At 40.1% G+C, this 72,089-nt stretch overlaps 3 protein-coding genes across 4 annotated transcripts; 2 read left to right on the top strand and 1 right to left on the bottom strand.

Annotated features, from left to right (window-relative positions):
• The first annotated feature begins 27,496 nt into the window (after positions 1 to 27,496).
• Positions 27,497 to 30,619, top strand: LOC141596834 (subtilisin-like protease SBT1.1). 2 transcript variants are annotated; one of them, XM_074417087.1, is made up of 3 exons: positions 27,497 to 27,605; positions 27,975 to 28,720; positions 28,863 to 30,619. In XM_074417087.1, the coding sequence occupies exons 2-3, from the start codon at positions 27,984 to 27,986 to the stop codon at positions 30,430 to 30,432; spliced, it is 2,307 nt and encodes a 768-aa protein (XP_074273188.1). In that variant the 5' UTR covers positions 27,497 to 27,605; positions 27,975 to 27,983; the 3' UTR covers positions 30,433 to 30,619. The 2 variants fall into 2 exon arrangements, with proteins under 2 accessions (XP_074273188.1, XP_074273189.1); XM_074417088.1 differs by lacking the exon at positions 27,497 to 27,605 and adding an exon at positions 27,786 to 27,897.
• Positions 30,620 to 33,910: 3,291 nt separating this feature from the next.
• LOC141596835 (phospholipase D gamma 1-like) lies at positions 33,911 to 44,086 on the top strand. The gene is made up of 10 exons (XM_074417089.1): positions 33,911 to 36,325; positions 36,504 to 36,620; positions 36,839 to 37,033; positions 38,212 to 38,460; positions 38,538 to 38,606; positions 38,757 to 38,904; positions 39,567 to 39,715; positions 41,657 to 41,827; positions 42,390 to 42,587; positions 43,488 to 44,086. Exons 1-10 carry the CDS (start codon positions 34,496 to 34,498, stop codon positions 43,779 to 43,781), a joined length of 3,420 nt encoding a protein of 1,139 aa, XP_074273190.1. The 5' UTR covers positions 33,911 to 34,495; the 3' UTR covers positions 43,782 to 44,086.
• A 464-nt stretch (positions 44,087 to 44,550) lies between these two features.
• Positions 44,551 to 47,127, bottom strand: LOC141596836 (uncharacterized). Its single transcript, XM_074417090.1, has 3 exons — positions 46,989 to 47,127; positions 45,842 to 46,454; positions 44,551 to 45,615 (listed from the first exon to the last, which is right to left on the bottom strand). The coding sequence occupies exons 2-3, from the start codon at positions 46,449 to 46,451 to the stop codon at positions 44,777 to 44,779; spliced, it is 1,449 nt and encodes a 482-aa protein (XP_074273191.1). The 5' UTR covers positions 46,452 to 46,454; positions 46,989 to 47,127; the 3' UTR covers positions 44,551 to 44,776.
• Between the last annotated feature and the right edge of the window lie 24,962 nt (positions 47,128 to 72,089).

The following is a 72,089-nucleotide window of genomic DNA, read 5'->3' on the forward strand; positions in this document are numbered from 1 at the left end:
ATGATTCAAAATCTCAGTCCGGGTTCGTCTTCACTTTTAATGGTGCTGCGGTCAGCTGGAAGAGTTCCAAACAGAGTGTTGTAGCAGATTCTACCACTGAATTCGAGTACTATGCCGTTTCGGAAGCACCTAAGGAAGCGATATGGATGCGTCAATTCTTACAAGGACTTACGATAGTTCCTAGTTCGAATGACCCGATCACCATCTATTGTGACAATAGAGGTGCCATCTTCCAGGCTAAGGAGCCTAAGTCTAGCAACAAATCTAGACATGTACATCGGAAAGCTCACCTGATCCATGATTACGTGGAGCAAGAAGAGATAGTGATTGACAAGATTGCGACGGATGATAACATCGCGGACCCTCTCACTAAACCGTTGAATTTTGATAAGCATGAAGGGCACGTTATTTCCATGGGAATTAAACGTGTTCCTGAGTTGTAGTAGTTGATTATGAATTTGATACATTATCTTTTTCATATACTATTTATAACTTCATCGTTTTATTATAATATTTTGTTTTTCATGTGGATTGTACTGACAACTTTGAACGCCATAAAGTGAACTGAATTACATTATATTTTGTTTTGGTCCGTAATCGCCTACAAGAGCTGATAACTCTGGCTATTATATTGTGCAGTCGATTGATGGTGGGTTCAACGAGCCATAAGTCAAAATGTTGACTGATCGATCACAAATGCGAGATTATAACGATACCTCGTAGGACAAATTTTTGTGACAACGTAATGGAGTCCTAAATGTTTAAAAAAATTCGGTGCCAGGTCATGGATAGGACATCCATTGTGTTCCTAGAGTCGATTCTTTTGACTATCGATTGTCTCTTGAGATTAAGGCAGTTTTTGGGTGACTTTGGTTTCTTTCTCACGGTCTGCCATAACTGGAGGCTAAGTAGATTTTTTCTGGGTCATTTTATACTGTGATTACATCGGCAGGATTCGAGTTGAGGAAAATATCCAACCTTTATCAGGTATAGTTATTTCTCAGGGCCACTCGAGGAGTTGTAACTGAAATGCATGGCCATGCTCGAATGATGATTTGTTTATCAGTTAAGTTACTCTCTAGTCGGGGAAACCACTCTTGATAATGATCGCTTGTAAAATACGACCTTTGTGAATACGGATTTGCAAATTATTTTACATTGAGTGGGAGAAATTTTAGGATATGAGAATCGGTTATTGCACATACACTTGTGAGGACAAGTGGGAGTTTGTTGGAGCTTGTGTCCTCCACAAATTAGTGTGATAACATTTGTAAATCTCTTACAGGTTCACAAGGGTATACTTCGTATTTAATCAGTTGATTAACGATTACCTAATAACGGTTGGCTTGCTAGAAAGTTTGACGTTATTATCATACAGATGGCGGTGATCAACTGGTCCCTAAAGGTCACACCTAAAGGATGTGTTTGGGAGATGTGGTTATGAAAATGTAATCACATTGATGCCTTATATGACTAAACAGTTAGTCAATGTGTTGATGAGACGATTATTTAATGCCGATTAAATAATATTAGCCGAGACGAATTAATCACAATTAAGTAAATTGAATATAATATGTTATATTTAATTAATGTATATAATGTTAAGCTTGGACGAATTAATATGTTAATTTGTAATTAAATATAATAGGTTATATTTAATCAACAAGATGAATGTGTCATAGTGGTAATAGTAAGGGTACTCAAACCAAGAGGTTATGGGATCGATCCTCACTAAATGACAATTTATATTTAACACATTTTATACATTTTTGGAATAACCGAAAATAAGGATTTTTATAATTCGTTATAATCCTTAAATTTAAAGGGATCCATACAGATAAATCCCACACATACTATAGTACAATTGGATGTTTGAGTGCTGGTGTAGAGTAAAGGATGGATTCGTGTTGTGGTTGATTTTATTTTAGGTAATGGCAGTGCTCGTAGTAGTATGATGTTTAGGAGTGTGAGTAAATTTCGATAGTGTTAACGGATTGTGTGATGATGTTTATGTGTGTGAGTAAACTTCGAGGGCGAAGTTCGTTTTAAGGTTGGTAGAATGTAACATTTCGTTTTGATGGTTGATTTTGTCCGGTGGATTGTCTTGGTAATTCAGGGTGCTAATGAGCGTTATGGAAGTAAGACAGAGTTGGTAACACTTATGTTGTGGGTATCCGATAGTACTATATATGAAGTTAACATTGAGAGATTATGCTGTAGTTGAGACGATATCGTGAGCCATATGGTGGAAGTAGCGTGGTTGGTGGAGTTAGTGTTAGGTGTCCATGTTTTATAGGTTGGGTTGGAACTTCGGGGACGAAGTTTTTTTCAGGGGGGAAGACTGTAATACTACGGATTTTATAGGCTGGTACTCGACCGAGTATGTGTGACACCCCTCGATAAGGCAAAGGCAATAAGGTAAAATGCAGCGGAAAACACGGGGTTTTAAAAACTTTTTGGGGCTTCTTATCGAAGTCCAACGAGAGGCATCACCAACACGATAAATAAGTTAGGTTTAGTTAAATTAAGTTTACAACGCAAGTCTATTTATTGGGTTAAAGATATCCCACGAATTAACATAAATTCGAAGAGTAGGTGAGTCTATTATGTGATAACTAAATAAGGTCCGAGGTAAGAACTCGCTAGCTCACACGGTCTTCCCCACTTAAGCTTCATCACCAACCTGTCATTCATAATAAATATAAAAGCCACAGTCAGTGGGGAGTAACTCAGGGTTCTCCCAGCCACAATATGTCAAAATGCAAGTAATTAAGAATTTAATTACGCAAACAAGCATAAGAGTAAATACTTACGGTATTAAGAAAATCATGATTTATGGGCATAAGAAAATAGGAATGGTAAAGCACAAATGAGAGGAGAATTATTAGGTCAAACTGCCACATATCAACTCGACTCAAATGTAAGACAATTACAAAGTATGGACAAACAAGACTCCCAACACAGACTCCAACCTTCTGGTAGGACGACGATCATAATACGGTCCTAGTCTAAACCTGGCCAGACTCTCGGGATGGACGACACCCGATTCGACATGCGGTGACCCATCCGCATCCAAGACTCGAAACATGCTACACCTAACCGTGACCGGAAAATCGAGTAACCCCAAATCGGAACTTCGTCACCTAACCGTGACCCACAAACCGAAGAGGCGGAAGGATAATTAACCCAATCCGGAACCATGGCACCTAACCGTAACCAAAGGTCCGAAAGGGGTAACAAGGAGTATCAAGTCATCACACAATGTAAATCGTCACACATAGGTCCAAACGAGAATCACAATAATTTGCATGGTCATAACATGAATAAGTCTTAAAGTAACCAATTATCGATAGGGAAGAAGATACATGCATAACTCAATCATTATTGGAAGTCTTAAGTAAAAAGGAGCAAACAGGGGACTCCCAGCCGGGAGGTGTACCGGCCACCGGCTGGGGCAACATGCCAAAGTCAAAATTTAAATAAAACTTACAGTGCTCTCCCAGCCGGTTGGTGGACCGGCTGCCGGCCCACCGGCTGGGAGTACAAGCCAAATCCCAATTTCACAAAAACTTACAGAAACTTCCCAAATGGCCGCAGATCAAGCCACGGCCCACCTACTGAATACGGCCAAATCTCAAAATCACATAAAACCTTCAGTGCACTCCCAGCCGGTTGGCAGACCGGCTGCCGGTCGACCGGCTGGGAATACAAGCTTACGGAATTGTCTCAAAAACTTACAGGAATCTCCCAAATGGGCAGACACCTACCGCACGGCCGACCGGCCGGGAGTACATACACACGGGTTCAACGCTATTCACTCCCAAACCAATTGAAACCAACAAAAATCGTTTCCCATCATTTGTTTACGTATCCTAGCATGATTCTAACTCGGAAAAACAACATATTTGAGCATGTGAATGGGAAATTTCGGATTCAAGGGATGTAGCATGAGATTTTCCACCAAACATGTGAGAATTGCAAACAAGCATGATATTCAACATCCAAATTAGTACAAATCATGAAAGATACAACTTTTAACATTCATATGAGATTATAACTATATAAAACCACACAATTTTAACATAAAAGTCGAGTAACCCATCACCGTTACCTTTTTGCACTTCAATCTTCTAAAGACTCGTCAATGATGTAGCTATCCTCCTCCGGGTTGTCCAAGTTCTCCCCTAAACACAAAAATAAAGATATTAAGTCAAGAATCCACGTCCTTGAAAGATGAGAATTTCGAAAAAGAGGAAAAGATGGCAACTTTCTTACTTAGAAACAAGGGAAATGAGAAAAGGAAGAGAATGGCGCGAAAAGGAACGAGATTGGTGAATAATTGAGTGAATTATGGTGATTTTAGGGTTGAGAGCAAAGGGTTTAACAATGGTGGAGTGGTTGTTGGGGGAATTTCAGAAATTAGAATGAGGGAGATGAAGTTGTGAGGGTTTAGTTGGGGGTTAGTGTAGAGGAAAGAGGAGAGAAAAGACCCATGAGTCAAGTTAAGCCCAATAACTCAAAATGAGTCGGTATCCACTAGAATTTTCGTCCTAAGTCTACTATAACTCGAGACGGAGAATAATATTATTAAAATCTACACTATTATTACCGTTATACGATTAGGACGATATTTTATGAAAATAAGCTTTAAATAATAATTATTTAATAAAAATTACTTAAACGTTTATTCAAAAATATTAGGAAAGCGCGGGGTGTTACAGTATGACCTACTCGGTCCAGTAAAGTGTGTCGTGTATCCTATTTGGCTACTGCCTAGGAATACTCGGCCGAGTATGTGGAATACTCGACCGAGTAGAGGGTACTCGGCCGAGTGTACTCTATACTCGACCGAGTATCCGGTCTGACGGGTAATATTTCCGCGGTTTGATTTGGAAATGATTAGGGCGTTATATATTTCACTAAACAGTTTCTAATTACGTTCTACAAAACCTAAAACATCATACGACGCTTTAATCACCTCCAAATCTCCCCCTAAAGTGTGTGTGATCATTAGCAAGTGCATTCATTCCATTAATTCTTCGTCGGTAAGTTCTTATTCTCATGTTCAATGGTTTATATTGCTAGGGTTTGTCTTTGATTATGAATTAGGGGAAATGGGGTTTGGCAATTAGTGATTGTGTTATGTGATTGTTGTTTAGGCGGAGACTTCGTAGAGGAGCCATTCTAGTTTGCTTGCTCGCATTCCTTGCTGTTGTGCTAAGGTAGGGTTTCCCTACTCAGTTGTGTTTAATTAATTTGAGATGTTGTGATTGTACTGTGTATGATTTTTGTCTGCTGATCATCAGAGTGTTGGTGTGGTGGTGGTGTGGTGGTTGTGATGATGTTGTGATGGTTGTGGTGGAGTCACTTGCGGGAGTGGCTGCACGCCCTAGTTCGCCCTCCGTGAAACCCGTCACGGGAGGGGATGTGCACATTAGGGGACAGGGTTATCGCTCGTTGATGAGCGAGATTTTGGTAAGGATTGGTTGCGGTCCCCCACTGGCGGCGTGGGCTACCTGTTGCGATGGGTAGTCTGGCAGGGCTACACACCTCGGTGTGTAGTCGGTTACTGTGTGAGATCGGGAGACCGGGGACAGAGGATGATCAGTTGGTTACTTTATGCACTTGTCTTACTATGCAGAACTGACCCCGTTGTTATTTTGTAAAATATGTGGTGATCCATTCGGGGATGGTGAGCAGATTGTGACAGGTGATGCATTTGGTGAGCTTGGGGCGGTCATGGGAGAGTCACCACGCCGGATTAGTTGTCACCGTCATGAGTCTTAGCTGTTGTTTTGTAGTAGCTAGCATTGGATATTTCTTTTGTTGGATTTTGAGACAATGTAACTTTTATAATTCTCGTACTTAATAAATGTGTTTGGGACTATTGCTATTGGTATTTACTAACCTCAGGCAACCGAGATGGTAACAACCTTTCATGTTGGGGTAGTCCTGGTAAGGTACCTTGGCATGAGGGTGTAATACTATGATTTTATGAGTCTCTGGGTACTCTATCGAGTGCGCCTTACTCTGTTGAGTAAGTGTGTTTTGATTTACGAAACAGTATTCTGTCTGTAGGGTACTCGATCGAGTAAGGGGCACTCGATCGAGTACATTACTTACTCGATCGAGTAAGTCGGTTAGCGGGTTATGTTTTGACGGATTTTGTTAATAATGCGGATTAGTATATATATTATGTCGTCATCTTTCCTAAACACTTTTATAAATCTAATACACTCAAAAAGGAGATTCAAACTACGTTGTTCTCTTCATCCGCATTATTGGCAAATTCCGGAGCTTGAGAGGTCGGATTTCGTTGTTCTTTGTGTCTTTGTGATCCTTGCGTCAAGGGTAAGTCCTACATACCAATTTTATAGCATTTGATTGATTTTGTTTAAACCCTAAATTTGGGATTGGGGGTTTTTATGATTTGTTGTGTTAGTAGTGATTGTATGATTTTGTGAATAGGAGGAGGATTTGTAGAAGAACGATTTTGAGACAGCTGCTAGATCGTCTGCTGTTTGTGTTGCATTCCAGGTAGGGTTTTCCCTACTCAGTATTAGTTACAAGATATGTGTGGCGATTGTGCTGTAATTAGTGATTGTTGATTGATTCAGACGGTTGTGATTTCATATTGTTGATTGTTTCAGACGGTTGTTGATATTGTGTTGTGGTTACTGTTTAACTGTCTGTGTTCTTCGGGGTGCGTCCCTGGCTGAGTGGAGTCACTTGCGGGAATGGCTTCACGCCCATGATTCGCCTTCTGTGGAACCCGCCACAGAAGGGATGTGCACATTAATGGACTTGGGTTTATCGCTCGATGGAGATGAGCGGGGCTTAGGTGGGAACGGCTGCGGTCCCCCACTGGCGGTGTGGAGTACCTGTTGCGATGGGTACTCTGGCAGGGCTACACACTTTAGTGTGTAGTCAGTTACGAGGAGATTGATTATGGAGTTTGGGGTTTGATGTGATGACTGAGCTGTGTGACTTTTGTCTTTTGTCTGTTGTGATTTATGTTGTGTAATTAGTACTGACCCCGTTTATTGTTTTAAAAACTGTGGTGATCCATTCGGGGATGGTGAGCAGTTAATGAGCAGGTTTGAGTAGAGGCATTGGGCTGGCTGGGATGTGTCACCACGAGCTGATTAGAGTCTTCCGCTGTCGTACTTTAGTAGTTTGAGACATTTGGTTTTAAGAACATGTATTGTACTTTTGGTCAGTTTGGTTTTGGAATTGTAATCACTTAAACTTTATTGCTATTTAAATTATGTTTCGTTATTGTCATTTGATTATCATTGCCTCGGGAAACCGAGATGGTGACATTTCTATACCTGAGTGGTCCTGATAAGGCACTTGGAGTATGGGGATATCACAAAATGGTATCAGAGCGACGATCCTGAAACCTGCAATCAATGAATCTAATGAACATAGGGAGTCAATTAAAATGAACCCGGGGTAGAAGTTGTAGGAGCTAATGCAAAGGCTTGGGAGACGTCCTAAAGTCGCGAACTCGCCCTGCAATTTTGAACCGGTCACTTGGGGTATGTGTCAGGGTGTAGATACCTCATTTCTGCACCTCCCGCCAAACACCCAATGATGATTGGGCCGCATGTTTAGCATATGTCGCGATTTTATGACATTTTGAAAATCGGTAAATAAAAGGTAACTCAAACACTTGTGTCTACCTCATGGTCATCATCTAGGTGTCATTACGGTCGTTTTGGCAGTAATTAGAGTATATTTGGAGACTGGGTCAAAAACCGTCTTCATTTCCTAAAACCGTCAAAAATCCCGAGTCAAAAGCAACGTGCTTGTCTACCTAAGGTTAGGATGTCATAAAATGTTATGGGTATATCTCATTTTGAGTCTCATGTCACTTCTTTGGGCTAAACTTAAAGTTTACATTACAAAATGTGCATTTCATTTAGCTAAAATTACAACCCGACCTTTAGGCCCGTTTTACGAGGTGATAACAACTTTTTTGGGTCAGGCCTATTTCACAGAAAGTTCTAGATCTCTTTCTTAGCTTTCCAACTCCACCGAAATCATCTTATTCCGAGTCTTGTAGAGAAAGTTATGCCTAAAATACGACAGGCGGTCAAACGCGCTTTCTTGCGCAGAAGGAACCCGCTGAGGAAAGGACGCAGCAAGTGCTGCGCCTCTTCCAAGGGACGCAGCTCTTGCTGCGCCTTTTCCTCAAGGTTTTGTTTTTGTCCAAGTTTCCGTGTTTAACCTAAGTCGGTTGTTTCCGGATCTTTCCTTCCGTATCCTAGTCTTACCATAATTCCGTCGTGTGATTAGTATAAATAGAGACCTTCGGTCTCACATATTTCTCACGCGAGTGTCCGCCCTTCTCTTCTCTCTTTGCATTCTAGACCACATTCTTACTTTTTGGCGTCTACGTGCTTGAACTTTCGACCACGTACGCTCGGATCCTTCCGAGTACCAGCCTCGTTTTGCATGACCGACCAATTTGACCCACTCCACTACACCATAATCAATTAATCAATTCAATTTGCTTTTAAATCCTTTTTCAAGGGCACTTTCATATTTGCATTATAGATCGAGTCGAGTTACCACTAAAAACCGATTTAGTTAAATCTCGCGACGCTAACATGTAAGTCTGAGGGTGTAAAATCCCAATTTTATTTAATGTATTTATTTTCTGTATTATAATTAATGTAAGAATTTATGTCATAAGCATGCTCGAAACCGTCTTTTAAAACCCCTTTTAACGGAAGTAACACAGATCTGACGTGGGGAAGAATCGCATCAACTGATGCGCCTTCTGGAAAGGACGCGGCATCTGCTGCGCCTCTTCCAGGGGCTGCTTTCAGTTGATGCACTTCTTCTTCTTCTTCCTCGGTTTTTGTTCCTTTCGTCTTTTATTTTTCTTTCTTCGTTCTTTCCCTTATTTCACCTAATAATTTTCAAATTAGTTTTTATGAATCCATTTCAATAATTTTCGACTTAAATCCCTTATAATTAATATTTGTGGGTTTTCGTCACAAATTCAAACTCGGATTTTAGAGACTCGATTCGTTCATATCAAGTCCCTTGATTTCGTCTTTGATACATGTTTTAAATCTGTTTTCTTCATCAATTCGTAATCCTTTGTTTCCACCATTAACTTCAAGTTTGTAAATAAATCAATTCCAACATCGTAAATAATATCTAATTTATAATAATTCGTTTTAAACTGTTTTCTTTCACTTCATGACGATCCCAGTTGCATGTAAATCAATTAATCACTTCTACTCGAGTTACCAATCAATAAATCAATGTAAATTAACCAACGAACATTAAAAAACCGCGAGTATGACTTTTACAGTTAGAACCCAACTCAAGAACAGACGCATGAAGTGCTGCGCCTCTTCCAGAGGACACAGCAGATGCTGCGCCTGTTCTGAGGTGGTTTCTACCTCTGAACTCTTCTCGTTTTGACGTAGGGTTTCTAATTAGGATTTTAATTAACTATTATTTTTATTATCACCATAATTTCCATATTTTCCATATTTTCCAAATTTCCTTATTTTCCAAATTTCCATATTTTCCATATTTTCCATATTTTCCTTATTTTCCAAATTTCCAAATTTTCCATATTTTCCAAATTTTCCATATTTTCCAAATTTCCATATTTTCTTATTTTCCATATTTTCCAAATTTCCAAATTTTCCTTATTTTTCATATTTTCCTTATTTTCCAAATTTTCCTTTTCTTCATATTTTTCTTATTTTCCAAATTTTTCCTTTTCTTCAAATTTCCTTATTTTCCAATTTTCCTAATTTAAATCAATTTCCAATTTCCTTATTTTTTCCAATTTTCTAATTTTCATTTATTCTTTTATTTTATTTCTAAAACTCTTTTGGGCATGTTTATGACGTAAATTCAAGTTTATCAATTGTAATTTATTTCTTTATTTCGTATTCGTATTTATTATGTATGATTTATTTACTTGGCATTCACATGTAATTAATCTAACATTCACTTCGGCCCCAATTTATGTGCTAATTACTTGTTCACCGACTTAGTCTAATTCTCCACATGTTAGGATTAATCTAAATTGTATGATTAAATTACTTGTTCACCGACTTAGTCTAATTCTTCATATGTTAGGATTAATCTAATGAATGTTGCATTACATGCATATAATCGACAATATATCGAGTATAGAAAATTTCTCTAATCATTAGTAGAGGCCGATATCGAGGCGGGCGGGATTAGGTGTTCGATCAAAAGAGCTTCCTAATACGTACCCTCACCCCTTACTCCAGATCTCTGTGAACATCCGTGTTCATTGGCATCCACGAGAGTCATTCTAGACATAGAATGCTAAGGGTAACGAGTTCTTGGTGTTCATGTCACTACTTTGTGTTTTGACATGGCACGTGGTATTCGAACGGTTTCCAATTTTCCACAATAAATTGGTGGCGACTCCACAAATGCAAACGCTTGTTCCCAAGCGCCCCCATGGCCCATGTCCACACAAGGTCGTACGTAGTGTCTATTGGTTTGTATGTGTACATAGTGGCATGTGTAGTGAATTGTTGGATGTTGAATGTGGAGGATTGGAGGTATGGAAGTTGAACGATAAGTGATTCGTATGTTGAATTGGATGAAAAGCATGTTGTATGTTTATGATGTGGCATTTTGATAATATGAAGTAGATCGTTTTGTTGATTACATAAAGAAATGCGTATATATGAATGCGTAGTTGTTGTTATTTTATTGAAATTAAAGAAGTTATATATAATGTTGGTAAAGTGAGATGCACATGCGGGTAGTGAATACGAGTCGGCATGACTCGATCGAGTGGGGGACACTCGATCGAGTGGGTGTGACTCGGTCGAGTAGTTAGTTTGATGTTTTCTGGGCAGAATCGTGTTTTTGGGTACTCGATCGAGTATATAGGGGCACTCGATCGAGTAGGGACCGCTCGATCGAGTGGTATGTCAGCTCGGTCGAGTATGTTTTTGAGCAGAGGTCTGATTGGGTTCTGGAGTCGAGGCACTCGATCGAGTAGGTTGGGCACTCGATCGAGTAGCCTTAACTCGATCGAGTGGGTTCTGGTACTCGATCGAGTGGGGTTTGTGCGGGTTATATACGTGTTTTGGGTTATAGTATGCGTGTTTATATCTACCTTTTCTTATATAGTTACAAGATGCCGCCAAAGAAAAATGCCTTATATGCTAGAGCTGAGAACATGAACATTGATGATATAGTAAAGATGTTGGAGCACCAAGATGCTCTTACGGAAGCGTTGAAGAAAGTGGGAAAAGATAAGGAGGTTGATCACTCCAAGATCAGCATCCACATATCTAGGTTCAGCCCGAAAGAGTATAAGGGAACCGGGGCGCCAATTCTTCTGAATAATTGGCACAGAGAGATGGAGAATATCCTGGAGTTGGTGCACTGCCCGGATGAGTTGAAAGTGGAACAAGCTACGTTCTAGTTAAGGGAAGCGGCAGGTGAGTGGTGGGATAAGGTAAAAGTGAATGCTAGGGAGATGTATACGAGGCAGGGATTACCTGTAATACCTTGGGATGAGTTCAAAAAAGCCATGAGGCGAGAGTTCGTGTCGGAGCATATGAGGAGTAAGCTGAGGGAAGAGTTCGATGAGTTTAAGATGACATCTGATATGACGGTGGCTGAGTACTACCACCAGTTTAATGAGAAGTCTAAGTACGCTGAGGATATGGGTCTGAGTGAGGAGAACCTAGCTTTAAGGTTTGAGAAGGGGTTTACCCCCAAGATTATGCAGAAGCTACCGGTGGGAGTCCTTACTAATGTTAAGGAAGTTTATGAGAGAGCTGGGAGGGCTGAGAGGTTGGTGGAGATGACCCGAGAGAGAAGTACTGAGAAACGAAAGGTTGAGAGCGAGGGTGGTGGCCAATCCAACTACAAGAAGGGCAACCACACTCAGGCAAGGGCATATTCATCGGGTTCGGGGTTTAGTGCTGGGGCTACCTATGGGCGTGGCCGTGGTAGCGGTAGTAGTAGCTGGGGAATGACCTGTTTCAACTGTGACGGTATGGGCCACAAGAGACATGAGTGCACCAGTGCGGTGAGTGGGGGTTTCCAGAGGCCGGGATAGGGGAGCTTTTCTCAGGGTCCTGCGCAGAGTTATGCGAGTAACAGATCGGCTGGTCATGGAACAACAGGGGAGGTCATAAAAACAACGGCGGGGGTAACCGCAATGGCGGTAATTCTTATCAGAGACCAGCAACGAACACCAACAATGATACCGATCGTCGGAGTATCAAAAATAAACCTAAGTACAACTAACGGAAGCTAGCGGTAAGTAGGGTCGATCTCCACAGGGAGGCAAAATGAGATTTATCTGTCTAATTTTAGTCTATGAGTAAAGGGGGTTTAAAATGTTTTGACTGAACTACGAGATTAAGGCAAGAGAGAAAGAATTAAGGGAAATTAACAGAGAAAAGGGGAAACTAGGATTTCGGGTCATCAATGAACGTCAGTTAATTGCAAGTAAGGTCACAGATCAGTCGGTGTGTCGGTCTAAGGGGCAACGAATATATCCTTTCGGTCTCAATTCGCCCTAAAATACTATTAGCTTAACTTTTGCCCTCACTAAAGCATCATATTGTTCACTGCGGGTCTCGCCTATTCCAACCTTTCGGTCCAGGTCAAGGTTTACCAAAATTAAAATTGCTTCGAATCAACTAGCAAGACACATTTAAGGGCAGGGATTAACAACAAAGACTAAACAACAACGACGAATCTAATAACCTAATCAGCAATTAATATCCATTCATTAACTTCCCTAATCCTAGCAGAGGTATTTAGCTAGACATAATTAAATAAAGAACATAAATAAAGAGAGAAAGAGGAACAAACATTAAATTAAAGAGGAAAAGGGAGAGAAAGGTTAAAATAGATCCTAAAATAAGAGGCGAATGTAAAAACAGTAGTAAAACATCGTCTGATAGTGTGTGGGTGCTTTACAAAAGACGTCGTACTCTCCTATTTATAAGAAAATAGGAAGTTATTAACCTAATAGCGAAATAAAGCTTAAAAGCCCAAATTCGTAAGAGAATCCACTCGATCGAGTGATTTAAAACCACTCGATCGAGTAAACTAAAGCTTAAACCACTCGATCGAGTAGAAAATCTACTCGATCGAGTAAATCCTAAAATGCAACTACTCGATCGAGTAGAAAAAGGACTCGATCGAGTAAAATTGTACTCGATCGAGTACTTTCCAAACACAATTTCTCGCTTTTGCGCACTGAACTTCAAACGGCTGCCATTTCTTCGTTACTTGGGCAAACAGGGCGATTCCGGTGGCGTTGGAAAGCTAAGAGGACAAGCTTTCATCTCAAATTAGAATAACCTGAATATATATTGTAGAACTCGAGATATGGCTCTCCAAATTAGGCACTAGCAATTTGAAGTTCTTCCTTTGCTCGCCTAGCTATCTTTCTTCTTTGCGCATCTCAAAATAGCTACATTCCCGCTCCAAATTCACTCTTCCTCCAAATGCATGCTAAATGGATGGTAAAAGGCTTGATTTTACTACTTTCTGGTTCATTCCTGCAAATAAGACAAAACAAACCAAAGTAGCATATTCGGGGCATTTCGTAGCATAAAACTACGATAATAGCATAGAAATACGTGCATAAAAAGGCCTAAAAAGACTATATAAAATGCACGTATCAAACAACAACCAGGGGTCAGGCGATAAACCGGCTACTTCAGCTAGTACTGTCCAGGGAGGTGGGCAGAAGACTAGTGGCAAGCTGTTTATGATGGAGAAGAAAGCAGCTGAGGACGACGCTCATGTTATCACTGGTACTTTTCTTGTTAATGGTGTTTATACCTTTGTTTTGTTTGATTCGGGGGCATCACAGTCGTTTGTATCTTCGAGTCATGTTAAAAGGTTGGGTTTGAGAGAGTATGAGTCTGTAAGAGAGGAAGTTTTTATACCTTTGGGTGAGCCTGTATCGTGTGGGAGGTTGTATAGAGATGTATCCATGATAGTTGGGCAAGTTGATCTACCTGTAGACTTAGTAGAGTTTCCTTTAGACGGTTTTGAGATGATAGTCGGGATGGATTGGTTGGGAAAGTACAAAGCTAAGATAGATTGTCATCAAAAGAAAGTGTCTCTGAGAGGTCCTAAGGGGATTAGTGTGTCTTATCGTGGGTTTGTTGTCAAACCCAAAGTTAAGTTGATTGCAGCTGTGACCTTAAAGTCTTATCTGAGGAAGGGGTGCCCGTTGATCTTGTGCTATATGAGGGATCACAGAGTGGAGAGTCCGACAGTTGAGCAGATACCAGTTGTGGGGGAGTTTCCAGATGTCTTTCCAGAGGAGATTCCGGGGTTGCCACCGAAGAGGGATATAGATTTCAGTGTTGAGCTGAAACCGGGGACGGGGCCAATCTCTAAGGCACCATAACGTATGGGTCCTAAGGAGTTAGAGGAGCTGAGGAAGCAGTTAGATGATCTGATAGAGAGGGGATACATTAGACATAGTGTATCACCGTGGGGAGCGCCAATTCTGTTTGTGAAAAAGAAAGATGGGAGCTTGAGGTTGTGCATAGATTACATGGAGCTGAACAGGGTGACAGTGAAGAATAAGTATCCTTTACCAAGGATAGATGACCTGTTTGATCAGTTGAGTGGTGCAGCAGTCTTTTCTAAGATTGATTTGAGGTCGGGATACCATCAGGTGAAGATTAGAGAGGAGGACATACCAAAGACAGCTTTCACGTCAAGGTATGGCCATTATGAGTATGTGGTGATGCCGTTTGGGTTATCTAATGCACCAGTTGTGTTTATGGATTTGATGAACAGAGTATTCAGTCAGTTTTTGGTCTTTTTCATAGATGACATCTTAGTATTTTCTAAAACTAAGGAGGAGCATGAGGAGCATCTCAGGATTGTGTTGCAGACCTTGAGGGAGCATGAGTTGTATGCCAAGTTGTCCAAGTGTGAGTTTTGGTTAGAGAAAGTTGCCTTTCTAGGGCATGTGATTTCAAATAAAGGGGTAGTTGTGGATCCTGCAAAGATTGAGGCAGTTACCAAGTGGGAAGCACCAAAGAATGTAGCTGAGATCAGGAGTTTCTTGGGTTTAGCTGGGTATTATCGAAGGTTCGTGAAAGATTTCTCCAATATTGCTAGACCTATGACAGCCTTGATGAGGAAAGAGAACAGGTTTCGTTGGGATGAGAGTTGTGAGACGGCGTTCCAAATATCAAAGGAGCGTTTGACCACAGCTCCAATCTTAGCATTGCCTGAAGGGAGTGAGAACTTTGAAGTGTATACAGATGCTTCAAAGAATGGTTTGGGATGTGTGTTGATCCAAAATGGTAAAGTGATTGCCTATGATTCTAGGCAATTGAAGCCTTATGAGGAGAATTATCCTACACACAATCTGGAGTTGGGTGTAGTTGTGTTTGCTCTCAAGATTTAGAGACATTACCTATATGAGGCGACCTTTAAGGTATTTTCAGATCACAAGAGTCTCAAGCACATCTTCACTCAGAAGGAGTTGAACATGAGACAGAGGAGGTGGATGGAGTTGATTGGCGATTATGACATGGATATTATCTACCATTAAGGGAAAGCCAATGTAGTTGTAGATGCTTTGATCAGGAAGAGTGTACACTCCTTGTGTACGGCTCTATCGTTGATGAGATTGAGAGATGAGGTTGGGAAGTTTGGGATACATATGATCCAGAAAGGGGATGCCATGGGAGATTTGACAGTGCAGCCTGATCTTTATGATGATATTCGCGGTAAACAAGAGTTGGATCCTAAGATGGTGAAGTGGAGAGCTGGAGTAGAGAAAGGGACAGTGTCTAGATTCTCTATTCATACAGATGGTAGTCTGAGGTTTGATGGAAGGTGGTGTATCCCTAATGATGAGGAGCTGAAAAAGACAATCATGATAGAGGCACATTGTACACCATATTCGGTACATCCAGGTGGTGACAAGCTATACAAGGATTTAAAGAAGACTTTCTGGTGGCCTGGGATGAAAAAATAAACAGCTGAGTTTGTGGCCCGTTGTTTGACATGTCAGAGAGTTAAAGGGGAGCAGCGACGACCACAAGGTAAGATTCAGTCTTTAGAGGTACCTGAGTGGAAGTGGGAGTCCATTTCTATGGGTTTTATAGTGGGTTTGCCGAAGAGTCAGCAGGGTAACAACATGATATGGGTTATAGTGGATCGACTGACCAAGTCAGCTCATTTTGTACCAATGAAAGATACATGGACTAAGGCACAATTGGCTATGGCTTATCGGAAGAATGTGCTGAGATTACATGGGGTGCCTAAAGACATAGTATCCGACAGATATTCGAGGTTTATCTTAAGGTTTTAGAAAGAGTTGCAGGAGTCTTTGGGAACGACATTGAAGATGAGTACAGCATTTCATCCTGCGACAGATGGTCAGACTGAGAGGACAATCAAGACTCTTGAGGATATGTTACGAGCTTGTTAGATGGATTTTGGTGGTAGCTGGGAACAGAGGTTAGATTTGATTGAGTTTTATTATAACAACAGCTCTCACACCAGTATTGGCATGGCGCCATTTGAGGCTTTATATGGGAAGAGATGTAGGAGTCCGATTTGTTGGGACGACAGTGCTGAGACAGTGGTTCTAGGACCAGAGATGGTACATGAGATGGTAGAGCAGATTAAGCTGATCAGGGAGGGGATGAGGGCGGCTCAGGATAGATAAAAGAGTTATGCAGATCTACATCGCCGGGATATAGAGTTCCAGGTTGGGGACAAGGTTCTTCTGAAAGTGTCTCCTATGCGTGGGGTCATGAGATTTGGTAAGAAAGGCAAGTTGAGTCAGAAGTTCATAGGACCTTATGAGATCTTAGATCGGGTAGGAGAGGTTGCTTATCGGTTGGCCTTACCGTCTGCTTTGGATAGGGTACATAATGTGTTTCATGTGTCTCAGCTGCGGAAGTATGTGAGTGATCTGTCACATGTGTTAGAGGTGGAGAACATAGAGCTAGATGAGTCCTTGTCTTACCTTAAGGTGCCTAAACAGATCCTTGACCGGAAGGTTAGGAAGACTAGACATGGTGAGACAGTCTTGCTTAAGATCCTTTGGTCTAATCATGAGGTTGAGGAAGCTAAATGGGAGGCGGAGGAGGCCATGAGAGAGCGCTATCCGTTTCTTTTTGATCAGGTATGTATGGTTACGGGGACGTAACCTTGGTTCTTTTAGGGGGGTAAGAGATGGTCGCGAAGAGTTTTTATATCTTTTTGTGTTGATTTTGTTATAGTTAGTAGCTGTTTGAGTCGAGTTGAGTTTGGTTGGTACATATGTGTTGGAGTTTTTATGTTGAGTTTTGTTTTGGTTGTTGTGTCGGGAGTGTGTTAGTATGTTTTTATTTTGTTGTGGTTTGAACTTCGGGGACGAAGTTTTTTTTAAGGAGGGAAGACTGTAATACTACGGTTTTATGAGTCTATGGGTACTCTATGGAGTGGGCCTTACTCTGTCTAGTAAGGGTGTTTTGATTTACGAAACAGTATTCTGTCTGTAGGGTACTCGATCGAGTAAAGGGCACTCGATCGAGTACATTACTTACTCGATCGAGTAAGTCGGTTAGCGGGTAATGTTTTGACGGGTTTTGTTAATAATGCGGATTAGTATATATATTATGTCGTCATCTTTCCTAAACACTTTTATAAATCTAATACACTCAAAAAGGAGATTCAAACTACGTTGTTCTCTTCATCCGCATTATTGGCAAATCCCGGAGCTTGAGAGGTCGGATTTCGTTGTTCTTTGTGCCTTTGTGATCCTTGCGTCAAGGGTAAGTCTTACATACCAATTTTATAGCATTTGGTTGACTTTGTTTAAACCCTAATTTTGGGATTCGGGGTTTTTATGATTTGTTGTGTTAGTAGTGATTGTATGATTATGTGAATATGAGGAGGATTTGTAGAAGAACGATTTTGAGACAGCTGCTAAATCGTCTGTTGTTTGTGTTGCATTCCAGGTAGGGTTTTCCCTACTCAATATTAGTTACATTATTTGTGTGGCGATTGTGCTGTAGTTAGTGATTGTTGATTGATTCAGACGGTTGTGATTTCATATTGTTGATTTTTTCAGACGGTTGTTGATATTGTGTTGTGATTACTGTTTAACTGTCTGTGTTCTTCGGGGTGCGTCCCTGGCTGAGTGGAGTCACTTGCGGGAGTGGCTTCACGCCCATGATTCGCCTTCTGTGGAACCCGTCGCAGAAGGGATGTGCACATTAATGGACTTGGGTTTATCGCTCGATGGAGATGAGCGGGGCTTAGGTGGGAACGGCTGCGGTCCCCCACTGGCGGTGTGGAGTACCTGTTGCGATGGGTACTCTGGCAGGGCTACACACTTTAGTGTGTAGTCAGTTACGAGGAGATTGATTATGGAGTTTGGGGTTTGATGTGATGACTGAGCTGTGTGACTTTTGTCTTTTGTCTGTTGTGATTTATGTTGTGTAATTAGTACTGAGCTCGTTTATTGTTTTAAAACCTGTGGTGATCCATTCGGGGATGGTGAGCAGTTAATGAGCAGGTTTGAGTAGAGGCATTGGGCTGGCTGGGATGTGTCACCACGAGCTGATTAGAGTCTTCCGCTTTCGTACTTTAGTAGTTTGAGATATTTGGTTTTAAGAACATGCATTGTACTTTTGGTCAGTTTGGTTTTGGAATTGTAATCACTTAAACTTTATTGCTATTTAAATTATGTTTCGTTATTGTCATTTGATTATCATTGCCTCGGAAAACCGAGATGGTGACATTTCTATACCTGAGTGGTCCTGGTAAGGCACTTGGAGTATGGGGGTGTCACAGAGGGGGTGTTACAATAATATTATTCGATCCTTGAAATTTTTCTTTGAGTCAATTTTTTTTTTTTGCTGCAATTTTATTTCGTTTTTTTTTTTTTCGAAAATCATTTGATGTATAATGTATGGTTTTTAATGTAAGTATAATATAAAGAGGAATAATAATGAAGAAAGGAGAAGTGTAGTAGGAAGAGTTAATTAATTTTATATACATCATGGAGGACCCCACATAAAAAAACGCTAACAACCAATAGGAATCCTTTAAAAAACCATCTTTTATACTATGTAGACTAGTTTTAAACCCGTGAAATTCACGGTCTGTTTTAAAATTTGTTGATACTTCAATTTTGATAATAAGTAAATATTTTATTTTCAACATATTTACGATTAAAGCTCAGAAACTTTGACTTTCAAAAAGCAAATGAGAAGGTAAAAAGATGGAGGAAGTATTAAATAACGTGAATAACAGTTTTGTAATTAATGTTGTGCTTTGTACAATAAATAAATAAATAAAATTAAAGTTTGATCTTCCCCATTAACAAAAAATATTAAACATTATTGGTCTAAATAATATGTAGATCTATCAAATTGATCAGAATTGCAAATCTATCTGAACCTAAACCGTTTTATCATGATCATATAAACCCTTAAATCTTGACCCTCTATCCAAGACTAAGTTACAACAACTTGCTAATTTAGGACCAACACCTAGAGCTGTTAAATTCTGACCCGGCCTGGAAACCTATCCACCTGATCTGCTTTTTCCAGGGTCAAGACCCATAAAATCTCAACCCGCGGCCCTATTAACCTAAACCCGAAATGACCCATTAATTTAGGTCGAAACCCACCCCGAATGAATTGACCTGATGATTCAAGAATTTTATTAAAATATTAATATTTTTATATTATCTTTGCAATGATAATAATAAAATATTCATTTTACTTTTAGTTACGAAAATAATTAAAAAATCAATATTATAAATTTTCATAACTTTTAATAATAAAATAATAATTAAAATAACGTAATTTCTATAACTGTGTCAACATAATTAATACTCCGTATAGCCATTTTATATGATTAAAATATTAATATTAAATATGTTTATTATTTTTAAAAAATATTTTTTCAATTTAATAATTCAACCCGTAACCTATATGACCCGACATGTATTCTGACCATAATCCAACCCGTAACCTATTTTTTTCTCGTATTCTGACCATAATCCAACCCGTAACCTATATGACCCAGCTTGTATTCTGACTCGATCCGTATGACCTGACTTGCGACCCAACTCTCTGACCAGTTTGACAGGTCTACCAACACCCGTATGGCATGTGAGTTCAACCTTATATAAAAAGATTAATGAAAAATATTTATTTGACGCACATAAAATTAACTTAAAGTGATCATAATACTCGTGATTTGCCTGGTGAATTATAATTTCAATAAAATAAAAGGCTTTTCTTTGACAATATTAATTAGGATTGGTTTTCCCCAAATAACAAAAGTTACTTTAAAAAAATAAAAAAAATTATTTTATTACAAGTATTTATTCCACAAAAAAAGTATTTTATTTTACATCGACTTTCTTGTATACTGGTTTCAAAGAGATCTTAGTTAGGAACAAATTGGTTTTTGTTTTTTTTGTTAGAATAACGTTTTTTTTTCCCTAAATAAAATCTACGTCTACGTTTATTAAAAGATTGATATCATACAACTTAATTATTATACACAATCAATATCATTAAATTAGGAAAGAATTTTAATAATATATCTTTTTTTTCTGTTTTAAGATGCTCTTAGAGGATTAATGTATTAAATTAGGAAAGAGATCTTAAGATGCTCTCATGAAATGTCATGTTATATTAGGTTGAATTGTATGATGACATATCAACAGTGATTTAGAGGATTAATATATTATATGATTATGGATCGAACATCATTTTAGTGTCCACAGTGGCGGATTTAAGGGAGTTAGCGCCCCCGCTGGTCATTGAGAATTTTGAATTTCGTAGTTAAAATTTCCAATTTTTTTCAATGTTTATTTTATGGTATTAATAGTTCGCTCCCGTTGAAATTGTTCGCTTTCCTAATGGGAAATCCGGGCTCCACCACTGCTTAGGACGGAGGTAATACAAGCATTTTTTTTTGGCAGCTGACAAGAAAGATTTCTACGCCATTGTCATGGCCCTTCGAGCAAGAAGGTCAGCCTCGACATTGCGGTTCCTACACGCATAACTAAAACATAAACAATGAAAATTAGCCGATAAGTAAGAGATGTCCTCTAGGATGCCTTTTATTTGGTAGTGCTTGGATCCAATGCTTGACCACTGCATTAAAAGTTGAAGACAATCAGACGAAACCTCCAGATGAAGGAAGCCATGATCACATGCCCATTCTAAAGCCTTCATGACCCCCAAAGTCTCTGCGTGCAAAGGTGATTCAGAGTGACCCTTTCAGCTTCCTTTAAATAACACATTCCCTACCTCATCAAACGCAACCCAACCCCAAGCCGCCGTACATGTCCTATCCCAACTTGCATCAACCATTACTCTGACAATATTACATGAACCGAAACCACCAGTAACGAAGACCGGTCTGCCATTACGTATCATAGCAGCGTCAATGTCCATGACAGCATCATCATGAGTTTCACAAGGTCCCGTAGCTATAGTCTTCTCCCTCTCATTTGTAGCCTCTAACGCTAAGCTCACCATCTGATTATAAATTAAGAAGAAAACCTCAGGGGTGAAACCCTCACCCCTGAAAATAGCATTGTTCCGTAGATTCCAGATAGATACAATGATTGCCAAGAATTGAATGATGCGTGACTGCCAATCGTCGAGCGATCTTAGATATTGGAGCCAATTAACGATCCAATCGCCGACATTAATGTCGTTAGCCTGTCTAGTGTTAATTCCTAACGGATCCCGCCCAAACCCTTCTCACATGTATTATGGCACAGGGGACAAGACAAATGTAACACTCCGGCCCAAACCGGGTCGGGAGCGGTTACTTATGATAGCTCTCTAAGCTGTGTACATGGCCCACAGATCAACACGGGTCTTTTATAGCACATTTTGTCCTCACTCATACGCATCCCGCGAACCTTCCCAGGAGGTCACCCATCCTAAGACTACTCTCAGCCAAGCACGCTTAACTGTGGAGTTCTTTTGCATGGATGACCATAAAAGAAATAAATTGAACTTTGTTGATATGAGTAGTACTTTTAATCCCTTTAAGCACTAGTCATTTAAGCCTATCAATGAACCTCTTCAATTACCGTGGGGTGTTACAACGAATTCCACGTCATGTGTCTCTTAGCAAATTCCCCACCCACCGGGATGAGGGAGTTTGTAAGAATCTTCCAAACTAGAATCTTCCATGACTGTGGATCGGGCAAGTGCCAAAGTCAAGTGCTACAAAAGCGTTTTCTCCCTTGATTCAACCTTAATTTATCCAGCATCGTACCATTCCTTGAAAAGAAATCACTGAATAAGATCACATAACCACTTTTAACCGAATAGGTTCCGTTTAGTGTGAAAGGCCATATAATCTCATCCTTTCCTTGAGTTGTTCTCAGAGGGATAACCAGTATCTTATTAGTAGTTTCCTCATCAAACAGCAATTTGATCAGCTCATGGTTCCAAGCCCCTTCATTTAAGCATAAGTCCCTAATCCTGAGGTCTTTAAGGAAATTAAATTACTAAACTAGAAAGTCACCCAAGGGGTCTGGGGACTTCCCGTTAACCCATCGAGAGGTCCAAACATTAAGGTTTGAAGTAAATTCAGGCTGCCAACTGATGTTGTCCAGAATAAACTGCAACCCATGCAAAACACTTTTCACTCCCCAAGACGTATTCCGAGAAGTTCTCGGAGATAAAGCCTCTGGCAGGAGTGAGTTTCCAAAGACCTTTTCTCTGAAAGTTAAGCAGAAAAGTGAGTTCTCCTTCGTAACAATCCTCCAAGCATGCTTAGCCAGCAAGGCCTTGTTCAAACATTCTATGTTACGTATACCAAGTCCGCCATCCTTCTTTGGTAAACTAGTAAACATCCTGCTACACTAATGAAGAGAATTTCCTCACTTACACCCCGCCCACCAAAAATGTGACAAAAGATAATTAATTTTCTTAGTCACACTTACCGGTATTTTGAATACCGATAGAAGTAATTAGATATGTTCGATAAAATGGAGGAGATCAGAGTAAGTCTCCCGGCTGGAGAGAGGAAAACTCCATTCCAAGAAGAGACACGCTTTGTAACATTTTCAATTAGTCCCTTGAAAATTTCTTTCTTTGTTCCCTGGAACTCCGTGGGCATTTCCGGATATTTCCCAATACCCTTATTGTTTTTTATTTTGAAAACTCTTACACATGCCCTAATCTTACTTAACTTCATGCTTGGACTATAAAGTATCCCGCATTTCTCTTCGTTGAGGACTTACCCAGAAGCCTTACAATATCTATCAATGATACCTTTAAGGTTCCTTATTGCATTCCCCTTATCCTGTATAAAGAATATCGAATCATCAGCAAAGAAGAGATGAGTCAGGGGTCGTACCCCCTACAAATCCGAAAGCCTTTAAGAAGTCCTTCCTCTTGCGCATTCACCACATTGGAGGAAAGAACTTCCATACAAAGGAGAAATAGGTAAGGGGATAACGGTCCCCATGACGAAGGGCACACGCCGGTTTGAACTGCTTTAAAGGTGAGCCATTGAACAAAACCTCGTATGTAACCGTACTAACGCAACCCATAATAAGGCAAATCAGTTTATCCGGGAATCCAAACTTGTAAAGCACCGCTTGAAGGAAATCCCATCTAACGCGATTATAAGCCTTACTCATGTCTGCTTTGAACGCAAAACTTCCCGATCTACCTTTCTTATGAGAATTGATCTTATGAATTGCCTCGAGGGCTAAAAGAATGTTGTCACTTATGTTCCTCCCTGTAATGAATGCATTTTGGTGATCCTCCACTAAATAGCCCATAATCTTGACGAGTCGGTTTGTAATGCATTTAGTGACAATCCGCATGAACACATTACAAAGGCTAATGGGCCGATAATCCTTAACTTCCTCGAGGTTGTCACATTTTGGTATTAAGGCAATAAAAGTTCTGTTAACCTCACGTAAAACCATACCCGAGTTAAGGATTGACAAAACTGCTTTAGTAAAGTCTTTCTTAATCACATGCCAACACTTTTGATAAAAAATAGCAGAGATGGCATCCGGACCTGGCGATTTCACAGGCCCCATCTGAAAAATAGCATGCCTGACTTCTTTCGCATTGAAAGGCATTTCGAGCAAGTCTACGCCATCATCTAACACCTTTGTATTTAAGTGGTTTAAAACATTGCCAAAAATATTTTCAGAAGTGTTATGGGAACTCATGTGGGAATCTTGACGAGCAGAAGAATATAAGTCAACAAAATATTCTTGGAAGATGTTGCTAACCTCATCAGGCGTGTAAGACCAAAAACCATCCCTTCCTTTTACCCCTAAAATGAAATTTCTCCCCGCTCTCCCCTTGACCCAATTGAAAAAGTACTTCGTACACGTGTCCCCATCAACCATCCATTTGATTTTTGCTCGTTGTTTCCAATATTTAGCAATAGCTTTAGCAAAGTTCTGAACCTCCTCATTCACTCTAGAGTACTCATCATCACTACCACCATCAGTGGCGGGGCGAGGATTTGAACTTAGGGGGTGCGAAAAGTTATAGGGGGGTGAATGACTAATTTCATAAGGCACCCTTGAAATTTTTTTGAAAAATTTAACTAAAACTTTCGAAAATTTCATCCGTCCCCTCCCCCTCCCCCCGTAGCTCCACCACTGACCACCATTGATCGCTACCTCCATACCTTGCTCCAGTCTTTTATCAAAATTATCCCATTTTTCTGACCGTTTCATCCGTTTATCCAAAGTCCATTTTTTAACACACTATCTTACTCTTGATAGCTTCCTAACTACCCAAAAAGTAGGTGATCCCACATCCTAGATACACAATGGCTCCGTTTGGCACGATATTTCAGGTAGCTTATTTGACCAAAGTAGCTTATTTGACCAAAATTTCAGCTACCTGATTTTTTTGCAAGTGTTTGGCAAGTAGCTTATTTTGTCAAATAAGGTACCTGAAATGAAATGCTACCTCAGGTAGCATTTGAGAAATCAGTCGCAAATGACTTATTTTCCATTTTTTACCCCTTTATTCTATAATATTAAATAATTTTCATATCCTTTTACGTCATTTTATCAAAATCACTACCTTTTCAAGTTTGTCAAACACATTTTTATATAATCGATTCCTTATCGGCTCCTAATTTTCAAATTTGCTTTATCGATTCCTTTTTGCTTCATTAGCTTTTCGGTTTTCAAATTTACCTTTTCGGTTTGAGATATCTTTTTCGGGTAGTTTTCTTTCACAAACAGGCCATAATGTCTCCTTGACATACGCGAGACACTCCGGGTACTCAACCTAAAATTGACGCTCTAAATGGCCAAATGATTTAGAAGTTTTCATTGTTTAGTGGAGGTGAGCATTCTATTAGCTCCCACCCATAATAACTCTGTGTATATGGGTGATTGGTCAGGTGAACTTGGAGTTAGGAGGCTCCGAATCATGGAGATGATCGAGAGGGTTTAAGAATTAGTGAGGAAGGTAATACTCCATTAAAAATGAACAACTTTATTTCTATGTGCATTTGCTCTCTTAAAACACGCATATTCTTTGTCTTAATTATTTATTTATCGTTTTTATTCTTTTTGAGAATTATTTTAATTAAAGGCAAACAAATAATTAAGAAGGAGGGAGTATACAAAAACAAGGACATAGCATGTTGAATTTGAGGAAGTAATTATGTAGATGAATACACCAATGTTCATTATCATGTTCCAAACTTGTTTTCTTCTAAGAAAAGCAAATGCTAATAATGAGATTAGCTTGCCACTGGCCAGACTTAGAAGTGAAGGTTGTGCATATGTAAGTATATATAATACTAAAGTATTTCCTCCTTAATATGGTTGTATTCGTCTTAAGGTGAAAACTGGTTAAATATATCATCACTTGTACGGTTGTATATATAGGGCAAACTTTTTGTTATTACCTAGGTATACTCTCTTATCTTATCTACCATACTTACTCGTTTTAAGTTTAAGACGAATATTACCGTCTTAAATAAAAATTTGTGATAATCATAATAATACCTTTGGTAGATCGATATTTAAAGGAACCACACACAACCCTACATTCGACCACATACCCTGCAATGGCCGAGTTATCAAGTGTCTTCAGGGTAGAGAAGTTTGTTGCTGTGTATGAAAAGGCAATAGATACACACACTTAAGATTTTAGAGGTTACAAACATGTATGGGATAGATTTGGGGAATTTGGTGTCAAAAATTAGTTTTAAGGTAGTGTCACACATCACATATTCACATGCATGTTTTGCTTTTAATAGTGAATAACCATCATGACTCTTTCTCTAAATGCCCATCTCTTCATTTCCTTAGAGACCACTCAAACAAAATGCTTCATAATGACACCTTGCATATTGCATCATAGTGGAGTGGCCACCATCTACTTCAAATGCTTTGAGGTAATAAAGGTAATATTGTTTTCTTAAGGTAGTTTGTTTAGCATTCTATTTGTACTATAGAATTTCAAACTCGATCGTATTGCAATAGCTAGTGGTAGATTTAGGGAGGCTATCAGAAGCGGTTCCCTTTAATAGTCGAATATTTTATAATTTCAGTTAGAATTTAAAAAAATTCAATGTACCTTATTTTATTTGTAATTAGCCCCTTAACGGTAAATCTTGGCTCCATAATTGACAGCACCAATACTCATTGACTCGACGATTTTCCCCTAATGGCGAGGTAGTAGGGTTTGCATGTATGGAACATTACTCAAAATCAAGATTTCTAGTTCGCATCAAAAGGGAAAAAAAAAAACATTGTTTTTTCTATAGGGATAATGGTAGTAATGTGTAATTGGTTAAATGAATTGATTTACTAATATGTTCATTGTAGTGCAAAGCAATACAAGGTGAATTCCTCATCATGGCTATGAATGGTCTTCCAAACTTGGCCTAACTACAACTCCATTCTTCTTACTATTATGTCATTCAATTCTCTTTCTTCTTTTACATCATATTTGGATCAAAATAAGAAAATTCAATAAACCAAATAATCAACAGCTAGTCTCCTTTAAGACGGCCTTAGCTTAAGAGTTAAGACGGGAAAAATGTCACCACTTATAGTAATTTTTTATCCAAAAATATCACATTTTACAGTACAATGATCACATTTTATCCGTCTTAATTTCAGACGGATGGTAATGAGAATTTCAACATAAAGGAGAATTCTCATCATGGCAGGGGATGGTCTTCAATTCACTTTTTTTTTTTTATACATCATATTTGGATCAAAATAAGAAAACATAAACCAAATAATGAAAAGAGCATAACAATAGAGCCCTCTTAAAGCCTAAGCATACACAGTATGATTTCAGCATAATAAACTGCCAGTCTAGAATGCAATAGTGCTCCATGCTATCATTGCCTAAACTAGGCTTGCTTTCTGAATAAGGGAATTTGCTCTACAAATGCTTACAAAATAATCACCTTCCTTACCTAAAAAGGAATTGTCCATCATTGTATAACATTACTGCATTTAAAATTACTGTCCTTTTTACAGTCCATTTGTATTTGGCTCTACTTATATAAAGAAATCTCATCTAGAAAACTTACTAACTATTCTACTCTCACTTATTTGAGGGTGTATTTACAAGGTAAATAAGCTTTCTTGTGCTCTTCAAAACTATGAAAAATGTAGACGGTTCAGTAGGTATTTCTTAGAACCGTCTTAAGTTAACAAAATCCTTCTTTTATTTGTGTGTTGTCTGAACTTACGACAGTCTTAACCAAGGTTTTGTATAGTTGTTTGTATGAGTTCTTGTGACGGTGTCAGCTATTTGCTGTCATTTTTTTCTTCGTTCATGCTTTAGTAAAGTAAACCGTGCAAATGGGTCATTTGAGTCGGGTCTATGTTTTTCGGAATGCATTATTACAGGGTCATATCAGGTATAAGTCAATTCAGGTTAGTGGTTACGAGTTAGGTCAATCGGTTATCTGATGAATGCTTTTCTTTTTTTTTGCAGCCTTTTACCATGGAAGCGGCGATGAGAATGTCATTTATCCTCCTAGCTTTTGCATCATTGATATCAATCATTTCAGCTGATACAAAGACATACATAATTCACACTGATTATTCTAAACTCGGGTTACAAAACAGTAAACCTGAAGAATGCTATGAAACAATGTTAAACTCTGTCAAAAAAACAGAAAATGCAGATGAAGAAGAACTAGCCCCTGAGCTTCTTTACACCTATGAGACCACCATGACGGGTTTTGCTGCAAAACTCACAACCCGACAATTCAAATCATTAACTAAAATAGACGGAGTTCTATATGGAACTCCAGATGAGATGTTAACCCTGCACACAACATATTCAACCAATTTTCTTGAGCTTGAATATGGTATGGGGTTATGGAATGAATCTAACCTAGCAAATGATGTTATAATAGGTTTTCTAGACACGGGAATTTGGCCTGAACATAGTAGTTTTAGTGACACAGGATTGTCTAAGGTACCAATAAGATGGAAAGGTAGTTGTGAGAAAGGTACAAATTTTACACCTTCAAATTGCAATAAGAAGGTTATAGGTGCAAGGCCTTTCTTGAAAGGGTATGAGACTATCAATGGGAGAGTCAATGAGACTACTGAATTTCGATCCGCTAGAGACTCTAATGGCCATGGGACCCACACTGCTTCCACTGCTGCAGGAAGTAGGATCTCTGGTGCTAACCTCTTTGGAAATGGTTTGGGTACTGCCAGTGGAATGAGGTATTTCCTCGTCCTCCTTGAATTACACAATCCTCGTATGAAACAGTCTCATGATAATTTTAGTACTAAAACGTTATACGGTTAAATGGTTTAATGCCAAAAGTATGCAGAATTGTTAATATGCATTCTGATTTCAAAACAGGTTCACATCAAGAATAGCAGCATATAAGGTCTGCTGGGACGAAGGCTGTGCAAGCTCAGACATATTGGCAGCCATTGATCAAGCAGTATCCGATGGAGTAGACATCATTTCCATGTCCCTTGGAGGTTTCCCAAGGCCATATTTCCAGGACAGCCTGGCAATTGCGGCTTTTGGTGCGACACAAAAAGGAGTTTTCATGTCATGTTCTGCAGGAAATTCTGGTCCTACCACTTCAACTGTAAGCAACCTGGCACCGTGGATGATGACAGTTGCAGCAAGTTACATTGACAGGAGCTTCCCTACTCAAGTTCAGCTCAGTATTGGCAAAACATTTATAGGGGCATCTCTTTATATCGGTGTCAACAAAACTAAGGAATATCCAATTGTGTACAAAGCGGCAGCTGGCGGTGCCAGGGCCGAGTACTGTCTCAATGGCACATTGTCTCCTGCACTGGTAAAAGACAAGATTGTCCTTTGTGATCGCGGTATTAATGGCAGAGCAGAGAAGGGCTTTATGGTAAAATCAGCTGGAGGAGCCGGGATGATTCTACTTAACACTCCGGCTCAAGGACAAGAGCTTATTGCTGATGCACATATTTTACCAGCAACTACACTAGATGCCTCAGATGCCAAAACTCTCAGATCATATTATTTCTTTAACAAAAACTTATCAGCCTCAATTACTTTCCTAGGGACTAAATACGGGTCCCGAGCCCCAATTGTGGCCGCCTTCTCATCCCGGGGCCCTAGCCTTGTGGACCCTAATGTCATTAAACCAGACATAACCGCCCCCGGTGTGAACATCCTGGCTGCCTGGCCTCCTGTCACACCGCCTACTGAGGTAAAAGACGATACCAGAAGGGTGGATTTTAACATTATATCAGGAACTTCAATGTCATGCCCTCATATCTCAGGCATTGCTGCACTGATTAAATCAGCCCACCAAAACTGGTCACCTGCCGCGATAAAATCTGCCATAATGACTTCTGCTTATTTTCACGACGACAGAGGTGACCTTATTTCTGATAGATCTATCTCTAACAGTACCATGTTTGGGACTGCTACCCCTTTTGCATTTGGTTCAGGTCATGTCAACCCAGATAAGGCTGCTGACCCGGGTCTGGTTTACGACATTTCCAGTGAAGATTACTTGAATTACCTGTGTGGTACTGGTTACACCAATGCACAAGTCACTGTTTTGGCCAGGAAAAACTATACTTGCCCACATACAGCAAAGAGTGGTGATCTAAATTACCCTTCCTTTGCTGTAATTTTCGAGCCGGGTAGACGAGGAAAAACTACATTTACTTACAAGAGGACAGTAACTAATGTAGGGAGTAGTAAGACTAAGTTCAGTTTATTTTTGGAGATGCCTAAGAATGTGAAGGTAACTGTTAAGCCTGCAGTCTTAAATTTTAAGGCAGTGGGTGAAAAATTGACCTACAAAGTTACTTTTACTGATCAGTCAGAAGGTGAAATTAGTAGCAGAGGTGTTTCATCATTTGGATATTTGATATGGGTTGGTGGAAGATATAGTGTTAGAAGTCCCATTGCTGTAACTTGGCAGTAATTTCAAGATTAATCTTGATTTTAGTTAATCTGGGGGATTAAGGGTTACTACATGCTTTGTTCCTCATTGTATTAATTCAACTTATTATTGTTAATTATTATTTGGAAAGAGAATTAAACTTCTCTTCCGTTTACGGATTCGAAAGATGATATATTCAAATTTCTAATTAAATGATAAACTCCTTTTCCAAGCGATGGAAGGTTACGCTTTAGCCACTTGAAAAGTGATTCTCTTTATGCGTAATATATACGCATGTGTTTATGCCGATTCTTAAATTGTGTCTCACTAGTATCCGTCCCCATTTCAACGATTCACAAAAACTCCGGAGAGACAGTCTTTCAATAGACTTATTGAGAGACCTCTCACATGATGAGGTGAGGAACCCACTAAATTTCATTTTTCCCTATTATGTCTCTCACTAAATTAGTGAGAGGGGATCTCTCAATAGACCTACCGCGAACTATTAAGCCTAGGCAGTATTTTTTTTATTTTTTATTTTTTATTTTTTTTTTGGAAAACCAACACACTATTGAAAAGCTCATACGAATGAAAAATTGGCAATGTACATAATCAAATTATTAGCTTGTGCCGTTTAAATCACAATAATATATGATTTGCCTAGGACGGTTTTACCGTTACATTATTGTAAAATGTAAATACAAACCTACGATGGTAGGGCTACCAAGTAATTTTAAGTCGCTATTTAGATAGATAAAAAATTCTTCACAATATATTTCTAGTTTTGAGGATTGTAAATGGTTACTATATAGTTAGTAAATATAAACCAAGTGTTTTGAGTAGGGATGGCAGTGGGACCCGACCCAGACCCTGAGGGTCGGACCCTAATGGGTCGGGTATGAGTCTCATTTTTTCAGACCCAATGGGTATGGGTCGGGTATGGGTTTTAAGAAAATATTTCGGGTCCGGGTCCTAGTCTAAGTTATAAGACCCATACCCGACCCTTAGACCCTTTATTAAAAAAAAAAAAATCAAAATCACAACTTTTCTGAATTCATATTGGCAGACCGTAGAGGTGGCGATCGGGTCACTCGGGTCGGTTACGGGTCGGGTCAAAGCGGGTCGGGTCATATCGGGTTCGGGTTATGTCGGGTCAGTGACGGGTTCGGGTTGGTTCGGTTCATGTCGGGTCGTCTTCGAGTCGGGTCGGGTCATCAACGGGTGGCAAGTCGGGTCGGGTCATTAGCGGGTCAGGTTATCAGTATATATTTTATTTTATATATTTCGTTTTTTATGGTAATTTTATGTTTAAATAATAGGTAGGTATACTAATTGTAGTTTTAAGTGAAAATAATTAAGATGAATGTCAAATTGTTGTTATTTAAACCATTATTAAGCTAGTTCATTATCGGGTTGAGAAAATATCGGGTCACAGGTCGGGTCGGGTCGGGTCGGTTCAGGTCGGGTTCGGGTTGGAGAAAATAAGGCTATTATCGGTTATCGGGTCGGTTCGGGTCGGGTCGGGTCGGTTTCAGTTCACCCAATTTTCGGGTTGTATCGGGTCGGGTTTCGGGCGGGTCGAGTCGGGTTCCTCGGGTCGGGTCAGCTTTTACCAGCTCTAGCAGACCGTAGAAACCCAACTAAAGTCTCTTTCTCTTCCCTCATCCCATAAAGTGATAAAATCCAACCAAACTCTTCTGACAATACCACCACTCCACCACTGACACAAGAAAACCACCACCACAACACTGATACGCGACTGATAACAAGATGCATGGTGGAACCCAAAAATGTCACCACTTTAAGCATATTTGACCCGTCTTTCACTTTAGACGGATATATCCGTCCATAGTGAAACTAATTGTAGATTCAGTTGTATATGGAACACAAATTCTTGTTTCAGACGGACACTTTTCGTCTTATTTTTCAGACGGGCATATGTGACCATTTTATAGTTAAATGTAACCACAATGGTATAGGCACTGTTACAGCTTAGGGTAACTGGTTTTTTAATAGTGGTCATATTTAACTATAAAATGGTTACAAAATTCCGTCTTATTATTTCAGACAAAAAAGGTCCATCTGAAGCAAGACGCACTATATATGGAATAGTTTTCTTTGAAAGAGCAATAGAATATTATTGGACGGCAACTACAAAAACAAAATTGAATATTCTTGGATAGTACGGCTAAAGTTTTGACATAAAATCTCATTTGTGACGGTACGTATCCGTCACTTTGGAGTGACGGATACCATTTTCCCTCACAAATGACCCAAATAGAGGAGAGAGGGAAACACTTGGGGGTGCCCCCACCTTGTCCCTCCTATTCGTTTTGTGAGTGGCATTATCCGTCACTTGCTTCGACCCGTCTTCAGCAAGACTAATTGAAGTTTTGATTATTAATTGGGTTGTGTTACATTTGATTTAGTTTGCTGGATTTGAAACTCACCTATTATCATGTTACATTTATTTTAATTATTATATTAAGACATTTTCGATAATTCAAGTAAATTGTAAAAAATTAATGGATAACACGCCAGATTCAGTATCACTCTCTCACATTTTGAATGCGAGAGAGTAGTACTAGTTATTAGGTGATCCGGCGACAACATCTCATTTTCCAATGTAAAATGGGTAAGATGTTTGAGAACCTCAATTCACAAGGATTGAAATTTTCCATGAATTAGTCCTCTAGGTGATAGAAAAGGCTTACATAAAGTAACTTATTTTATTTTACAAAGTCACAAACATTTCTAAATCACGTAATATGTCATTTTTTAAACATTCTAATTTACTGCACGTTACTAAATGATATAGCTTTTCATACCCCACGTAACTAAAATTAATTTTCACAACTAACGAGTAACACCTCGTTATTAGTTTATCATGAAACACTTTACACTATATAGAAGTGGTTATTATTATTTTATTTTCTTGGTTAATTTCCAATGTATAACTCCCTATAAGCTATGCCTTACATGATCTTAATTAGACCTGATAAAACTGACTCGATTCGAGTGACCTAAGTCGAATAACCTGACTCGCACCCGAATTGACCTGAACTTATTCAATTCGATCCAAATATTTATTATCGGAAACTGACTGCTATCCCCAAATAACTTAAAAACAACCCATCCAAAAAAGACTCGAACCTGAAATGATTCGACCCGGCCCAAATCCTTGTAAACCTGAACAACCCGATCCAAATTGACTCGACGTGAACCTGGCCCAATTGAGCCGTTTGCCATGTCGAATTTCTTAATGTGAAGTCGTTTACATTAACTCCATATTGTTAGTTTCTTGATAAATACAGGACTAGACATGGCAAATAATATTGAAACTAAAAACCGATCGAGCACCCGACATGAAAAATATGAATAGTACCTGATATTCTACATTTCTACTCCATCCAAATCGAACCGAAATTAAACCCATTTCACGACAATTTTATAAATGAAAAATAGCTGAACATGAATATATCTAAATCGATAATATCTGAACTAATTGACCAGATAATGTAAAGTAAGATCATTTACCTTAAGTGCCGTATTTGTCAATTTCCCGATCTACACACGAGTCAGACGTTAAAGTGCAGAGTGCAAACCCGTAGGAATCTTACCAAGAATCGCAAATAATTAAACGTTGAAAACTTCAATTAAATAAAAGATCCAAGTAACATTCCTCTTTTTTTCCGTCTTTTTCATATTCCTTCCAGAAACTCAAAGTCTCAATCTTTCATCTAACTACATATTCAATTCAATATAATCAAGCTCTTTTACACTTTTTCCCTCAATTTAATACTTCTTAAATACAAAAAGTTCATACCATATTCAAACTATCTTTGAGGTAAATCACTGATCATTCCTTCTATACTTGTTCCAAATCATTGTTATTGTCCATAACTAATCTGTTTTTTTTTTTTTTAGTTTTGTTAGATATCATTAGCATAACCCAAAAAAAACTGTATAATAATTAGCAATTTCATACCTTTGCTTTTTCTTGATCTTGTATTTTGTATGAATTTTGGGTTTTGCATGTTGTAATTTTGTTAATTTGTTGATATTGAATCAAAGAAAGTGTTTCGATTTGCGGGTTTGATTGAAAATGGATCAATACCCATATGGTTACCCTCCCCCAAATCAACCATACCCTCCACCACCAAATTCTGAGGCATACCCACCTCAACATGCTCCATACCCATACCCAAATGCTGCTCCATATCCGTATCCGTATCAACGCCCGCCCGCTTATCCGTATCCATATTCGTATCCATCACCACCACCCAACTACCAAAGTCCACCTCATAGACCCATGTCATATTCTGGACCTCTTCCTCAAACTGGTCCACCTGCACCTACTTTTCAGCATAGTAATAGCTTTCAGTATGGTTCATCTCATTACCAATGTCCTGATCCCGGTTTATATCCCCCGCCAAATGTTATGCCCCAACCGCCTTCTAGGAGTAATAGCTTATCTAGTTCGCCGTCATCTCATTACCAATATTTGGATTCTGGTGTGTATCCCCCGCCAAATGTTGTATCCAGACCTCCTTCCCGGAGTAATAGCTTATCTAGTTCGCCTGTATATGAAACCTTGTCGAGTGGATTGCCAACTCATTACCAATATCCGGATTCCGGTGTTGGTGCCTATCCCCCACCAGATGCCAGACCCCAACTGCCTTCCCGGAGTAATAGCTTCTCTAGTTTAGCGGGATATGATACTTCATCGGGTGAATTGTCATCTAATAGACTAAGTAGAGCAAACCATGTTGGAACCTCGTATGGTATGGCATATCCTCCATTGGATGACCTGATGGGAGATATGCGAATATCTGATAATCAGCCACATGTCCCTGCTTCACCTTCTGCACCTTCTATGGCATTGGTGGAAAGCTCGCCTATGAGTTACCCGAGTTCAAGTGGAAGGTATGGTAACAATGGCTACCCTTACGAACCACATTCGAGAAGCCCTAGTTGGGATTGTTTACCTTGTGTAGGCGGTTCGCCGCGTGTATCGTGTGATAGCTTTGGTATGCAGATTGTTCCACATCAGAAAGGGTCTTTGAAGGTTTTGCTTTTACATGGAAATCTGGACATATGGGTTTATGAAGCAAAAAACCTTCCTAACATGGACATGTTTCATAAAACATTGGGTGACATGTTTGGTAAGTTACCTGGGACTGTAACCAACAAGATTGAGGGACATGTAGCTCGTAAGATCACAAGTGACCCATATGTTTCTATAGCTATATCGAATGCTGTAATTGGGAGGACCTTTGTGATTGGTAATGAAGAGAATCCAGTGTGGATGCAACACTTCAGTGTTCCTGTGGCACATCATGCTCCCGAAGTGTTCTTCCTGGTCAAGGATAGTGACGTTGTGGGCTCACAAATCATAGGAAGTGTATCAATTCCTGTTGAACAGATATACTTTGGGGCAAAAGTTGAGGGAACATACCCTATTCTGAATGGTAGTGGGAGGCAGTGTAAGCCTGGAGCTGTCTTGAGTATTTCAATCCAATATACACCCATCAACAACCTACACATTTACCATCATGGAGTTGGTGCAGGCCCTGATTATCAAGGGGTCCCTGGCACGTACTTTCCTCTTAGGAAAGGGGGAAGAGTAACTCTCTATCAAGATGCCCATGTCCCTGATGGTTCCCTTCCTGAGTTTAATCTTGATAGAGGGATGAAATATGTGCACGGCAAGTGTTGGCAAGATATTTTTGATGCTATACGCCAAGCTAGGCGACTGGTTTACATTACTGGATGGTCAGTTTGGCATAAAGTTAGGCTTGTACGTGAAGGCGGCAATCATGCGTCAGATTGCAATTTGGGAGATTTACTCAGATCCAAGTCAGCTGAAGGGGTTAGAATTTTGCTTCTTGTGTGGGACGATCCTACTTCTAGAAGCATCTTGGGCTATAAAACGGTAAGTGGCTTGACTTAAAATTCATCAGGAAAATTTTCATTGATGTACTATACATGTGTCCATTTCTGTCCGATCTCATTCGGATGAAACAGGGGTTATTAAGGAACACTAAAATTGTTTGATAGAGTATATGTAGTGCTCTCCATCTATCAGTTTCTCACTGCTGTTGCTTATGTAGGATGGGATCATGGCAACCCACGATGAGGAGACCCGTCGATTCTTTAAGCACTCGTCTGTTCAAGTGCTACTTTGTCCTCGTGTTGCCGGGAAAAGACATAGCTGGGTCAAACAAAGGGTAAGTGCTACAAAAGTTGTTTTGCAGATCATGTTTTGGTTTAATATATAATCTCAATTTATTTGAATGGTGATCTCATATTATTCCATTTTGGAGTTTGCTGTGTTGCTTGTAATTCCTCTATCTGATCTGTCATACATTTTTCATTTACCTTCCGTTTTTAGTGTCTTTGTAACTTTGTTGACTCGATTGAAGCTCACTGCTTATTCTATTTTTAGGAAGTTTCGACAATATATACTCACCACCAAAAGACTGTGATTGTCGATGCTGATGCTGGCAATAACATGCGGAAAATTGTTGCATTTGTTGGTGGGCTTGACTTGTGTGATGGAAGATATGATACCCCTGATCATTCTTTATTCAGATCTTTGCAGACAACGCACAAAGATGATTACCACAATCCTTGTTTCCAGGTAATATTCTAAACTTGTCTTTACAACAATTTCCTTGGTATTCTCAGATAGTCCGATCTTAAAAAATGATGAGCTTGATCAGTATGTAGATCAATTAATTAGGTGATGAGTAGTGCAGTGTCATGAGCTTACTGCTTCAAATATTGTTTTTGGGATGGTGGTGGTGGTGGACTGGTGGTTAACAAGAGCTCTGTTGGATAAAATGATGCAATTGGGTTTTGGATGCAAAGAAAACCAGTCTATATTTGTTTAAGATCTCATTTAACCCAGTAATAATTAAAATAAAAAATAAAAAAGTCTTCCATTATCTTATGTAGTTGCCAACACCACTACTGGCAGTATTGTCAGCTGTTACTGTAGCTAGTGGTACATTTCACTGAAGATTAGGCTGTTGGCGGACCTTTATCTAAATTATCAGTCTTTCGAACAAGGTTCAAGAAATTTAAAACTCCAGTTCACCAATTTCTCTAAGTTGACCTCGTTCTCAACCAGAGTTCATTCTAGGGTGCCGTTAAGGTTTGGAAATCGGATGCAATGAGTGTCATGAGACCTGAAAAAAAGTGGAGGTGAAGTGGTTAGTCATTAAAAGTTTAAAACCAAGAGGTGAAGGGAGAACTCACGGATATGGGGAGGATGTTGGAAATCTGTTGAAAGTAAGTAACTTTCAGAGGATGTCAGAGAACCTATGCTGCATGAGAAGCTGACTGCACGTGTCAGTGCTGGTGAGCGTTATTGTGGTGGTCACTTGGCCGCACAAGTTAATGATGGTCGTAGGTCCGAAGATAATTGTTGGACAGAAGTGAAGAGAGAGAAAAGAGGGAGGTGTGGAAAAAGAAAGGAAGAATGGAGTTTGGTTCTTGAATCATATGATGGAAGGATATGACAGATAGGGTACTAAAAAACCGGGGAGGGATTGTTATGATGGACAAGGCATTAGTAAGTGCTCTTATATAATAAGGAATTCTTATCCTAGAACTAGTTTTTTTGTCATCCATAAAAGTGGTGGCCTTGAGCGGATTTGCGGTCAACAGATTCTCCTGAGTTTTGGAGTTTGTAAGATAGCGCGTCAAGAGTTCCTCATACCAGCTCGTTACAACTATTGTGCCATTCTCTTCCACTATTTTTGTGTGAACTTTCTATCGATCTAGTCTACTTGTTAATTGTGACGCACTTAACAGGGCGCTACAACAGGCTGCCCAAGAGAACCGTGGCATGATTTGCATAGCAAAATAGACGGCCCTGCTGCATATGATGTTCTCACCAACTTCCAAGACCGCTGGTTAAAGGCATCTAAGCCACATGGGATTAAGAAGTTGAAAATGTCATTTGATGATGCCTTATTGAGAATTGAACGGTTGCCTGATATTGTCGGGATAACTGATGTTTCTGGACTTGATGACGATGATCCTGAATCCTGGCATGTGCAGGTAGTGCTAATTTCTCATTCTTTTTTCATATGCATAATGGGCTTGTGTGTAAGGAGAACTAAAACTCTTCCCATTAGGTTTTTCGGTCCATTGATTCAAGTTCTGCAAAAGGATTTCCGAAGAATCCAAAGGAAGCAACCAGCAAGGTGGGTGAAATTTCTTGCAAACTTCCTTTTTTCTTTGTACTTGTCCTTTCTTTCACGCATTTTGCTTCGTTTTTTTTGTTTCTTTCGCTCCCGTTGTCTTTTGCGTTCTTCTTCGCACCACATAGAAGTTGATCGGCTATAAATATGCAGAATTTGGTCTGTGGGAAGAATGTGCTGATTGATATGAGCATACATACGGCATATGTTCACGCTATTCGAGCTGCCCAGCACTACATCTATATTGAGAATCAGTATTTCATTGGTTCATCGTATAATTGGAGTGGAAACAGAGACTTAGGTGAGAGATTGTTGTAGTTGTGTTACTTTTTTTATACGCAGACTGCTGGGTCTCATTCCTACATTCCGAACTCTTTCTGTGAACTTGTTTTATTTCCTTTATCTGTCTGCCCCTTTCTTTTGCTATTATGTTATTTATCCTCATTCTTTAAATGTTCTTAATGCTAACCAATGTCATCTATCATAAATAGTTTTATAGGATACCTGCTATGAACTTGCTATATTACATTTTACTTTCACAGTTCACTACTGTCTTTGTCATGGATACCGTCTTTAGAAATTCTTGTGAAATGGCCTCATGATGGGTCCATGTTAGGTTACCAGATTAAAGGGTGGACTTGAAAATAATAAATGAAAAATTGTACACTCAAAATGCCGTCAACCTTGAGGCAGGACTCCCCAAGCCCTATTTCACTGCCGGCGTCTGTGTTTGTTATATTGCTGCTATTTTTGGAAGGTGTTATATTTATGGTTTGATGAGAATTAGGGTTAAGTTAGTTGGAGTACATGTCTAGCTTGGTATATTACATGTATCATATGCTTAAACCTTATTTCTTGTTGAAGAATCTGAGGGAAATGTTGTAGTAACACTAACTTTTATCATTAATATTTCTTATATGAAGAAGTGACGCTCCTTTTACTGGCCTATATTGTTGGTTGCAGGTGCTAACAATCTCATTCCCATGGAAATTGCACTGAAGATTGCTGAGAAGATTAGAGCTCATCAGAGATTTGCTGCTTATATTGTTATCCCAATGTGGCCGGAAGGTGTCCCTTCTGGTGCAGCCACTCAAAGAATTCTCTTTTGGCAGGTGAATTAATGTAGTTTTTTATTGTGAAAATTGTAACTTACCACCTCCTATTTACCGTATTTTACAAACTACCACCTTGTATTTTGTTTATTACAACAAACCACCTACATTACACCCTATATATCCCATCTACCACCGTATTTCAATCCCGCACATCATTTACTCAAGTCTCGACTCGTTAAATTAACAAACTATAAAAAGACAAAAATACCCTTACTTTAATTCACTCAAAACACATACTAACAACACTAAAACTAAAAGATAAAGAACATCATTCATCATCTCAACACCCCAATAATTCATCATCATCAACAAATTTCAGTCACCCAAAAAAAAATCATCCTCCTCAAATCATCATCCCCCAACTGATTCGTTTCTTCCCATCGCCACCTAACCACCGCCTCACTACCACCCTCTGCGTTGTCAACCCCTTCACAAATATTGACCTCACAAACTCATCTTCTTCATCTGTCACTTATCCTCCTAATTAGCCCTAAACCCATCATGCACTAGACCCGCCATCTTCACTCTTCACCATTCCAATACCACCTCCAGCAACATACTCAAACCCACCACACCAATCCCTTTCCCATTATCAACCGCCTCCAACATGAGCTCTCTTTTCAGTCGATACTCCACCACCACATCAAAACAAACTGATTCCTCTTAAATACCATCCCAAATCTATGAAAGCGTCTCTATCACCCACGAAAATCCTAGATCTAGGGCTTTCGTGTGTGGGGGAGACGATTTTGTGAATTCGTGGTGAGAAGTTGGAGGTCGGCTTGTGGTGATAAATTGGATGGTGAGGGGTATAATGTGGAAAATTTTTAGTAATTCAAAGTAAACTACATACCAATTCCTCGTTGAGATTGTGTAAGATAGATGAGATGAATGCTTGTTGGTTTTCTTTACATATGAATTCAAATTGGAAGCAGATTCCAAATTTCACTATAATCATTCAAAAATTAATCAAGTTTCTTTGGACTGAAAATCTCAAAAATTCAATACATGGTGTTAAATATCAACTTCAATCCTGGTGTGGGGATGTGGAATACTAATTGGAAGTCTAGAGCAAGTAGCTTACAACATTTTTCGTTCAATTCCTGCCAAACCGGGAATTTTCAAACCCTTCTATTTGAATTGACTAATTTTATAAGTTTGAAGGTCTGCCTAATTTTGATTGTTGGATGTTGATTCATTAAACATAATTTTTCTTTGATTTACTTCTGGGTTCAAGAAGTTTGATTTTGTTTGTATTCTAATTAGATAGCAGTGACTGTTTTGAAGGAATTAGGCCAAGGGTGTTTTGGTCACTCGATAGTTTATTCACTTAATGAGTCGGGAATTAAGTTAAATTATGATCGGAAATGAAATACGGTGGGAGTTCGGATATATACAGTGTAATGTAGGTGGTAATTTGTAATAAACGAAATACAAGGTGGTAGTTTGTAAAATACGGTAAATAGGAGGTGGTAAGTTACAATTTTCTCTTTTTTATTATATGATAACAGAAAACAGCTATAAGTTTGGTGTGTAAATTTTTATTTTATTTTTCGCTTCCATGACAAATGTTTGATTTTGTTTTAAATGAATATAAACTAGCTGCAAAATGTGTTATACCATAAAAAGAATAGCTGATATATTATGGGAAGTTTCCATAGCAGAGAAATTTTATATTCAAGAAGTCAGAATCATTTTTCCTCGGATGTCCTTACATTCAACTTTCGAGTATTATTGAGAATTATAGATCCTTGGGCAAAACTTAAGTGTTCAGGGTTTAGTTTCACTGAAGTTTCAACTTTAATATGTTATATTAGTGTAAGTCATAATTCAGGCTACTATGAGCCTGAATTGTGGACATCAGTTGTATGGGTGATTGTTTACATTGCTGTACGACATATATTCCTTAAGTTCTCAAGTCATGACAAATGGTTGCAGAACAAAACAATGCAAATGATGTATGAAACCATCTCTAAGGCTCTGATAGAGGTGGGGCTTGAGGATGCCTATACGCCTCAAGATTACTTAAACTTCTTTTGCCTTGGCAATCGTGAAGGTCCAGATGGAACCGAGGGTGCTCCAAGTCCTCACCCACCCAACACTCCTCAGGTTGTGATTCTCTCTTTGTAAACTATGACGCAGATGATGTTCTAAGTCTATTTTGTGTTTTCTAAGGCTTGCCTTCTCCTTAGACCTGCAAAATTGATTGGACTTAAATTGAGCAGCTTCTGGAACCCAGATTGGCCTGAATTGAAACGATCCAATCTGAAATGGCTCAATCCAAAATCACTTGTATTGGCCTAAAGTAACCAATTTGGAATGACATATTACTTTAACTACGTAAAAAATTGCGAAAACCTTAGTAGACACGACATGAAATGGCCTGACTGGAAACCCGATAATTGGATCCACAAACGACCTGACCTATAGTACCATACCCAAAATAGATATGAACCCAAACTGACCCGACCATTCCAAATAATGAATACACCCAAAAAAATTGTTTTGTACCAAGCTGAATGGCCTGATTCACGATTCGCCATTTGCCACATGCCCTATTAGATAACCAATTTACTGAGTTATGATCATTTTGATTCTTGTCAATTATTGAAATGGGGATGGATTTACAATTTATATTTCTGATTTCTTGTATCTGTTGTGCAATATATAGGCTTTATCACAAAAGAGCCGAAGATTTATGATTTATGTTCACTCTAAGGGCATGATAGTGGATGACGAGTATGTGATCTTGGGTTCTGCAAACGTCAATCAGCGTTCAATGGAGGGAACCAGAGACACCGAGATTGCAATGGGAGCCTATCAGCCTCTTTACACTTGGGCAAAGAAGTCAGGGCATCCATTTGGGCAGGTATATTCCCATGAATCATTTAAAGTTGGCATATATGTAATTATTAACTCATATGTACGACATTGTACCCAGTTACTCAAAGGCTTCCGTGAGATGTACGTAGTATACCCCTTGTGTTGAGAACACGGGACTGTTTCTAGATGACCCATACGACAACCGCGTAGAGTATTAATAGATCCATTAGGTAACAATATTAGTGTCTTTGGCTCCATTAGGTAACAATATTATATGTAATTGTTTGCTATTCCCATGAATAAAACAGCACAAATTCTCATTGAAAATGGACATTATCCGTCACAAGTTGAAGACGGATAGTGTCTCTCTCACAAAATGCAAATGGATAGTGCAAGTGGGGTGAAATGGATACCCCCACTTGCCCTCGCACTTGCATTTTGTGAGAGGGTATTGAAAACGGACACTATCCGTCACAAGTTGAAGACGGATAGTGTCTCTCTCACAAAATGCAAATGGATAGTGCAAGTGGGGTGAAATGGATACCCCCTTGCTTGCCTCCCACTTGCATTTTGTGAATCATACTATCTCTGTCTTGACCATGACGGATAGTGGCCGTCTTCAATGAGACGGACTGAACAAACAGTATGTTTTGCACGTGAATAAAAGAGCACACTGAGATATGAATGAAAATGCGAAGTTGAATAAAGTGTGTGGTCACACACCGTAATGGCAACGAATTACATTACAAAGGGATTTCAAGTGAGTTTTATTTTCATGGATTAGTTATAAAGATCTAAGGAGGTAGAATTTAGACTGCAATCCACTTTCTTTGCAGTGAGTTTGTGATCCTTGAAACAGTTTGTGATCAAGAAAGAACTGGTTGATCACAATCAGTGTACATATGTGTAATCAAATGACATGTTTATTACTATACTTGTCGTGCAGATATATGGTTATAGAATGTCCCTTTGGGCAGAACACCTCGGACTTGTTGATGACTGCTTCACTGAACCAGAAACCGTCGAGTGTGTAAGAAAAGTAAGAACAATGGGGGAGATGAACTGGAAACAATTTGCAGCCGAAGATCCAAAAGAAATGGCCGGCCACCTGCTTAAGTACCCTGTTGACGTTGATAGAAGGGGAAAGGTAAGGCCCCTTCCTGGTTGTGAAAATTTTCCCGATCTTGGTGGAAGCATATGTGGCTCCTTCCTTGCAATTCAAGAAAACCTCACCATCTGAGCTTCTAATTCACATCACCAAGTAGGTTTTATCGAGATTATGTAATATTTGAGTATGAGATAAGACTGCCTATATACACTAAAAAAGAGTACAGTTTTTTGAGGTAGTTTTATCATGGATAGGCTTTCTAACTGTACATTGTCTTCATGTTTTCCCTTTTCTCCTTTTGAGGATGTAATTTTAGACACAGTTGTGAGTAGTACTCCATACTTGTGTATAGCGGTATAATATCAATTTGGATCGTCTCCATTTCCATACTCGTATAACAGTTGGTTATTATAAATAAGATGTAAGTTTTCATACTACAAGCAATCGAACAATTATCTTTTATCGTGTTACATGTTCTATATATGGTAGATTGGGAATTTTTATTATGTGCTACCTCTTAAATGGGCACTACATTCCTCGAAGCCCCTTGGCTACCCTCTCGTTTCAATGGTATTAAACATCGGTTTTTCATCTTCTGATCAAACAATTTCCAATTAGGGGATCTTCAAAAAGTGCTGGTACTTGACTGATACACCCTAGCTGACCGATGCCAGGCTAACATTTGACCGACATTCTCGAGCAATTAGAAAACAAACGGCACTGGTTGATTGTCCATAACAGAGTAATGCTACCATAATTCATAATCGTTACCATAGATGCCGCAATTTTTTTTACATTTTTAGTACCATGATCAATTCCCGTCCTATGCGCCACAGCATCATTTTCTTCAGCATGACAGAGTACATAAAGGGGGATAATCCTTGTTATCAGCAAAGTACCATTGCAAAAAGTATAATGATTCAACATTTCATCAAAAATTAATAAACGAAATTTTTTGGACAATACTAACTACTCCGTAATAAAGATTCTGCACTTGGTACATAAGAAATGCTATATAATGATTGGTACTCACGAATCAAGATTCAGTTGAATCCCGTCAACATCAAAACTGTACCTTGTGTGTCCCTTTGCAAAGGAAAAGAGATCATCATAATCATTTATGCAGCTCAAGTGATATTCACAAGTCTAGCACGTTTAGTATTCGGGTCGACTTCTGCTCGAAGTCCAATGTCAGCAAGTTGAGGAAGATCAACAGTGCCTTGCATCTCTAAACTTGCCACAACTTGCTGGTTTTCTGCATTACCTTCCAGTAAACTTTTAGCACAAAATATGCCCCATTCCCTAAGAAAAGGGTTGTCTTCGTCAAGAACACATTGTTGTAAAAGAAGAATAACCCCATTCTTTTGCCTTACTTCATCTTGTACATTCTTCCTTCTATACGAGCAATTCCCGATGACTGCAACTATGTCTCTTCTGAAACCCTTATATGGGCAAACTTTAGGTGACTCACTATCTCCCATTTCGCCCTCAGACCGACTGGTGGTTTTCCTGATTGATGATGGAAGCTCTAGTTCACGAAGTAAAGATAAGAGCAGGTCCAAGAATCCCCTGTCAATCAATGAATTAACAACTACAGAACTGTCTTGTGCACATGTATCTCTCAGGACAGTCAGTGAATAACCTAACACATCGATCGAAGCAGACCCAGTAGGCAAACCAGATTGGCCTCTGGTGTGAAAGTCCACGATTTTGACGGCTGTCTCAAAAATACCAAGAATATATAAAGCAAAGTCGATATTGATATGAATCTCCTTAAGTCGCTCATTCAAAATTTCCGAGACCATGCGCAGAAGATATGCTTGTGAGGTAGTAAATCTCTTTTCGGGATTTTTCAAGTTTTCAGAAGCAAAATTTTCACTTAGCACAGAAAATAAGACTGAAAAATGAGATTCCTCTAGGCATATTCTTGAGATAAGTAGCTTCAGCCAATCTTCTCCGAACCCAACTGAAAGCACAAAAGGAAATGTCGTTTAGACCATTTTCCATCCAACATTAAGGCTACTTTGAACAAACGACACCAACAATCACAAAAACATATACTAGTGAGACCGGTCCTATCAATCATGTAATGAAACAGCCACTACATTCGGATTGGGCAAGTCTCACACATTGTGAGACCGCCTCATACAAGACTCACTACCCAATAAAAAAAAGGGGATGTATAAAGCTACCTTCTGAGGCGGTCCTAGCAATTTCTGCGATTACAGCTAACCCTGGATCTCTGCAAAGCTCGGTAAACAGTTCAGAGCTTCCATCACTACACGTATAAATAATCATACACAGAGGATCACAAGTCTCCCTTCTACGAACTCCAGCAATTTTAAGAAAGACGTCGGGAAACAGTCGGTCCCATATAGCACGTTGATGTTTCTCCCCGGCAAGTGATATATTTGCCAGTACTTGTAAGGCAGCACGTATAATCCCATAACCAAAATCATCACAGTCAAACCGCACATTATTAATTACACCCGAAATAACTGCAACTCCATTTAACTCAAGAAACAAGTTCTGGTTTGTTGCCTCTCCTGCACATAAGTTTCTTAGCAGCCTAAGAGACAGCAAAAGAAGATGATGAGCAGATTCACCAACGAGAGACTGTGAAAGCTTTAGTACTGATCCAAGAATACCCTTGGAAGCAAGCTCCAACCGACCTTTATCGTTTCTAGAAGTTTCAGTAAGAATTTGAAGGGCTTCATCCAATGATGAAGAATTCGAAGTTCTTAACAAAGACTCAATAACATCCTCCGGGATGCTCAACTGTTGGGCCAATGCAGAATCCATTTCCTACACATATTTTCGACACATACCCACATCCAATAAATATTTGCTGATGACAAAATTCATGTCATACACCTCATTATATAAATGTCTGAATCATTTAGACCGTCGCACACATTACTAACCGTCTGCTAATACATAATAATCATAGATATAACCCTAAATCATATATAGATGATTCATCGCAAAAACCGTAAAAAAAATGGAATCTTTACAGGAAAAGTAACATTACCCTTCACAATTTAAAGGTTCAAACTTAATTCCCATTACATCAAAAGACTTGAAATTTGAGAAACATAATCCAAGTAGTTATTGTACTAACATAAACAACTAAAACCCTAGTAAAATCAGCTATTAATTGATGAAAACTAGTGTATAATCTAATCAAACCCAGAAACATGATGGCTTTAACATTAACTAATTCCATAATGTTATCAGCATAAAGCAAGTTCATATCATATTATAAGCATACTTGGATTGATTACAGAAGATTAAAGAAAAACAAATAATAAAAGTGCAGCGAAGAATGTTAAATCTAACCTTAAATTACAGCAGAGTCGCGTTCAGACTTGAGACTCATAATACACCACTTCGTTCAAGAATTCTGACTTAATATTACGTGATCGATGCGCACTCGGACTTCCTATTGAGTGAGGCAGGGGATTAGACTGATGGGAGTACCGACTCCCTCTCATACTATAAACACAAAATCTCTTTTGTGACGGCACGTATCCGTCACTTTGGAGTGACGGATACCATTTTCCCTCATAAATGACCCAAATAGAGGAGAGAGGGAAGCACATGGAGGTGCCCCCACCTTGTCCCCCTATCCGTTTTGTGAGTGGCATTATCCGTAACTTGTTCCGACCCGTCTTCAGCAAGACTAATTGTACTATAAATGAGGTAATATCTTATTTAGAAATTCGCTTTAGGAAGGTTCTAGTCGTAAATAAAACTTGTTAAAGTTAATGTTGCACCATATAGTATACTCCCTCCTATTCACAATAAACTACCCTATTTCTTTTTCCGTCTATTCACAATAACTTCTCTATTTTCTTTTTTGGTAAGTGTTTGTGTGGTCCAAATTTAATTGTATGGTGTGGTAGTGTATTTGTGTGGTCCAAATTTAATTATATGATGGGGTAGTGTGTTTCCTTAATTTTTGTGTCAAAATGAAATGAGAGGTTTATTGTGAATAGGAGGGAGTATATGTTTATTTTTTTATGATGTCAAGGTGTTTTATAATTTATATACTCGTTGCGCGTAATCGTTTGTCTAAGTCTTTTAGATTAGACTTATCTAATACAAGCAACAAAGGAAATTGTGATGGAAGTATACAATAGTCAAGCCTCAATTCAAGATCAAACATGTGAAGATTTATTCAAGATTTATGTGAAGACGAAGTCCGTCTAAAGATTAATCAAGCTTGGATGATGATGTAGCCTATACTCGATTAGAATAGTATAGGTGATTATCTCGTAATGATAACCAAGAATGAGTTTCTTGAATTGGTAAAGTTATAGCTTTGCATAACATTACTAGTAAAAGAGTTCAATGTTATAGCTCTCCTACTATAACATTGAGATGCTGAGTTTATTATACACGACATATAATGTTTCAAAATTGTTTTGAAAATTGTTTAAAGTTTATTTTAAATGTTTTGATAAGAGTATTTATTTTATTAAGCCCGGTTTAGTGCGGAGTTCGGTTTTATGTTGAACGTTGACTAGTAGTCTTTTTGGGTCAACTTATGAGTTGGACCATGCTACTAATTAGGGTTTCAACAAAGCCTCTCTTAAAACCTAAATTCTAACTCATATATTGAGCTAGGGTTTGCACGAGTCACGAGGCATATGAGCCGTGACATCTCGTGTAACCTAAGGTATATTTGGTAAAGATTTATTCTGTAAGGAATATCTTTACATATCTTGTATATCTTACTTAATATATTCTATCTTTTGGAATATTCTTTATTATCTTTTAGGCTTTTAGGAAAGAAGTAATAGAAGATATGATTTGTTAACATATCTCATATTTTCGGCCATTAGGGTTTTAGAAACCGAGTTGCCTTATTCTTTCCTCCCTATAAATACTTTGCTCTTTGCAACATTTAACAGAGAGACCTTAAGCATAAAATTGATCTTATTTTTACAGAACAAAATCGTGTGTGTCAAAGCAGAAAACCGTTTTGTTATTTTGAAAGGTCGTGTATTCTAAGCTCGTATATTCATTTGTTAAAGTTATCGTTATAAGATAATAGTGCTTATTTGATTTCTTACTTGTTCATTAACGTGAACTTTTAGTAGAATCATTAGTGCTTTCTTATTAGCGTAAGTTAGTCACTCGAGTATTTAACGGTACTCATTGAGTTACAGCTAGAGTTAGTTGTACGAGTTGGGTTAGTAAATTTGTAATCCGTAGAAAGGTACTAAAATTATTAATCGAGAATAGTGGACGTAGGTTTCGACTTGTGAAACTGAACCACTTCAAAACCGTGTGTCTCTTCTCTTTCGTTCGTTTCTTTATTTCGTTTTACATTCATTAGTTGATTAGTTAAAGTTTAATCAATAAACTTTAAATAATCAATTACATACACATAATCGAAAAAGCTTTCAAAAGTTTTAAATCCTCAATTCACCCCCCCCCCCCTCTTGAGTATTTTGGATCAATAGACTCTTCCTTCATACACATAATCGAAAAAGTTTTCAAAAGTTTTAAAAAAGTAGTGTTCGAAAATACCATTTATGAAGAGAAACGGGGTCGGAACCAAAATCCTCGGCAAAACGCAACAAATCCCTCAGTTGATGGGATTGAGACTGACGGAAGGACAGGTTGGTCAAGCGATTAGGAACTTTCTTCCCCCACTTGCGGCTCCTCCTGATCAGGATCCCGAGGAATCCAGAAAGTTTCATTTGGACCAGTTTTACTTGTGAAATTTAAAAATAAAACCCGCATGGAACCTTTTATCATGTCTCGACAAAGGTGTCGTTATTTTTGATGCTAACGAGCATAATATCACATCAAAGTTACAAGAACCAAAGCCAAAAGGAAGCTGCTCATATACTTATATCTAATAGGGATGCAACACTTCCTTTCTGTTCGACTCAAGACCTAAAAAAAAAGAGACTAAACGCATGGATTGACATGCTGCCACCAGAAGCAGAACCCCATATTGTTTAAAAATCAAATTTTTTAATAAACTCGCGATTTGAGCTTGTGATCTGATTTCCACTCTAAATACACATTTTGAAATACTCATTTTGCTGTTCATAGAGACACGAAGGGGTTCGTTTGGCTAGCTAGAAAGACGGGAAGCCGCCCGATGACTAAGAAATAGGTTTGCGCTTGAATTAAAGTGATGAGGTCGCAAAGAAAAGAGGAAAGTAGGACTCCTATTGACTAAAGGTTGGCTCTTCGGTTTCCATTTGAAAGAATGAATTTGAAACTTTGAAACATCTTGATGACGAATTCCACGATAACAAGAAAATGAGTGAGGGGGAGATTTGTTGGGATGTTCCCATTTTGAAATCTTCGAACATATTCGAGTTTAAATGAAGAAAGATCTACCGACCTCGAGATTGATTCTATATGTTAAAGTGGGGAAAGACGTTACTTTAGCTCCCTTCCACCCGAAACAATTGGGATTTTTTTGGAGATTGTGTCTGGGGATGTGGGATATGGCCTGCTTCCCTTGGGTTTTGTTCCCCAGTCTTTTTAGAAGTCCCCATAGATTGAATAACAGTGCTCTTGTAAGAGGGTAACTTTGATGCCTGTTTGAAATTTTTTAAGAAGGGAGTAGGTTCCTTCTTGGAAGACCAGCCCTTATTCTCTACTTCAGGGGGGTTGATTCCCTTTTCTTTTGTACTCTTTCGGACTACAAATCCTGTAATGACGGTTCGACCCCGTGAAGTGATAGGAAGGAAGTTATCCCCCTCGGACTAAGAAAGTGAACTCGTCTTGTTTCGCCACTTCAGTCGTGCTCGTTGTTTCTCGAAAGTATCTTTTTTCTGGGAATTAAGGAAATGAGATTCTATTCTCCAAGTCTGTTCCAAATCCCCTATACGTGCACAGATTTGAGTCTTTGACCGATCTAACTAAAAGGGACAGTCCCAAGTCTCAGAATAAAGTACAATCTCGCTCGAACATCAAGGTAAGGACTCAATCTGATCTTTCTTCCTCCACTCCAAACCCGGCATCTTAATCCGCAAACTGTCCGAGAAAGGTTAAGGATTGATGGACATTAATTGACGTAACTCGTGAAATACTCCCGAACAATCTAAGTACTTTCCGAGAAAATCCACTAGTTTAGTTCTGATCTAAGTAGGCTCATAATAGGGCAAGTGGGCGACGGCATTGCTCGTCATGACCAAGCTACCTCCATCTATCCACAATTAACCCAAATTTCCGAGTTTCATAGGAATCAATGGGAGAATGAGATTGTTCAAGAAAGTCCATTACTGAGAGAAGTGGTGATCTCGTCTTGCTTGCTGGAAGATATTTGTCCTCCCGAAACGGCCGGAGGTTGGCTTCTAAATAAAAAATCCAAAAGCCCCCAGAGCCAAGTGGAGCATGCATGAAGGAGTCAGACGCTTCTTCTCTTGACTTGATTGGGTTTAAGATTCCCTGTCCGAGGCTCCTCTATTTATTTTCTAGTCTACTATCCCTTATTGGATCTGGCAGTTTCTGCATTTTCTGGTCGTTCCCAGTGTACAAGATGTGATGCCACTCCCCAAACCTCCAGCGGGCGTTCATACTTGTTGCAAGATCTAAAAAAAATGGAATAATAAACAACTCCGCGGAGGGTTCGAGAATAGGGTGGATGGAATGAGTAGAGTGAGCGGAACGATGCGTTTTTGGGATTTGCGCGCTCCTTGGTTAGAACCCACAACCTTTCTTTTTTCTTCTTCAATCCAGCACCTTGTCCACTAATTGCTGCCTTTCTTTGTCCAGCTGCGGTTGTACCTGATAAACCATTACTTTAGTTCGTCAAAGGCCTCTCTTCCATATATATACTAAGTCAGATTGAGACTAAGATTAATTGAGAGTCAGATTAACGGGGTCTTGTTTCTTTCTACCATCAACAACGTCGTAGGTGTATCAAAAAACATTCTTTTCACTAAACGTATATAATAAAATATGATGACCCGGTCGAGACAGTACAATACATTGGTGTAAAAGATTGAGTGGGATCTGTGAGGTTGCTTTTGAGAGGAACTTGTCTAGCCCTATATTATTAGAGAGGGGAAGTTAGGTGTCTAGATGAGGCTCGGGATCAACCTTAGAATGAATCTCAGGAAGATGACTTTTTTATTTAAAGATCTCGGAATCGTAATTTCAACGGCACACCGCTGCAATTTCATATGAGGAAGGGCTCTTCTCATCAGTATACACTTAATATAATATAGAAAAATAAAAGAACACAGGAAAGCGCCAACGGCGTAAGTTTCATTCTATTCCAAAAGCAGTGGTCGAAGTAGGTTCACGGGGATCATGGGGATCAGGATCATCTATAACAGGAACAAGAATTCTTGAGTGAACTTCAACTTCTAATGCTCTGGCTGGTAATGGTTGCTCTGGCTCTGGAAATGCTGCTTTTTCCAAAACCTCTGGAAATGCGTCAACTTACTTTGCTTACTCTGAAAAGTCTTCCTCAGAGTCAGAGAAAGGATCTGAAAGAACTCGAACTCATGTAAAAGAGTTGGTCGAGACTTGTGGCCAGGTCTAATTGTAAAGTCAAATAGAATAGAACAAGGGAAGAAAGTGGCTCTAGTTACGGGAGAGGGAGCTAATAGAGGAGAGCATGCGCCTTTGACTTTAGTGAAGAAGGCGCAACAATTATAATTACATGAATCCGGTGCAGGCAGTTTAGTCGAGTTAGTAAACTCCGTACACTATGCCCGCTCGTTCAGTATGATTCCACCGAAGCAAAGGAATTTCGAGCCGTGTTCGTTCTTCTCAATTGGAGATTCTACAGATGTAACATGCTTATTGGTTACAACGATCAAAATTAAAAAATGAGACTCTCGATGGCCTACCATCTCGTTTCTTATATTCCCGAGTTAAACAAAGATCTTCACATCAGCGTATTCTGGCATTACTTTCTCGCTCGGGTGAATGGTTATATAATCCTGATCAGATTTCTTTGGAGATTACTTCTTTTTTCCATGACCTCCTGTGTGTTACAACTCCTCAAGATCCTGGCTCACCAAAAGGTTTTATTGACTCACTACTTTCATCACCTGATCTTCACATGCTTAGCCCCGAAGACTATTTGTTGTTGTCGGCTCCTTTCTCTGAAACTGATATTGTACATGCTCTGAATGGTATGGATGGATCGAAGTCACCTGGGCCTGATGGTATTACCCCGAAATTTTTCTAGTTTTTTTGGCCCCAGATTGGTCAGTTGGTTACGTTGGCTCTTCTTCGATTCCTTAATACGGGTGTTATGTTGAACGAATGGAATAACACCCATATTATTCTTATTCCTAAAGCGGAGAAACAATAGTGATCTCTCAGTATCGTCCTATCAATCTTTGCAATGTCGTCTATCGACTGGCTTCCAAGTGCCTTGCCAATCGACTCAAACTTGTTATCTCTTCTGTTGTTTCGGATTCCCAACAAGCTTTTGTCCCTTCTCGTCTTATGTCGGATGGTTATCTTATTACACATGAAATTATGCACTATATAAATATGTAATACTCCGTGTTTATGAGTCTTTGGGTACTCTATCGAGTAGGCCCTACTCTGTCGAGTAAGGGCAAGTTGCGTTTTAAAATAGTTTCTGACCTGTTGGGTACTCGATCGAGTAACTAGGATACTCGATCGAGTAAGGGGGTACTCGATCGAGTAGCTTAGATACTCGATCGAGTAGCCGGTTTTACGGGGAGTTTTCTCGGGTTTTGTTAATTATGCGATTAAGATATATAACCTTTTTCCGTCATCATTCTAAACACTTTTGCAAAACCTAATTTACTGTCAAAGAGAGAAAGCAAGTACGTTCATCATCTTAATCGCATTGTTAGCAATTCCCGGAGTTTGGAAGGTCGGTTTTCATCGTTTGATATACCGTTGGGATCCTTGCGTCGAGGGTAAGATCTATGTACCCTTTTTGTTGTCTTTCCTTTAAGTTGGTTAAACCCTAATCTAGGGATTTGGGGGTTTTTGAGTAGTTTGTGATTTGGTAGCATTTGTATGTTGTGTGATAGGAGGAGGTTTCGTAGAAGAAGCTTTTTGAGATAGCTGTAGAGACCGTCTGATAGTTGTGCTTTCCAGGTAGGATTTCCTACTCAGTATTAGTCCCATAATGGGATGATTGTTGATGTGTTTTGGTTGATTGTTTGATATAGTAATTGTATTGTGACGGCTGTGATTGTGATTGTGATTGTGATTGATTGTTCTCTGGTTCTCGAGATGCGTTCTCGGCTGAGTGGAGTCACTTGCGGGAGTGGCTTCACGCCCTAGTTTCGCCCTTCTTGGAACCTGCAATGGAATGGGATGTGCACATTAATGGACAGGGTTAGCGCTCATTATGAGGAGCGGGGCTTAGGTGGGAACGGCTGCGGTCCCGCACTGGCAGGACTGGTCTAGTGGACAGTCAGTGATTGAGATTGTTGGATTTGGTGTGGATGTGTGTGTGTGTGTGACGGTTAAGCTGTCTGTTTATCTTATTGTTGATATATTGAGTTGTGTGATTAGTACTGACCCCGGTTGTTTTGTAAACCTGCGGTGATCCATTCGGGGATGGTGAGCGATGAATGAGCGGGTTTGAGTTGAGTCTTTGGATAGGCTGGGAGGTGCCACCGTCGACGATAGAAGTCTTCCGCTGTAGTCTTTTAGTTTTATGACATTTCAGTATTTCGATGAAACATTGGTTTTAAGAACTTGTACCCGTATTTTGGGATTTGGTTTCAGTTGTACTTTTCACTAAAGTTATATTATTTAAGTTGTTTCGTTATTGTCTTATGAATATCATGCCTCGGGTAACCGAGATGGTAATATCTTCATACCTGAGTGGTCCTGGTAAGGCACTTGGAGTATGGGGGTGTTACAAAATAAGACTAAGAAAGGAGTTGTTTCTTATGCTGCTCTGGAGCTTGATATGCACAAAGCGTTTGACCGCGTTTCCTGGCCTTTTCTTATTGCGGTATTGAGGAAATTTGGATTCCCTATCTTTTGGCAGAATGTTATCTGGGAATGCATCTCCACTGTTACTTATAATATCCTGATTAATGGCGAGCCATCTGCTACCTTTCGACCTTCTTGCGGCCTGAGGCAAGGTGATCCGCTTTCCCCTTATTTGTTTATTTTGTGTATGGAGATTTTGTCCTGCCAATTACGTGCTGCTGCGAAGGTTGGAACCATACATGGTCTTAATATTTCTCGCTATACTCCTCCTATCACCCATCTTTTTTATGGTGACGATGCCTTTATTTGCTGTAAAGCTACTCCGAGTCCTTTTGAGGCACTCCGGGATTTGTTTCGTTGTTTGGAGCTTGCCTCTGGACAGATGATAAATCTTGATAAATCCTTTATTAAATTCAGTCCAAATGCACCGCCCGATTTCAAATCACATATGGCTTCCATACTCAAGATGAGGACATCTAATTGCTTTGGAAATTATTTAGGTGTCCCGGTTGATCTTCCGTAAAAAAAAGTCTATAGTGTTTCAGCCTCTTGTGGACAAGATGACAACTCGTATTATTTCTTGGTCTTCTCTTCATCCCAGTCAGCCTTGTAAACTGCTCATCATCAACTCTATTCTGTTGGGTTCAATCCGATATTTGATGACTTCCATCCCTTTTCCAATTGGGATTTGTAAGAAGATTGACTCTTTGATTGCAAATTTTTGGTGGCGTAATGATGTTCGCCATAGATCTATTCATTGGCTTTCTAGCGATTCTTTGCAGCTTTCGCGTGAGAATGGTGGGCTTGATTTCAAGTTTGTCTCAATGTTAAGTCAGGCTTCCCTTATGAAGAATTTTTGGCGTATTCATCATCAACCCTCTGGTTTATTAGCGAAGTTTATGATCCCCAAATACAAGAAGGATTTACCAATTCCAACTTCGAAATCGAAAGTTTCTCATCCTTCTTTTTTATAGGCCGGCTTATGTCGTGCAGCTTCTGCTTTCTCTCCTGCTTTATCCTGGAAACTTGGTAATGGTGTCTCAGTTGATTTACTAAAAAGTCGCTGGATTAATGAGAATGTTCCATCTGTGCAACCATTTTTTTCTGCTGCCTCTCTGGTGCTCTCTACTCTGCTCACTAAGTCAGGTAATTTGGATCATAGTGCAGTTTTCCGAGTTTTTGAGTCTCATTGTGCCAAGATTATTATTTTTATGGAACCACCTCATATAAATATTGATGATTTCCTCTACTGGAAGTTCACTGAGGATGGAGTTTACACAGTTCGATCCGGTTATTCTTTTTTAATGTCACATCATTCCTTTTCCTGCTCACCCTCGTTTTATTCTGATTTTCCTTGGAAAGTTCTTTGGGGTATTCGGGCTCTCCCAAGTTACTTCTTCTTGTTTGGCGTATTGTACATAATATCCTTCCCTCGTTAGATAATCTTTCTCTGCGTGGTATTCAGGTTAGTACTTCTTGTGTATTTTGTCAATCTTTCTCTGAGTCCGTAGATCATTTATTCCGCTCTTGTACTGTTGCTCGACATGTGTGGCTTTCTTCGACTCTTGGCCTTAATTCTGTGGCTAACTCAGCAGTTCCCTTGCAGCGATGGCTTGCTGATCATATTGGGTATTTTCACAGGCTCAAGGATAATGACGATCGTTGTTTGCTTCACTTTCTTTGTATTATTAAGGCCATTTGGATGGTTCGTAACTTTATAATTTTTGAGGACTGTAATGTCAACCCGGTTCAGATTTTACATTTGTCGGACTACCTACTTGCCACTCACTCTCAGCTGCCAACACTTTGGCCTTTCCAGTTACAGAGCAAGAGTTTTACTTCCTTATCAAAATATGAACATGTTCTGCCTGTTTCTTATGTCTCTTATTATATTCTGGTGCACAGGTCATCTCCTGGGGATCGATTCATCATTTCTACATCGGACTCTCTCACGGGCGTTCATTTTCTGCATTTCGTTCGTGCATCCTCTTTCTTCGCGGCAACTACTAAAGGTCTTTTGCTCACCATGTACTGGGCCCAGTCTTCGTTACCTTCCGTTTCTTTCCGAGTTACGTCTAAAAAATTATCAGTTGTTCTGGCTTCTACAAAGCCAGTACCAATAGAATTACATCACTCCTTGTGCACAATTCGCAATTTCCTTCGTATGTTTGTTCATTGGTCAGTTCGCCTTGCTACAGGCTGATCTGTTTTATTGTAATCAACAATCCTGTTTGTTTTTTTGCTTTAATATATGAAGTTCATTGTTGTCAAAAAAAAAGGAGAAAGTAATATTGTTGAAGAACAGTGAAGAGGTACGCAAAATTTGGAATTCTCTGGTGTTCACTCTGTATATGAGGAGTTCTTTAAGCAATTTGTCTCGTGCTTATATATACCAAGTATATTTTGGATTGGCTCTATAAGCTTTACTTTTTCATATAACCTTTACTTTTGGGTTTTTCTATGTTATATATGTTGCTGGTTTTTTCAAAATTATGAAACATATATAATTGGTATCTTTCAACTTGATGAACTCGGAGCATGGAATGAGACCGTGTCACACAATAAGATGGTCTAATTTTATAAAATAATTATTTATTTTTATTTATTGGGTAATTAATGAGTCGTCTTTTTACATAATAAGGATTGTTTCATAATGTGAGACCGTCTAACGTAAGTATTGTTGTTTAATGAAAAGTTCTACTCTTTTGATTATTTTGTTTGAGCTATTATACTTGATTCCTGATTAAATATATGGATTTTCAATATAATTATTATTTAATCATCACTAAACAACTTCTGATGACAAAATTTGGGCTTTCAAAATTCCGAATTATGTCGTGTACTTTGGGTATTGGGTATTTATAGCTAGAACTAATCACAATTGAGGGGTATATTAGATGATTTCTGAAAATTTAAGGTATAAATTGGAAAAATATAATCAATCAACCAATTTTTTTAGAATTCCTATAATTAGCAAACTTCAATAAAATTATCCTAACGACAGTAGATTTCTAAACAAATTTAATAAAATTATACTAACTAAAGTAGATTTCTTAAAATTTAAAACATCATATTTTACTAACATACATTATGTAATACTACGGTTTTCTAGTCCTTGATTACTCGGTTGAGTAGGCCATACTCGACCGAGTAAGTCGTCGAGTGTTTTCTGGACAAGCTACTGTTCAGGTGTACTCGGCCGACTTGTGAGGAACTCGGCCAAGTAAGGCTACTCAGTCGAGTATGTTAATACTACGGTTTTCTGGTCCTTTATTACTCGGTTGAGTAGGCTATACTCGACCGAGTAAGTCGTCGAGTGTTTTCTGGACAGGGTACTATTCAGGTGTACTCGGCCGACTTGTGAGGAACTCGGCCAAGTAAGGCTACTCATTCGAGTATGTCAGGTACTCGAGCGAGTACCCGGTCAGACGGGTTTTTTTCGCGGTTTTGATTAAAATAGTTGGAGAAGTATAAAATCGTGATTAACAGTTACTAATCACTTTCTTAATCATTTTCTTTTAAAACCTAAACTACGTATACTGCTCTCCAACTATCTTAATCATTTCCAAAGTTAGGGTCCATAAATTTGGGGAATTTTAATCTCTTTCCGCGTTGATTCGATCAGTAAGTAATTTTACCCTTTTGTTTATTGATATTTGATTATAGATACACGAACCCTAATTGGGTGATTTGGATTTTGGGGTGATTAGTCATATTATGTGTGGTATATTGATTGTATGATATCGTAATAGGTGAGTACTTCGTAATGTAGGCGTTTTAGCTTGAATTGCTGTACTTTGCTTGATCGTGATAAGGTAGGGGTTTCCCTACTCATTTGATTGTATAATAGTTTATAAGATGTGATATTGACTGATTGGTTGGCATGTAACACACCCGTACACCAAGGTGCCTTACCAAGGACCACTCCAGTGAATGAAGGTGTTACCATCTCGGTTGCTCGAGGTAGTAGATCAAATAAACAATAGTAGAACGTATACTAAATAGATTTATACTTTACATGGTTAAACATCGGAATAAAGATACAACATGAACAACTATCAAGACTACTAAGCATGAGTGACGGTGACATTTACTTCGGTAGCGTGATGACTCGATTCCCTTCCAAGCCCCACAACAACAAAACCAGCTCTACCTGCTAAGACAACTGCTCACCATCCCCGAATGGATCACCACAGTTTTAAAACACAACACGGGGTCAGTTCACTGCATAACCAAAATAAGACAAGTACGATAAAAGTAAACAGCTGTCACAATCCACCTTCAACTCCCAATCTCATCAAGTAAATGACTACGCACCAAAGTATGTAGCCCTGCTAGTGGGGGACCGCAGCCGTACCCACTAAATCCCCACTTATCTAAGAGCGATAACCCTGTTCATTAATGTGCACATCCCCTCCCGTGGCAGGTTCCACAGAGGGCGAAACTAGGGCGTGAACCCACTCCCACAAGTGACTCCACTCAGCCGAGGACGCGCCTCGCGAACATCACCAACAACCATCACAACACCACCACCAAACTCCAATCCAACAACAGCAGATAATCAGAATATCAATCGTACAAATAATTACAACAACATCTTAAATCAATTAAACAGTTAACAAGTAGGGAAAACGTACCTTATCGCAATCCATGAAAAATGCATCCAACAACTAGCCAGGCAAGACTCCGAGACGAATCCTACAAAGAGTAACCACATCCTATTACAAGACTACCCCAAACGCCAACTGAAAGACAACAACGAAACAACGACTTACCTTGAGACGCGGACCGAAGTCGACGACAATGACATCCTTACTTGAATACTCCACGCATAAACCAACCCCCCTTCCTAGGTTAGTGTCTAGGCTAGATGAGAGTGTATAGAGAGGTGGGTGATAGGTGAGAGAGATATATATTAGGGTTAGAGAGATAGGGAACCATAAAAAATAAAATAATACTTACCAACTTGCGTTTTATAATAACGCGCCAACAACGGCGATACTCGGTCGAGTACTCTCATAATCGGTCGAGTAAGCTCTACTCGGTCGAGTGTTACTATTACTCGACCGAGTATCCCCTACTAGGTCGAGTAAACAGATACATAGGTTCTTTATCCTCTCACATATCCCCCCTACAGTCCTCTCTGGTCAAACGGGCGGTCAAGGGGTCCTTAAACAGGGCGGGTATTATAGTCTTCCTCCCTTAAAAAGGAACTTCGTCCCCAAAGTTCATCCCAAACTTCCAAAAGAAATGACAGAACACCTAAGAAAAGATCTATCACTCCATGACAAGGAACGACCTAAAGTTTAAGACACATCAGACACCTATTGAGTTAAGTTTTAAACATCCTTGACAAGGCTCTGACGACCACAAAGCATCACTATGCTATTACCTTGTACAACTCATAACTTGGAAGTTAAAATAAAGATGAAGCATAGAAGAACTTTGTCAAATCATTAGAACTTTTAACCACGATGTTATCTACCCCTCTAAAAAGGAACTTCGTCCCCGAAGTTCATTCTACCCATCCACCAAACTCATACACATGCAAGAAGACAACAAGCATGGAACATGTATCATATCACAAGGCAAGTAAGACACACCCATAATGTATGTAAATAACCACCTTCTTCATGCCATTCAAAGAGACGAGACACAGAACATAAATAGGGAGATGCGAATGGTATTATGATATCATTGCCCTTCGATCAACACTGACTACTGTTAAAGCACACATACCACATCTCATATTACTATTACCGTCGCATCTCAGATTCCGATCATATATCGTGACCATATAAACAAGGCGCATGTCATAAAGTCCGAACACATTACTAAGGTATTGAAACATGCACTTAACAAAACAGTTACCCAACTAATTCTATAATAATTTCAAACAACGAAGGTTGTAAGCGATACTCGGCCGAGTATTGGCATACTCGGTCAAGTTTTACAAGGCAGAAAGCAATTCCCCGGTTCCTAAAACATACAACATTCAAGTTCGAACCTGCAATTGGTGAGATATCTAATACCAACTCAAAGTCCTTATCTAACCAATTCAAACGGAATACTAAAAGCAAGTGATGGCTTTATGGACAGTTACAATCATCCAAAATAAAAGAGTATGATAAAAGAGCAACAAGTATTCAACAACAACCAAAGAGACAAGTCCAGAAATACAAAGGAATCAAATATCATCACCATCCTCCATCTCCTCGCCACCTTCAGTGTCAGATGTACCTGTTCCAGATGTTCCGGCTCCCTGAAATGCTCCAGCTGAGTAGCCTCCACCGCCTAGCTGACTGCCATAGTTGGCTCCCTATGGTACCGCGAGGCAGCCAAACTCTGACTCCTCTGGTGGTCTCTAAAAGTTAGGGTCAACTCCGTAACTATGGAAGACTCTCGTGTCAACTTCGGGTCCTCTCCACCAAACCGGCCGTGCCAACCCTGTCCATATACCCTGGTTGTAGGTCATCTCATGCATGTTTCGGAGCACCAAGGTAGTAGAGATCCGCTCAGTCAGGTCACTAACCTGCATCCTAGGGTCGTGGACAGTGGGGTAGGACGAGTACTATGGTGGGTAAAAGCTCGGTGCGGATAAAGAAGGCTCAGTCTCAGCCTCGGCCTCCCTTGATGATCTCCCTCTACGACGCTCACGGGGTGGAGGAGCGATCGGTTGCTACTCCGTCACGGTGGTAGGCTCAGGTAGATCTAGCAAAATCCGGGGGTCGATCAAGTAAGACTGAGGGTCGGGTCTAGGCTCACCACTCTCAGGGTCATACTCTGTCAAATGGTCAACCACGGGTAGGTGCTCGGGAGTGGAAAATACCATCCACATGGATCCCCTCACTCTCCACGCATACGACCCATCCCCTAACTTCCTAAGCCACCTGATATGACACCAATATTTCTCGTCCATCGTAGGGACGGACTCAAACAACCCGGTATCCGATGCAGGTGGAGCCTCAAAGTCAGTCAACCTCTTAGCCAAGCGGGTCACTATAGCCTCACAAGAAATGTGACGGTTCGAAGACCGTGCCATATGGTCCAAGCTAGAGCACATGACCTCGGGGGTACTATAGTAAAAAGGCTCCCCCCGGCAGAGGTTAAGATAAGACATCAACAACATCACCTCATGAGAGTTCAACTTACTCACGTCCTCCCTCGCGAACAAAAGGCAAGTCATCATCCTAAGGAACATACGAAGTGACACGTGTTGAACATCATTAATCAACATGGCACACGCACTCGGAATGGGTCTACCGGTCAGGTAAGGTAGATAGTGAGGTGCCCCACTATTATTCGCCACATCACTAATGTACCCCTCTTTCTCTGTCTCTAGGACAAGGTGGTCGGCAAACTCATCAAGGGTTAGCTCATGATCCTCATTTATAAGGTGGAAATAAATGGCTTTTCTCTTCACATCATACACAATGGAGCTCAAAAACTCTAGGTTCAGATACGGGTAGGACTTTTTGCGCAGGTGGTAGAGTCCCTCCATCTCCAAAATCTCAAAGATATGCACGATGTACCATTTAACCTCTAAGGTCTCCAAAATGTCCGGGTCTATACAATGAGTTGGCCTCATGGGCCGACTCATCAAGGCCACAAAAGCAGCCCGCTGATCAAAGTTAGAGAAAATTACCGATGGGTACTCCTCCACCGGTGGAACAACCGGTTCTCGGCTAGATTCACCTGTTTCCAATTGAATATTGGCGCGAGTCCGCTTCTTAGCTGGGGCTTTGGCTTTAGGCATGCTGAAAAAGGATGAATTTCAACAAGAATATAACCAAAAATTTGCTAGAATAAGGGCTGTTTTTCGAATTAGGCAATTTTAAGAGGAAGTTTTAAGACGATTTTCTCTCTCAAAATACAAGGCACACTAACCCAAAGAAGCATTTTTATCATCAATTAACCCTTAAGGAACATTCTAAGACAACCTAAGGGACCAAAAACCAAACTTGAAGCAAACCCTAAAAATTTTTTGTAACATAAGATGGGCAATTTCAAGCATAAAATCGTTTTAGAGGATACATAGGTGGTGTTTAAGAGCAATTAGAACCCAATATATCAAAATAGAAGCATCAAACCGGTATTACAAGAGCTAAAGATTCAAAATTTTGAATAATTTTACCATAAATTGAAAGCAAAGTTGAAGAAATAGGTTGAATACTTTACCTTGGTCGAAGTTTTGAGCAAGCAAGAATGAAATACAAAAGAAATCTCTACCAAGAATCACCCAAGTGTTTTGATAGAGAAAGAGTTTTGAAGGGTTATGAGGAAGAGAAGAAGTAATGAGGCGGAAATAAGAAGGAAAGAAGAGTTATAGGGTTTTTGAAATAAACCGAGCGGGGTCGCGATAAGCGGGTACTCTGTCGAGTATTGGGTTTACTCGGCTGAGTATGGCTTACTCGGTCGAGTATTTGGTCTGCTCGGTTGAGTATCTAGAGATCAGTAGCACGTATAATCTGTCATTCTGGCTACTCGGTCGAGTACCTATTTACTCGGCCCAGTGTGGCCTACTTGGTCGAGTATAAACTCCACTCGGCCGAGTTCAACAGAACAAGAATGGAGTTCGAAGTTATCAAGAGTTTTTTCTGCAAAACAATTAACAACGTTCGGAGTTCCACATAATCGAGCTCGTCACCGTTAGACCCTAATTCTATCACAACAAAGCACATCACGAGTCATAAAACTTCATTATAATAGCTATGAGAGACACATGTTTCCATTCACATAACCATAGTAAACAATTCATGCCATAACGAGTATACTCAATCATTCTTGACTACATAACAAATACGATCGAGCTATAAACTTACGTCAACATACCTTATGATGCAATTTCTATACACATTCAATACTTCCTTACTACTTTTTGGAAACCATATAAATCATGCCACCACGTCCTATTACAAGACTACCCCAAATGCCTACAGAAAGACAACAACAAAACAGCGGCTTACCTTGAGACGCGGACCGAAGTCGACAACAATGACATCCTTACTTGAATACTCCACGCATAAACCAATCCCCCTTCCTAGGTTAGTGTCTAGGCTAGATGAGAGTGTATATAGAGGTGGGTGATAGGTGAGAGAGATATATATTAGGGTTAGAGAGATAGGGAACCGTCAAAAATGAAATAATACTTACTAACTTGCGTTTTATAATAACGTGCCAACAACGGCGATACTCGGTCGAGTACTCTCATACTCGGCCGAGTAAGCCCTACTCGGTCGAGCGTTACCACTAGTCGACCGAGTTACTAGGTCGAGTAAACAGATACATAGGTCTGTTATCCTCTCACCTATCCCCTCTACGGTGCTCTCTAGTCAAACGGTCGGTCAAGGGTTCCTTAAACAGGGTGGGTATTACATGGCATGGTTATCATTGTGATTGAGTTAATACTATTGATTGGTTATTGTTATGGGACCATTTTTAGGAGATGGTTCCAACCCCATGTTCGCCCCTTGTAGCTCTCGTCACAAGGGGGATGTGCACATTACTGATCTGTGTTCGCTCATTGCGATGAGCAGGGATTTGGTGGGCAAGACTGCGGTCCCCCACTAACGGTGTGGGTTTCTCGTTGCAATGGGAACCTGGCATGGCTACACATTTCGGTGTGTAGTCAGTTATTGGTAACTATTAGAGTTTGGAGGATGTTTACTATCGATTGGAATAGATTGATTTTTGGATTGTATTATTGTGTTTCTTATATTGTTTATGCAGTTGACTGGCCCCGTTTATTGTTTTCAAAACTGTGGTGATCCATTCGGGGATGGTGAGCAGTAGGTTTAGCATGTATTGGATGTTGATGTAGCTTGCGGGTTTTGGACGGGGCAGAATCATCATATCCTCTTAGTTAGTGTAATACTCCGTATTTATATGTCTTGGGGTACTCTATCGAGTAGCCCTTACTCTGTCGAGTAAGAGCAAGTTGCGAAATAAAATAGTTTCTGACCTGTTGGGTACTCGATCGAGTAGTCAGGGTACTCGATCGAGTAAGGGGTACTCGATCGAGTACCTTGGGTACTCGATCGAGTGTCCCATTTGACGGGAGTTTTTCTCTGGTTTTGTTAATTATGCGATTAAGGTATTTAAACATAATCGTCATTGTTTTAAATCACTTTTGCAAAACCTAAAACCTGTTTAAGAAAGAAAGCGACCACTTCATCTTCCTAATCGCATTCTTAGCAATTCCGAGTTCGACGGTCGGTTCGTGTCGTAGTTCGTATCGTTGAGTTCCTTGCGTCGAGGGTAAGCTTTTAATACAATTTTTATAATGTTTTGCTAAGTTTGGTTAATCCCTAAATTAGGGTTTGGGGGTTTTATGAGTAGTATGTGATGTGTAGTCTTTATGTGTGATGTGTTAGGAGGAGGATTCGTAGAAGAGGCGTTTTGATACAGCTGTAGATACCGTCTGCTTGTTGTGCTTTCCAGGTAGGATTTCCTACTCAGTATTAGTCCCATAATGGGATATTGGTGATGTGCTGTAGTTAGTTGTTGATGTGATGATTGTGATTGTGTTTGTGATTGTGGTTGGTTGTCTATGGTTCTCGAGATGCGTTCTCGGCTGAGTGGGGTCACTTGCGGGAGTGACTTCACGCCCTAGTTTCGCCCTTCGTGGAACCCGCCATGGAAGGGGATGTGCACATTAATGGGACAGGGTTATCGCTCGGTATGATGAGCGGGGCTTAGGTGGGAACGGCTGCGGTCCCCCATCGGCGGTGGTCCGGTGGACGGTCGATATTGAGATGATGGGAGTTGGTGTGTGTGTGTGTGTGTGTGTGTGATTCAGGTTGTCTGTGTATCTTATTATTGTTATCTCGTATTGATTGTGTGATTAGTCGACCCGGTGTTGTTTTGTAAACTGCGGTGATCCATACGGGGATGGTGAGCGAGATATTGAGCGAGTATTGAGATGAGTCTGGGATAGCCGGGATGCCACGACAGATGATAGGAGTCTTCCGATGTAGCCTTAGTTTATTTACATTTCAGTTAGAACAGTCATTTGAGAATATTGTATCGTACTTTGGTTTGGTTGAGGATTGTATTTATTCATTAAACTATTTATAATAAACGTTGTTTCTGTTTTTTCTATTTGATTATCATACCTCGGGCGACCGAGATGGTGGCGTCTTCATACCTGAGTGGTCCTGGTAAGGCACTTGGAGTATGGGGGTGTTACAAATGGTATCAGAGCGACGATCCTGAAACCTGTAACCAATGAACTTAATGAACATAGGGAGTCAATTAAAATGAACCCGGGGTAAAAGTTGTAGGAGCTAGTGCAAAGGCTTGGGAGACGTCCTAAAGTCGCGGGGGTCGCCCTACAACTTTGAACCGGTCACATGGGAAGGTGTTTGTCGAGTCATATGTGTGCTTGGTTAACTTGTTAACAATGTGATGAAGTGTGTGATTGTTGGATGTTGAAGGAAAAGTTGAGAATGTGAAAGAAAAGTAATATATGTGTAGACTTGATGTTGGAATAACATGTTGGATGTTTACAATGTGGCTTTAATGGCATGATGAATTGATCTTGTTGATAGTAGAATAGATGCGTAGCATATTTATTATGATATCATGTGGTTTTATAAAGTTTAGCATGTTAGTATATGACGTAATATGCGGGTAGCTCTTACGTATTAGTGGTACTCGATCGAGTGAGACTGACTCGATCAGGTGGGTTTTTGGCGATTTTGAGTCCAGAATCGAGTTTTGGGGCACTCGATCGAGTAACTAGGGGTACTCGATCGAGTAGGGGGTCACTCGATCGAGTAACCTAGATACTCGATCGAGTATGTAAGAGATCAGAAGGTCTGTTTGGTTCTGGAGTTTGGGTACTCGATCGAGTACGTGGGGCACTCGATCGAGTAGCCCGTTACTCGATCGAGTGTGTTTGGGAACTCGATCGAGTGGGTTCTGGGCATCGTGTTTTCGTGTTTTGAAGTTTAGTACGTGTGTTTATGTTTACCCCTTTCTTATATAGCTTCAAGATGCCGCCCAAGAGAACTGCTTTGTATGCGAGAGCTGAGCTTATGACCACGGATGACATCGTTAAGATGTTAGAGCACCAGGATGCTCTTACTGAGACCCTGAAGAGAGTGAATGAGGACAAGGATAAGAGTAAGGAGAAGGAGGTTGATCATTCAAAAATCAGCCTCTACATTGCGAGGTTTAACCCGAAAGAATACAAGGGGGTTGGGGAACCCAATCTGCTTGATAGTTGGCTGAGAGAGATGGAGAACATATTAGACTTGGTTCATTGCCCCGATGAGATGAGAGTGGAACAGTGCGTTCTATCCGAGGGAGGCAGCGGGGCAAGTGGTGGGATTCGGTGAAGGTGAGTGCTAAGGAGATATACACCAACCAAGGCTTACCGCTATACCTTGGGAGGAGTTTCGTGAGGGCGGTGAGGAAGGAGTTTGTGCCGGAGCATGTGAGGAGTAAGTTGAGGGAAGAGTTTGATAAGTTTAAGATGACCGCCGAGATGTCGGTGGCCGAGTACTACGAGACGGTTCAATGAGAAGTCCAGGTATCTTTGAGGATATGGGTTTGAGTGAGGAGAACCTGGCATTGAGGTTTGAGAGAGGGTTGACTACCACGATTATGGATAAGTTACCCGTGGGGATCCTTACCGATGTTAAGGAAGCTTATGAGAGGGCCGGAAGAGCCGAGAGGTTGGTGGAGATGGCTCGGGAGAGGTTAGGTGGGGAGAAGAGGAAGTCGAGAGCGAGGTGGTGGCCAATCGAATCACAAGAAGGGCAACCACAATCGGTCTAAAGGATTTTCTTAAGTCCGGGTTTAGTGTTTGGGCTTCCTTTGGGCGTGGCCGTGGGAGTGTGAGTAATAGTTGGGGAGTGACTGCTTTGGTTGTGGTGGCGTAGGCCACAAGAGACATGAGTGCACAAGTGCACCGGATCTTTCCGAGAGACTGCGCGAGCTTCGCGAGCAACAGACCGGGCTGGATCATGGCCAAACCGGGAAGTCGAGTTACAGTGGGAGGCAACCGCAACGGCGGTAATTCTTATCAGAAGACACCGACGAACAACAACAACAATCAAGGGTTGGGTGCTAAGCCGACCGCATCGGCCCAAGATCTTGTCCGGGGAGGTGGGCGGAAGACCGATGGCAAGTTGTTCATGATGGAGAAGAAGGCGGTGAGGAGGATGCGCACGTTATCACCCCAGTACATTCCTTGTTAACGGTATTCCTACGTTTGTTTTGTTTGATTCGGGGGCTTCTCGGTCGTTTGTGTCTTCGAGTCATGTAAAAAATTGGGTTTGAGGGTATATGAGTCTGTTAGGGAGCAAGTTTTCATACCTTCGGGTGAGTCTGTATCGTGTGGGAGATTGTTTAGAGATGTATCTTTGATAGTTGGGCAAGTCGATTTCCCGGTAGACTTGCTAGAGTTTCCTTTTAACGGTTTTGAGATGATAGTTGGGATGGATTAGTTAGGAAAGTATAAAGCTAAGATAGACTGTCATCAAAAGAAAGTGTCTTTAAGAGGTCCAAAGGGTGTTAGTGTGTCTTACCGTGGGTTTCTAGTCAAACCCAAAGTTAAGTTGATTGCAGCTGTCACCTTGAAGTCGTATCTGAGGAAGGGATGTCCTCTGATTTTGTGCCATGTGAGAGATGACCGGATAGAGAGCCCTATATTGACGAGATACCAGTGGTGGGAGAGTTTGCTGATGTTTTTCCAGAGGAGATTCCGGGGTTGCCACCGAAGAGGGAGATAGATTTCACCGTAGAATTGAAGCCAGGGACGGGGCCAATCTCTAAGGCACCGTACCGTATGGGTCCTAAGGAGATGGAGGAACTTAGGAAGCAGTTGGATGATTTGATAGAGAAGGGATACATTAGACCAAGTGTATCGCCTTGGGGAGCACCAGTTCTTTTCGTGAAGAAGAAAGATGGGAGTTTGAGGCTATGCATAGATTACAGGGAGCTGAACCGTGTGACGATAAAGAACAAGTATCCTTTGCCAAGGATAGATGACCTTTGATTGATCACCGAGCGGTGCAACAGTCTTTTCTAAGATTGATTTGAGGTCGGGGTACCATCAGGTGAAGATTAGAGAGGTGGACATACCGAAGACAGCTTTCACGTCAAGGTATGGACATTATGAGTATGTGGTGATGCCGTTTGGGTTGTCTAATGCGCCGACAGTGTTTATGGATTTGATGAATAGAATCTTCAGATAGTTCTTGGATCAGTTTGTAGTAGTGTTTATCGATGACATCTTAGTCTACTCTAAGACTAAGGAGGAGCATGAGGAGCATCTGAGGATCGTGTTGCAGACTTTGAGGATCATGAGTTGTATGCTAAGTCATCCAAGTGTGAGTTCTGTTAGAGAAAGTTGCCTTTACGGGGCATGTAATCTCTAAGGATGGGGTAGGCTGTGGATCCGGCGAAGATTGAGGCAGTGACAAAGTGGGAAGCACCGAAGAATGTCGCTGAGGTTAGAAGTTTCTTGGGTTTAGCTGGATACTACAGACGGTTCGTGAAAGATTTCTCCAAGATAGCTAGACCGATGACAGCGTTGATGAGGAAAGAGAACAGGTTTCGTTGGGATGAGAGTTGTGAGACGGCGTTCCAAACATTAAAGGAGCGTTTGACCACAGCTCCTGTCCTCGCATTGCCTGAAGGGAGCGAGAATTTCGAGGTTTATACAGATGCCTCGAAGAATGGGTTGGGATGTGTGTTGATGCAGAATGGTAAAGTGATTGCCTATGCTTCTAGGCAGTTGAAGCCTTATGAGGAGAACTACCCTACTCATGATCTGGAGTTGGGTGCAGTGGTGTTTGCTCTCAAGATTTGGAGGCATTACCTTTATGGAGCAATCTTTAAGGTATTTTCTGACCACAAGAGTCTTAAGTACATCTTCACGCAGAAGGAGTTGAACATGAGACAGAGGAGGTGGATGGAGTTGATTGGCGACTACGACATGGAAATCATCTACCATGAAGGGAAGGCCAACGTTGTAGCTGATGCTTTGAGTAGGAAGAGTGTACATTCCTTGTGTACACTCTATCTTTGATGAGGCGAGGATGAGGTAGCGAGCTTTGGGATACATATGATGCAGAAAGGAGATGCCATGGGTGATATGACAGTACATCTGGAGTTTTATGATGACATTCGGGATAAGCAGGCTTTGGATCCTAAGATAGTTGAGTGGAGAGCTGGAGTAGAGAAAGGGACAGTGTCCCGGTTTTCTATTCATACAGATGGTAGTTTGAGGTTTGATGGTAGGTGGTGTGTTCCTAATGATGAAGAGTTGAAAAAGACGATCATGACAGAAGCGCATTGCACACCATATTCAGTTCATCCAGGTGGAGACAAGCTATACAAGGATTTGAAGAAAACGTTTTGGTGGCCTGGGATGAAGAAAGAGACAGCTGAGTTTGTGTCCGTTGTTTGACATGCCAAAGAGTGAAAGGGGAACAGAGAAGACCACAAGGTAAGATTGAGTCTTTAGAGGTGCCTGAGTGGAAGTGGGAATCCATTTCCATGGATTTCATTATGGGTTTGCCTAAGAGTCAACAAGGTAACAACATGATTTGGGTGATAGTGGATCGTCTGACCAAGTCAGCTCACTTTGTTCCAATGAAAGATACATGGACTAAGGCACAATTTGCTATGGCCTATCGAAAGAACGTGCTTAAGTTACATGGAGTCCCTAAGGACATAGTGTCCGACGAGATGCGAGGTTTATATCGAGGTTTTGGAAGGAGTTGCGGGAATCGTTGGGAACGACTTTGAAGATGAGTCGACATTTCATCCTGCGACGGATGGGCGACCGAGAGAACAATCAAGACCCTTGAGGATATGTTGCGAGCTTGTGTGATGGATTTTGGTGGTAGGCGGGAGCGAGAGGTTGGACTTGATAGAATTTTCTTACAAACAACTATATCACACCAAAGATAGGTATGGCACCGTTTGAGGCTTTGTATGGGAGGAGGTGTAGGAGTCCAATCTGTGGGACGATAGTCTTTGAGGCAAAGGTTTTAGGACCGAGATGGTGCATGAGATGGTGGAACAGTTAAGATGATCGGGGAACGGATGAGAGCGACCCGGGATCGACAAAAGAGTTATGCGGATCTACATCGTCGGGACATAGAGTTTCAAGTTGGGGACAAGGTTCTTCCAAAGTATCTCCGATGCGTGGAGTTATGAGATTTGGGAAGAAAGGCAAGCTAAGTCAGAAGTTTATAGGGCCTTATGAGATCTTAGAGCGAGTTGGGGAAGTTGCTTATCGTTTGGCCTTACCGGCTGCGTTGGAGAGAGTGCATAATGTGTTTCATGTATCGCAGCTGCGGAAGTATGTGAGTGACCCGTCACATGTGTTGGAGGCAGAGAGCTTAGAGCTAGATGAGTCCTTATCATATCTTGAGGTGCCTAAGCGGATTCTAGACCGAAAGGTTAGAAAGACTCGGAGTGGTGAGACAGTTTTGCTTAAGATCCTTTGGTCTAACCACGAGACTGAGGAAGCTACATGGGAGGCAGAGGATATCATGAAAGAGCGTTACCCTTTCCTTTTTGATCAAGTATGTATGGTTACGGGGACGTAACCTTGTTTCTTTTAGGGGGGGAGGAGATGATCGCGAGAGTTTTTAAGAGTTTTATACACCTTTTATATGTTGTGTCGGGATGTTTGTCTTGGGTTAGTGTCATGTTTTATGTTCGGTTGCTGAGTCGGGAATGCTAGGGAGTACCTTTGTTTAGTAGTGGTTTGAACTTCGGGGACGAAGTTCCTTTTAAGGAGGGAAGAATGTAATACTCCGTATTTATATGTCTTGGGGTACTCTATCGAGTAGCCCTTACTCTGTCGAGTAAGAGCAAGTTGCGAAATAAAATAGTTTCTGACCTGTTGGGTACTCGATCGAGTAGCTGGGGTACTCGATCGAGTAAGGGGGTACTCGATCGAGTACCTTGGGTACTCGATCGAGTGTCCCTTTGGGGAGTTTTTCTCTGGTTTTGTTAATTATGCGATTAAGGTATTTAAACATAATCGTCATTGTTTTAAATCACTTTTGCAAAACCTAAAAACCTGTTTAAGAAAGAAAGCGACCACTTCATCTTCCTAATCGCATTCTTAGCAATTCCGGAGTTCGGACGGTCGGTTCGTGTCGTAGTTCGTATCGTTGAGTTCCTTGCGTCGAGGGTAAGCTTTTAATACAATTTTTATAATGTTTTGCTAAGTTTGGTTAAACCCTAAATTAGGGTTTGGGGGTTTTATGAGTAGTATGTGATGTGTAGTCTTTATGTGTGATGTGTTAGGAGAAGGATTCGTAGAAGAGGCGTTTTGATACAGCTGTAGATACCGTCTGCTTGTTGTGCTTTCCAGGTAGGATTTCCTACTCAGTATTAGTCCCATAATGGGATATTGGTGATGTGCTGTAGTTAGTTGTTGATGTGATGATTGTGATTGTGTTTGTGATTGTGGTTGGTTGTCTATGGTTCTCGAGATGCGTTCTCGGCTGAGTGGGGTCACTTGCGGGAGTGACTTCACGCCCT

The sequence above is a fragment of the Silene latifolia genome, chromosome 8 (assembly GCF_048544455.1).
Source record: "Silene latifolia isolate original U9 population chromosome 8, ASM4854445v1, whole genome shotgun sequence".
NCBI classification, from domain to species: Eukaryota; Viridiplantae; Streptophyta; class Magnoliopsida; order Caryophyllales; family Caryophyllaceae; genus Silene; species Silene latifolia.

Coding starts and splice junctions, on each gene's coding strand:
- LOC141596835 (XM_074417089.1), top strand. CDS start 34,496: ATGGATCAATACCCATATGGTTACCCTCCCCCAAATCAACCATACCCT. Junction 39,716..41,656: donor AAAGAATTCTCTTTTGGCAG/GTGAATTAATGT, acceptor AAATGGTTGCAG/AACAAAACAATGCAAATGAT. Junction 42,588..43,487: donor CAGGGCATCCATTTGGGCAG/GTATATTCCCAT, acceptor CTTGTCGTGCAG/ATATATGGTTATAGAATGTC.
- LOC141596834 (XM_074417087.1), top strand. CDS start 27,984: ATGGAAGCGGCGATGAGAATGTCATTTATCCTCCTAGCTTTTGCATCA. Junction 28,721..28,862: donor GGTACTGCCAGTGGAATGAG/GTATTTCCTCGT, acceptor ATTTCAAAACAG/GTTCACATCAAGAATAGCAG.
- LOC141596836 (XM_074417090.1), bottom strand. CDS start 46,451: ATGGATTCTGCATTGGCCCAACAGTTGAGCATCCCGGAGGATGTTATT. Junction 45,616..45,841: donor TGCTAGGACCGCCTCAGAAG/GTAGCTTTATAC, acceptor TTGTGCTTTCAG/TTGGGTTCGGAGAAGATTGG.